Source organism: Suncus etruscus, chromosome 13 (assembly GCF_024139225.1).
Source record: "Suncus etruscus isolate mSunEtr1 chromosome 13, mSunEtr1.pri.cur, whole genome shotgun sequence".
Classification (NCBI taxonomy): domain Eukaryota; kingdom Metazoa; phylum Chordata; class Mammalia; order Eulipotyphla; family Soricidae; genus Suncus; species Suncus etruscus.
This window is the reverse complement of record NC_064860.1, coordinates 31,264,899-31,336,987: the sequence shown is the minus strand read 5'-3', so window position 1 is coordinate 31,336,987 and position 72,089 is coordinate 31,264,899. Positions and strand designations below refer to the sequence as shown.

The 72,089-nt window shown below is 38.1% G+C and overlaps 3 non-coding genes across 3 annotated transcripts; 1 reads left to right on the top strand and 2 right to left on the bottom strand.

Moving 5' to 3' along the window:
* Window positions 1-22,351: 22,351 nt before the first annotated feature.
* LOC126026992 (small nucleolar RNA SNORA51) lies at window positions 22,352-22,484 on the bottom strand. The gene has a single exon (XR_007502171.1). It is a non-coding gene; the product is annotated as a small nucleolar RNA SNORA51 (small nucleolar RNA).
* A 15,870-nt stretch (window positions 22,485-38,354) lies between these two features.
* Window positions 38,355-38,461, top strand: LOC126026691 (U6 spliceosomal RNA). Its single transcript, XR_007501914.1, has one exon. It is a non-coding gene; the product is annotated as a U6 spliceosomal RNA (small nuclear RNA).
* An 11,641-nt stretch (window positions 38,462-50,102) lies between these two features.
* Window positions 50,103-50,233, bottom strand: LOC126026403 (small nucleolar RNA SNORA51). Its single transcript, XR_007501689.1, has one exon. It is a non-coding gene; the product is annotated as a small nucleolar RNA SNORA51 (small nucleolar RNA).
* Between the last annotated feature and the right edge of the window lie 21,856 nt (window positions 50,234-72,089).

Sequence of the window (72,089 nt, the reverse complement as noted above, 5' to 3'; positions counted from 1 at the left end):
TGTTCCTGAAAGCTAACAAGCTGTGAGCTGTTTAGAATGTAAGTTACTGTGAATAGCACAGCTACATGCAGTCAGGCAAAATGTAGAATTTGGAAACAGAGAAGCATTGTTTCACTAAAATTTTGAATAGTTTTTTTATTTGGATGTAGTGAGAGGCTTCAGTGAAACCTGCATTATATAACCTTTCTGGGTTATAGGGAGGAGAGAATGTTTTGAGTGGTTCTGCGATTAATTTAATGTATCAATTTGGCTGGGCTAGGGATGCTTAGATATTTTATCAGACTTTGTTCCGGGCATCTCTGTGAGAGTTTTCAATGTTATTAGCATTTTAATCTGTAGACAGAGTCAAAGGAGATTGCCCTGGCCAGTGGGGTGGACCTCACCCAATCAGATAATGGCCTGAGAAGAACAAAGATAGTGAAAACTTCATTTTTTCCCCCTGGACCTTGAGCCTGTTGGCCTTTAGTTTAGAGTGACATCATTGTCTCTACTGGAACTCTGGCCACACTTATTCATCCTGAAGATTTGGAGAATGTTGGTCTTGGTAATGAAGCCACCCATATCTTTATAATAAATCTCCTGCTGCATGTACACACATATCTATTGAACCCTTTTCTGAAGAATATGGAGACTGGAACAAAGTTTAGTAATAATCCCGAAGGTTCAATATGGATATGAATCACCTGACTTAGAGAGCAGTATTGAGAAATAATATTAACAGTTCTAGAAATTTTCAGAAGGTGATGATGTTGTCTGTTCACCAACCCAGCAAAAGCTTAGCAAGATTCTCAGTTTTGAATGCACATTAGAGTAATATAAGGTGCTTTTTTTAAAAACAAGTATCGATATCTTCCTCCTAATGTCTAGAAGTTCTGATATAATAGAACTGTAGTTGGACTCAATCATTAGTGTCATTTAAAAAAACACTGCAGACATCCTGGGGAGGCCCCAATGTCACCCTGGCAACAATTTTCTCCAGGGTCGGTTCATATGATACCGTTATAACAAGGAAAAAGCAACGACTTGTTCTAAGGACTTCCCTGCCTTACCACCTTATGGTGAGATGAAATCAGAAGATGCTCTGTGACACCCCGGCTTCAAAATAGAATCTGTGCAAAAACCAAGATCTCTAATTACAGAAGCCTGACTGTGAAACTGTGACTGAGTAGAATTTTTCCTGAGACCATGAAGAAAGATCTTGGGGTTGGACAATTAGTATGTCTGGAATGTGTAGTCAGTCTTATGACAGTATGCTTCATGGGTAGAGACACCTTTCCTTTTTAATTTCCCCAACATTTACTGCACATATACAAGAAAAGGCCACATCTTCCCCCCTTTTAGAAATTAATTTAATTTTGTTTATATCTCCTAGATAGGGGCTCCTGCCCTTTCTCATAGAACATTGGGCCACGAATCACTTTGTTTTACCTCATATTTCTAAGTCTTTCTACAAACTGAGAAAATAAAAAAAAGTGTATGGGGACCAGGGGTCAAGGTTTCAGGTGCAATAAGTGAAAGAAAATTGGTCAAACCTAAATACCCATGCCAAAGTCAACGACAATAGAATTAACAGACCCAAACTATAACAAGTAAAACACAAAATGGACCTGTTAAACTAGTAGACTAGGGGGGTAAGGGTGGATGTATGGGATGCATGCTGGAAACTCTGGTGGAGGGAGGTCAACACTGGTGGTAGGAATGGCCCTAATTCACTATTACTATATGCCTGAAATACAACTATGAAGGACCTGTAATTAACAATGGCCTCAATAAAAATTTTTTAAAAAAAAGTACTGCAGGGGCCGGAGCTGTGGTGCAAGTGGTAAGGCATCTGCCTTGCCTATGGTAGCCAAAAACGGACAGCGGTTAGATCCCTGGCATTCCATATGGTCCCCCAAGCCAGGAACGATTTCTGAGCACATAGCCAGGAGTAAACCCTGAGCGTCACGGGATGTGGCTGATAAAAAGATAAATAAATAAAAGCACCGCCGAAAATTTTGGTGAGCAGTGTTGTGAATCACTGTTCGAATTCTGGGATTTTCAAAACTTTAATGTAGATAGAAATCACTAGGGAATCTTGGAAAACTACAATTTTTAGCCCAAGGCCTAAAAATCTGCTTTCTAAAAGGCTTCTAAGTCACATGATTTATGGACAGTTCTTTGTGGAGGAATGATTAAATGCAGCATTTTGGCAATATTAACATTTTGCACATTGTAAGATGTTTATCATCATTTCTGTCTTGCCTTTACATGCATACTTCATCAGTCATGGCAAATAAAGATATTTATATATGTTGTCACATATCCTGAGGGGTAAGATCACCAATATTACCTCTATGTCTATGTTGTCTAATTCAACATTTTCATTTTTGTTTTGGAAACTGAAGTCTTGTTACTTCATCTTCAAATTCTGGGGATGTTGGAAATTCTAGCTATTTGAGAATTTATAAATATGACTTCTTCCTCAGAAGGTGGTAAGGAGAATAATGTTCTTCAAAGATATCTCTGGCCTCATTCTTGAGACCTGTGAATATTCATATTTTATGGCAAATGAGGATTTGCAAACATAATTACATTAAGGATCTTAATGAAATTATTCTGGATAATTTCTAGAGAAAATATATCTTTGCATATACTTTTTTAAAACAGCCCAGTGAAACCCATCTAAGACTTTTTAACTATAAGAAAACAAATTTGTGTTATTATTAATGTCATAAAACAACTAATATACAAATTATACATGGTAAGTAGATACAGATTATTTTTGTGAGGGGAATACTGCTCTGTTTTAAATAGAATGAAGTGGATGGGAAGACAATGGAGGAAATTGAACAGACATTGAACATTGTCCCAAATTGTGAGAAACGAATCAACAATATCTGGTGTGTCCAGCAGGGTTAGTGTGAACAAATAAAGAAGTATGCATTTATAAGATATGGTAGAATGCATGAGGGCAAGTGTATGGTCCCTGTGAGTTCACAGGTTCTTATTTTTTGGGTTTGTAGGCTCATTGAGTCTTTTAGGTCCTCAGAATTGGCTGTATATTAGAATTACAAAGAAAGAAATGCTCAGGCTGCATCCTATACCCATTAAGAATCTCTGGGGAACACTAGTAATTTCTAAACTGTATGTTATTTCATTATGAAGCCACTCTTTGAAACCATTTTAAAAGGGAGCAGATGAAGTACAGATCAATAAGTATAATTGAGTTTGAAATTTGAGTCTTTGATTACTTTGAGCTAGCCGTGTTCTTGGTGGGAAATATGGACTTGAGAAAAAGGTATTACACCTGAGGTCCCAAGGACCTCAGTATTTGTAAATACTCAAGCAAGGCTGAGGGTTCCAATTATAAGGTGGTGGTTACTTAAGAAACGGGGTAGAACAATGCAAAAGGAAAGACAAGAAATCTGAGGAAATGGAAAATATGGAGAAATAAGTCGAGAATAAGAGTAGATAACTTTATTGTGGTACACAGAGAAATGGGGGTATGTGTATAAATTTTATATTTGTGCAGATTAAGGTCAAGATAAAGTGAATAAAGAAAATTTTCTAAGAACCCATAACTACCATAGCCTTCCTCTGATTGACTTTGCCAGGTAGTTCAATGTATATTTTAAAAACACTTTTAATCCACTTTCTTTAACATACAAACCTGACTTATATACTTCCTTTTAAAGTGCTTTTTAATAGTCTGTCATATTTATTCCTTTGAAGTTATCGTGTCTAGTGAAATGATCCTCCATTCCCTCCAGATAAATTTAATTTATATAAAAGCAAGACTGTGCTCCATGTATATAATATGGTATTATATAGTTCCTGGAAAATGGGAAACAGGTATTGGTGTTCTAGTAAGAGAGTATACCTGGAACCTTAATTTAAGGGGAAGGCACCAGGAAATACAGCTAATGTATATAACTAAGCTAAAGTTACTTTTTGTGAGGTAGAATCTCCAGGGATATTCTTGGTTGGAGTTAGGAAAGGTAGTTGATACCATACTCAGATCACTAAGTCAAAGTGTTTAGAGCAGGCTTTCCTGCACAAGACAGCCAAGAAGATGCCATCGAACATAATCTCCAGGGCCCAAACCCAGTAAGGGCCCCACCCAATAAGGTGAAGCCAGAAGAGCGTGGCCATTTTACTTCGCAGCAGCACGCATATTCTAACCCACGAACCCCCGCACAACAGATAGTAAAAACCACTATACAAGTGTTGCAATGGGGAAACAATGCAGGATAACACCACGCATAGAAAATGAAGATAACCTGAAAGCCTCTCAGATAAGGAGTTTAGAGTATTAATATGGAGGACGCTCAAAGAACTCAAAACAAGCATTAATCGATCTGAACAGACCATAATGGCAGAACTTACAACTGAAAAAAACTCGGTAGATAAAATGAACACCACAATGAAAAGCCTCTCCAAAGGAGTAACAGCAGCTGAGGACGTGGTCAGTGAGCCAGAGGATGAGATGCAAAACAACTCCATACAGCAGAAGAGATTGGAAAAGAACCTTAAAGCAAATGATCAGACAATGAGTAAACTACTCAAAAAATGTGAACAGATAAAAATAGAAGTCTTTGATAAGCTCAACAGAAACAATATAGGAATCATTGGAATCCCAGAGACCCAGGAAGAGAATATTAAGACAAGTTAGAGGAAGAGTGAGAAGAGGAAAAAGAGTAAGAATAGGAAGAAAGGGAATAATAAAAAGAAAAAAGAAAGAAGAGGAAGAAGAAAAAGAAGAGGAGGAAGAAGAGGAAAAAGAGTAGGAGAAAAAAACAAAAAAGAGTAGGAGGAACAAGCAAAAGAGGAAGAAGAGGAAAAGAGGAAGAAAAAGAAGAGAAAAGAAGATAAGAAAAGAGGAAAAGGGGAAAAAGGAAGAATAAAATGAAGAAGAGGAGGAGAAAAAAAGAAGAGGAACAAGCAGAAGAGGAGGAGGAAGAAGAGGAAAAGAGGAGGAAGAAAAGATAAGAAGAGGAGAACGAGGAAGAAGAAAAAGAGAAGAAAAAAGAAAAACTGAATATTTATTTTTAATTTCCTTTTTTTTTTTAAATAATAGTGTGTTTAAGCACCGTGATTATAAACATGTTTATAGTTGGGTTTCAATTAAACAATAAACCAACAAAACAAAACAAAAATGTAAGTTCCTATTTCTAATAAAATTAAAAAAAAAAGTGTTTAGAGCAGAGCAATACTGGTATTTGGGGCCAGATAGTTCCTGGTTGTGAGAGTTGTCCTGTGTGCACAAGAACATTTGGCAGCATTCCATAAACATGTTTTCTAGATGCCAGTAGCACCTCCCAAACTGTGACAACCACATACATCTTCAGCAGATGTAGCTGGGAAGTAAAATTCCACTGGTTGAGAATTGCTGGTTTGGAATGACAGAAAGATAAAACTGAAGGGCAGCAGGTCAACTGAGAGCTGAGTGAGGGGCCTGCTTTATTGCCTCTACCTCTCCTACTCTTCCAGTCCTCTTCCTTAAGTTCACTCACTTTGGTATTATAAACAATAACAAAAACAACGGAAGGCATCAACAGAAACAATAATCAGGACCATGTTACTTAATATTTGTTTAAAAAAGGAAATCATAAACCCAATCCTATAAAACATGCCTATTTCCTTAAGAAGCAAGAGGAATCCCTCCTTCCTGAGGAAGACACCCTTTCTGAGTTTCAGTGGCTCCTTGGAAACTCTGGAAGTCTCTGAGAGAAGGAGGATCTGCCTGAATGAAGGGAGTTTCTGAAAAGACAGTAATGCAGGTACCAGTAAGACATTTCTGTGAGGCTCCATGCTCTAGTCCTTTCCATTTACATTTGGAAAATATACTGAGTAAATCACATAACTATTGCTCAGAAAGACTCATTGAGGAATCAAATAAGATGGGTTTAATAATTGTAATGCTGTACATAATTTAAAGTTCAGTATGATTTCACACTGCTTTCCAAACTATAGGAACATGAGAAAGATGGCACCAGGGGACTCTAAGTGGAGCTTACAGTCTGGCACTCCATTATAGTGTTGTAGTAGGAGACTTGCTTTCTTCCATATAGACTTTCTATATTTTATAGAATGTTTTTCGTGTTTGGAAAACTCAATTTAGATATTTATGGAGAAGAAAGAAAGAAAAGAAAGAAAGAAAGAAAAAGAAAGAAAGAAAGAAAGAAAGGAAGGAAGGAAGGAAGGAAGGAAGGAAGGAAGGAAGGAAGGAAGGAAGGAAGGAAGGAAGGAAGGAAGGAAGAAGAAAGGAAGAATGAAGAAAGGAAGAAAGAAAGACAGAAAAAAGAGACAGAAAGAAAAGAAAAAAGAAAGAAAGAAAGAAAGAAAGAAAGAAAGAAAGAAAGAAAGAAAGAAAGAAAGAAAGAAAGGAAGGAAGGAAGAAAAGAGGGGAGAAATCAAGTTTGCTTATGATAGCATTATCTATTCAGAGTGCTAAGCATTTTTCACTGTGCCTCAAGATAGATTACTTACTATAACATGAAAGAGATAACAGTTTGGAAATAGAAAACTTGGAAGGACCCAAGAAGAAAAACCATGGGGGGTGAGTGCAAGATACTGGTCTTGTACATGCTGATCTGGGATCAATCTTGGCATTTCATATGATACTCTGAGCAGTGCCAGGATTGATTCCTGAGGACAGAGCTAGGGGTAAGAGTAACCCTTAAACATTGATGGGTGTGACCCCCAAACAACCCCAAACAAAACAAAAACATCCTGAAGTCAGAGTACTGGAAGAGTAGGAGAGGTAGAGGCAATAAGATTCAGAGAAGTCTAGGCAGGTAGTGAACTTGGGTTTCTTTCTTTTAGGGGGTCACATACAGTGATGTTCACACATGCAGTGTCAGCGATTAAACCAGTGTGTTCTTTGAATCATCTCCCAGCCTCTAAACTCTTCATGGGCATACATAATCTGGTATTCATCTGCAATTTCAGGGCTGGACTGCTTTCTTTCAGGGCTAGGAAGAAGGAAGTGCTCTGAAGGAATACAGATTTAGAGAGGGAAGGAGTGTGGTTCATTACATAAAAAGAATCTTCCAACCATAAGGGGAGGAATTCACAAAGGACTGATCAAGTCCTATGAGGAATATACAGCAACCAGAATATATAGGTGGATGATGACAGTTTAATATATAGCAACAGGCGAACCTCCTTCATGCCATCTGCCAGCATCTCTCCTCCAGTGGGTCAAATCCATGCACTTCATGGTCCCTTTCAGTAAATACAACTCAGATCTCTGAGCTTCAGCTTATTGCTACCTTCCCTTAGCCTTTTTTGCTCCTTTCTACCTATATTAATGGGTTCCCTACTCTTCAGGACACCTCTGTCACCTATGATATGGAGCTTCTAATAGAATTCCATCAAATTTTAGAGCCAGAGGAAACCAACTTGCAGAATATGCTATACAAATTCTTATTTTAACAGCGGAGGAAATGCAATCTATAGTTGGGAGCTTTTGAAGAAAGCCATTGTCTACTGTGGCCTAAATAGCAGCAGCAAGAGAGGCCATGAAGTAGAAAGATGGGAGCAGGGTTGAGAGATTGTGAAAGAAAATTCTTATGTTGCCTTGCTCCAGATAATGTTCCTTCTCACTCTAACACCTTTCACTAAGAAGAGAATCTGTTTCTTACCAGGCTGCTGCCATTCCTTGACTTGAAATCACATTAACCACATTAATTTATGCCTTTATGCTTGTGCCTAAAATATCTCTCACAATTCATACTTGTGATTGCATTTAAGGCCTTTCCAGATAATCCAAGAAAATCTCCCACCACCAGCACCCCTTTTACCATTTAAGGTAACATTCACATAGTTCAATGATTAAGATGTGAATGTCTTTGGTGGGGAGAAGGACACTACCATTATTCAATTTATTTATCTATCACAGTCAGAATGATTAAAAAAAAAAAAAAGAACAGCCAATCGCAAGGATGTTATCTGGGAATAGAATGTTAAAGAAAGATAAATCAAGGATCAGAAGTCATAGTATTGAGTAGAGCACTTGCCTTGCATGTGGCTGATCTGGGTTTGACCCTAGAACTTCATATACTCCCACTAAGCACCATTGGGTATGTTTCAAAAACAAACAAACAAAACTAAACTAAACAAAAAAAGTTAGAGCAGAAGAAACAGTACAGTAGGTCAAATCCTGTGGTGTCCAGGGGTTGCTAGGGCACAAAGGCAGGAGTAGTTCTTGAGCACTTCCAGGCATGGCCCAAAATTCTAAAGAATAAGAATAAGTAATAAAGGTAAAGGTAGATCAAATAAATAAAAGTAAAGGTAAAGTAAAAATAGTAAAAAGTAAAGATAGATCAAATAAATAAAAATAGATCCAATGACTATTGTTAGTCTGGGGCTGAACAACAAAGAATATTCATGTCAGATCTTAATTTGACCTTCAAAACTACAGAGAAGCTAAATTTATCAGGCTACTGTTGTCCAGACAAATCATTAAGATCACTCAGCTAGCATTCTTTGTTCCAGTTCCAAGAAACTTTTTATAATTTGGCTGTTTATGTATATCAGTCTGTATACCAAAGTAGTTTGTCATTATAAATATAAAAATCATAATTCTATTCAAATTTTCATTGGCTTCTTGGCTCAAATAATGACACATGTCAGGTTTTCAGAGGAAAACTGTTTTATCAGGATCAGAAAAATAAATAGTTTAACACACTAATAGCAAATCCACCCTATTAGAGGAGGACAAACTGAGTAATAGGCACTTGGTCATAATTCTAAATTTCTAAAGAGGACTATAATTAGGCAAGCTTGAGTCTATTTTTTATTCCAGAATAATCAACTGTACCTAGAGAACAAGGCCCCTTTGTTTTTATTTTATCTTTTGGAAAAGATATTTCAGTTCCCCCAAAAGTTGGAAATTGGCGAACAAAGAAAATAATAGCCACTATATCCTGTGTTGTACTAACTCTCAAAACATAGTTCACTTCCAGAAGTCTCCTGTACCATCTTCTAAATCTTCTTATGATTTTATATTTGTGTAAATTTTAATACCCATTGCATTATTTTAGATCCTACTTCTTCAATGTATATTTAATTGTACTAAATTAACCTATACTTAGCTTTGATTTACAATATATGCTGACTGTTATTCATCCTCTATTCTGCATTTTAGCCTTGTCCAAGTTAGTTAATGTATTTTATGACTTAATAGGTTTAAAAATCAACTTATTCTATAATTAATATATTAATTAAATATAATCTTATCTACCACAAATTAAAAACTGATATCACTTTCCTTAAATCATACAAATAATCTCAAATTTATTTCTGGTTCTGTGCTCAAGACTCAGTTCTGGTGGTGTTTGGGAAACCACGTGCATTGTAAGGATTGAACTAGGGTTGGCCACATGCAAGGCAAGTTCTTTAGCTATTATATTATCTTTACAGCCCTCAATCATAGTTTTCACTGAGCTTCCAATGCAATCTATAATATTTAATAACTATGTTATTGATCTTAGTAAAAGACTGACTCCTCATATACAATTTACAAAGGAAATCATGAAAAAGAGAGACAGAGGGAGGATAGGAGTGAAAGAGAGTGAGAGAGAGGAAAATATCTGACTATAATGATAGGTCTGTTCAAGTATTCCAAATCATCTTTGTTCAATCATATCAAATAAAAGAAAAATTAAAAATCTTAGGATCATATCATAGAATCAAAGAAAGTAGCTGACAAGCATTTTGACAGCATAAAAACTCTTAACAAAATGGGTTACCCACTCTTACTACTTCTATGAAATATAGTATAAGAAATTCTTGCCATAGCAATTAGGCAAGAAAAAGATATCAAGAGCTTCTAGAGAAAAAGGAAGTTTCTATGCCAGACAGTTTTCTTCGATCTCTCAATGTTTTTTTTTGTTGTTGTTCCTTTTAGACACTGAGGTTTTCAATAATATTACTGAAGAGATACCATGCATATCTCTTTGTCTCCTCTTGGCATTCAGTTATTGTCCAAAGTGATCATTATTTCCTTCTGCCTGCCTGCGTTTGGGTCATTTTGCAATTTTTTTTAAAACTGTGTGGTTGTTGGTTGTTATTTATATAGGCCCTTTACTCCTTCCTGATGAATGCTTGTGAAGTTATACATTTTCCTCATAATATTGCTTTCTGCTGTGTCCCACACATTCTAATAGTTTATGTTCTCATTTTCATTTGTTTCCAGGAATATTTTTATTTTCTCTTTGATTTCCTCTCTGATCTACTGGTTACTTTGTAGTGTGCTGTTTACTTTCCAGCTGTTAAAGTTATCTCTCCATTTATGTTTATGATTTACTTCTATTTTAATTGCAGCATAGTCAGATAAGATATTGATACAATTTCTATATTCTTAATTTTATGGAAGTATGTTTTGTGGCCCAACATGTGTTCTATCTTGAAGAATGTCCCACATATATATGTGTATATAAAAACACTCTTTCCTGTATTTTTTTCCTTTATAGTAAGTTTAACTTTGTTGAATTGTAGCCTGCTTGATTTTTCAAGCGATGGCAGAGCATGTTGGTCTCCCTCTTCAACTTCAACAGTGTTGCTATTGTCTTTCTTAAGGTCTCTTAGCGGTTGTTTTAAGTATTTGCTGTTCCCTCATTGGGTGCATATATCTTTAGGAGTGTGATTTCTTCCTAATGTACATATCACTTGCTGATTAAGAAATGACCCTCTCTGTGTCTCATAACCTTTTTAAGCCTGAAATTGATGTTATCTGATATTAGTATGACATCCCAGACTTTTTACGGGAATTGTTTGCTGTTATCTGATATTAGTATGACACCCCAGACTTCTTATGGGAATTGTTTGCTGTATGGATTGTCTTCCAAGATTTGACTGTGAGTCTGTGTTTACTCTGACGGTTCAAATATATCTTTCTCAGGCAGCAGAACGTTGATTAAATTTTCTCTTCCACTTTGTTATTCTGTATGGTACATTTAGTCCATTGACATCGAGAGAGATTATTGTCATGGAATTTTGTGCCATTTTTTTTTGTAGAGTTTGGTAAGTATGACACATTTGTTGGATTTGTCTAGCCTTAAAGTAGCTCCATTCAGTCTCCTTTTAAAGTTGGTTTCGACTCTATAAAGTTACTGAGATGTTATCTGTGAAGCTGTGTATCATTTCTTCAAAATTGAAAGTCTTGCTTGGTAAAGTATTCTTGCTGAGTTTTTTTTTTCTTCACTATATCTCACAACTACCTTCAGGCCTTTTATAAGTAAGTGAATCTTCAACAATAAATCTTAAAGATGTTCCTTCAAATGTAATTTTTTCCTTATTCTTGCTTTTCTCAGTATTTTATCTCACATTTTCATCTTTCTGTTTAGGATGTGTGTGTGTATTGGAGTATTTTATTTTAGCTGGTACTCTTCTGGCATCCAGGATGTGCTCTCTAGTTCTGGGGACTTTTCAGTAATGATATCTTTGACTATTGCTTCTTCTTAGGCTTGTCCTCTTGGCCGTCTGGGACTCTGGTGATTCTTATATTGTTCCTCTTGAATTCATCTCCAAGTTATCTTTTCAGCATTTCATTTATCTTTTTTGTTGTTGTTGTTGTTATTTTTTGAGCCACACCCTGTGATGCTCAGGGGCTACTCCTGGCTATGTGATCAGAAATTGCTCCTGGTTTGGGGGACCATATTGGACACCGGGGGATCAAACCAAGGTCTGTTCTAGGTCAGCTACGTGCCAGGCAAATGCCCTACTGCTGTGTCACTGCTCTGGCCCCTTCAATTATCTTTTTTTTTATTGTTGTTTTAAATTTTATTTTATTGAAACCATTGTGATCTACAAAGTCCTTCATAGTTGGGTTTTAGACATACAATGAATCAGGGCAATTCCCCCCACCAGAGTTGATCTCCCCCCACCATGTTCCCAGAGTATATCCCATATCATTACCCTTTGTCCCCCAGCCTGCCAGTATAACAAGTTTACTTAAAGTTTAGATTGTTAAAATTTGGAACTCTTGATTCTATTATTTTTTATTTTGGCTTGACTATTTAGTCCTTTCCTTTTTTTTTTCTTCACTAATTAACCTGAGAACACTTGGCTCCTGGCCCCATTGTCTCATATTTGTGTTTCTCCTGCTCCACTTAGTTTCTTTCCTTCTCCTTGCTATATACCCTTGGTTATGAGGCCAAGGGTGTTTGAGGCAATTCTTAGTTAGATCATTTCATTTCTTTATGAACTTATTTTATTAAAAAATAATATCTTTATTTAAACACTGCGGTTACTAACATGATGGTAGTTGGGTTTCAGTCATAAATAAAATACCCCCCTTCACCAGTGCCACATTCCCATCACCAATGCTCCCCATTTTATGGAGGTATTCTAAATACCACATGTAAGTGATATCATTCTGTATTTATCCTTCTTCTGGCTTACTTCATTTAACATAGTATCTTCCAGTTCCATCTACTTGTGGCAAATTGCATGATTTCATCATTCCTTATAGCTATGTTTTACTCCATTGTATGCTGCAGATGTGTTAGTGGGTTAGATAAATCTCACTAGGAATAAGCGGGTACACAAGGCAGACAAATATGAAAATAAAATAAATGAGATCACACAAAATGAATTTTATGGGGACCCACGTCCAAGGGACGAGAGACAAATTTATTTTTTAGCTGATGACATTTTTAAGCACGAGCTCTGGTATGCAGGGTATCCTCAGGGAGAACAAAGAGTAGGAGAGCAGTACAATGGGGAAACAGGCCTAGAATCTACATATCAAATGACTATCCTATAGGTGAGAAAGAGCCCTGCTGGAGGTTGGTGGTAGAAATGTTTTTAGGTAAACAGAAAAACAGGTTTAACAAGAGACCAGGAGGAGAGAGACAAGAATATTTATGATGTTTGTATAGTTGCCGGAAAATGGATTTTGGGGGGGGGGGGGGACACAGAAATAATTGTTTACCATCATAGAGCTAGACTCAGAAAAACAAGCTTCTCGCACCAGGTTATGCTAGAAATACGATTCACAGGGGGTGCTGGAAGGGGTGCAAAAAAAAAAAAAAAAAGAAATATGATTCACAAATAGACTAGCCATCGAGGAGCTTTTGGCAGGCTTTGGTACCGAAATTCCTTTGTGAGTGAAGAGAAGCTAAAGCCGAATTTCTGTACAAGAAAAGGAACAAAATTCAAATAAAGAGAAAATGTAACATCACAGTATTATAGCCAATAATCCACGTAAAGGGTCAATAATTGACTTCTCTGAACGGGCCTTTTGGCAAATAATTCTTGGGAGGAAAAATTAGACACTGCACCAGGAAGGCAAAAAGCCACATCTGGTGAATGCCCCCCTAAGTGGGGGGTAACAACTGTATATGTTACAATAACTCTTTTCCATCTTTTCTTGTTGTCCGAAATTGTTAAGCTCATCTTTGACTTCACTGATTCAGTTCCCAACAGTTGTTACTCTGCTGGTGAGTTTTTCATTTTGTCCACCACGTTTTTCAGTTCTGTCATTTCTCTTTGAAATTTTCTTATTTCTACTCTCGTATCCTCCTGAGTCTTATTAGACAATATGTTCTATATTTTCTTTGAGTTCCTTGAACTTCTTCAACATTTGGGGGGGTGTTGGGTCACACCCGGCAGCGCTCAGGGGTTACTCCTGGTTCTACGCTCAGAAATCACTCCTGGCAGGCTTGGGGGACCATATGGGACACCGAGATTCGAACCACCGTCCTTTTGCATGCAAGGCAAACACTACCTCCATGCTATCTCTCCAGCCCTGTCATCTTCAACATTTGATCTCTATTGCCTTTATCAAAAAAGTTTGCATAGCTGGCTGATATTGTTGGATCTTCAGAACTACCACCTTCACTTTTAATGTGTGGTGGGATTCTGTGTTGCTGTCCCACTGTCACCTTTGCTGTTTGCTGGTCTTTGTTATGAGTTGTGGTGTGGTTCATTAATTGAAGAAATTCGTGGCTGCAAGGTGAAGCAGATCCCAGCTGAGGTGAGGTGGCTGGAAAACCCTTTCCTTTATTTTCCCTCAGGGCACACTGATCTGGGTGCAAAAATGCAAGAACAGTTTCGCCCCTCTCTCACTCTTTCTGCCTACCTATTTTTTAGACTCTCCCATTATTTAAAAATTATATTTATTTTTTTGAGCTCTCTCCCTAGTCCCTTTTTTACATATTAATAAACATTTGGGGTTTGGGTTCAGGTATATTTTTTCTCATCCATTCTTACCCTTTATACAAACACAAAAGAATAAAACCACCAAATAGAAATATATTTTAATTAACAATATAAATGTAATGAATCAAAAGGAAAATTTATGTACGGAAATTAATTCTGTAAAATATTTAAGACATTTCTAGCTTTGAAGACTTTTTATAAATGGGTATTAAATAAAATTTGAGTATAGTTGGAAATATAACTGACAGTAAAAATATTTATGAAGGTGAAAGTATAGAGGTACGGTGTTAGCCTTGCAAGCTGCTAATCTGATTCAGTCTTAGGACCCCTTATTCTCCCCAGAGCACTGCCAGGAATAATTCCTAGTACAGAGCCAGATGTGATCCCTGCACATTTCTGGGTGTGACACTCATTTGTGGGATATAAAAAATATTGTATGGCAATGATATCCAAAGCTAATAGAGATGAGGGTCAGGAGGACTTGCCCATGGTAGAAGCCTGTCACAAAAAGCTGGGAGCACATTTAGGACAGAGAAGGGACAACTCTGACAACGATAGTTGGAAATGATACCTCTGGACAAAAGCTAGGTGCTGAAAGGATGTAAAGTGATAGGCATGATATCCCTTCAGAAACAGTATTAAAAATCACAATGTCGGGCCCGGAGAGATAGCACAACGGCGTTTGCCTTGCAAGCAGCCTATCCAGGACCAAAGGTGGTTGGTTCGAATCCCGGTGTCCCACATGGTCCCCCGTGCCTGCCAAGAGCTATTTCTGAGCAGACAGCCAGGAGTAACCCCTGAGCACTGCTGGGTGTGACCCAAAAACTAAAACAAAACAAAACAAAACAAAACAAAAACAAACAAAAAGTCACAATGTCTAAAAGGAAAATAAAGAGTGAAAAATTGAAAGTATTGTTTTTTGTAGAGACAGGCAGGGGAGGGAAGACAGGGGAGACAGGTGGATAACTGGGCACAGAGGTGGTGGGAAATGTGCACTGGTAAAAAGATTGGTGTTGGACATTGTATAGGTGAATTCAATCATGAACAACTTTAAAACTGTGTATCTCACTGTGATTCAAATTTTTATTTACAAAAAAGATTCATGAGGAATGAGAGATTGTTCAGTATAGAGGGAGCTTGCCTTGCATGTGGCCCACCCAGGTTTGAACCCCCTCAGCCCCAATTCCCAAATGATCCACCAGTGTTGCCAAAAGTAATCCCTGTGCACAGAGCCAGGAGTAAATTCTGAGTACCGCTGGTTCTGGCCCCAAACACAAAAAAAAAACGGGAAAAAAGTCAAAGATTCATGAATTGGACATCTCATTTGGCAGATGGATTTATACAAGTTGGAAGGTTTTTATAGGAAGGAGAGTGTGACATGAAAGTCAACAGCAAAAGAGAAGTGAAAGTTGATTGAATGAAGTTAAGAGTTCCAGTGACAAAATGGAAATCTTATTGAGGTATCTCCCTTAGTGTTTAACTGATGTTTGGTTGATTGAGGTATCTCCCTTAGTGTTTAACTGATGTTTGGGAACACTGATGATTTTTCTGTTTGGAGTCAATGAAATTAGGTAAATGATAGAGTGTGAGAGCTCCCTCTATAGGCCTTCACGCTGCCCTGTTTTAGTTGAGTTTTCCTTTTTTTTCATTTCAAGTAAGTACATGAAAGATAATAGATTAGAAGATATATACACACCAAGAATTAGTGAACTAGGGGAATCTTCCAGAGGCTCTCTGTTTTATGCACTAAGGGTAGAAAACCTTGGACAAAGTCCAGAGCAACATGGTCCCCATTGTGCACACAGACAGAAGAATTAGGACACTGGTTTGTAGCTTCCTAATATACATTCTCATACCTCTGTTCTTCCGGAAAGATACTGGAGGCTCAGAGAGACAGATCGATACATACATATTTCATTATACTTGGATTATGCTCGAGTGACCAAAAAGGCTTAAATAAAGAAAAATTTATAAATTATGAATTAAGGGGGCCGGTGAGGTGGTGCTAGAAGTAAGGTGTCTGCCTTGCAAGTGCTAGTGTAGGAGGGACCGCGGTTTGATCCCCTGGCGTCCCATATGGTCCCCCCAAGCCAGGGGCAATTTCTGAGCGCTTAGCCAGGAGTAACCCCTGAGCATCAAACGGGTGTGGCCCGAGAAACAAAAAAAAATTATGAATTAAGAAACATGGTGAGGATCAAAACTAACATTTGCTGATCATCTGTTAGATAGGTGCCTATTCTCATAAAAATTCTCATTTAACTTATAAAAGGTGGCATATTTATTCCCTTTTAGCAGAAAGTTATTGGGGGCCTTGGAAGGTTAAATGACTCATCTAAGTAGATTAAATAATTCGTCATTAAACTTGTATCTAAGAATTAAAGAGCCCAAATTCAGATTTTGGTTTTTCAGATTTGAAAATATACGCTGCTACTTGTCTTTCATGGACAAGGAGGTCTTAAAGGAAAGTAGTACAAGATAATAAGATAACAGAGACACTTAGTACATTTCACAAGATGGCCATAGAGAAATAATAAATGTGGTTGGATTCCACCAGGTTCCACTATCTCCTAGCCTCACACCTGTGATCTGCATTGTCCCTCTGCCTGTATGCTGTTGGTTGAGTTTGATAGCTCAAAGCTCAAAAGACTCAAAAGACAAGAGTATGTGTGTGTTAAATTTATTTGGGTTTTATTTGGGAGCTAGAAACACGAAAGATGGTTAATTTTTTCCCTTTTTTTTCATTTTATTTTATTTTAATTGCTTTATTTTAAGCACTGTGGTTACAAAATTGTTCATTGTTGGGTTCCAGTCATGAAATATTCACCAGTGACCTTTCCAATTTCCTCCCACAAATTCCCTCACACCTCCATTTCCCCACCCCCTCTCTTGCTCTAGGACAGGCAATTTGCTTCTCTCTCTCTCTCTCTCTCTCTCTCTCTCTCTCTCTCTCTCTCTCTCTCTCTCTCTCACCTTTCCTTTTATAAGGCTATGGTTTGTACTATTGGTGGAGGGGTGGCGGAGTTCTTTTCTAGAGTGATCAGCTCCAACTATCATTGTCATTGTAGACTCTTCTCTACTTAGTTATTTCCTTTGTTTGCTTTTGGGCCACACCCAGTGACACTCAGTGGTTAATTCTGGCTATGTGCTCAGAAATCGCTCCTGACTTGGGGGACCATATGGGACACCAGGGGATTGAACCGCAGTCAGACCTAGATCAGCCACTTGCAAGGCAAATGCCCTATCACTGTGCCACCTCGTCGGCCCCTACTCTAGTCATGTCTTATTAAACAAATTTAACTTAGTTTCAACTTGAGCTTTGGGATTTATATAAAAAAAAAAATTAGTGAGGAAGGTTTCAGTCATGAGACTTATCCCACTGGCATCAGTGGTTTACAATGATGTTTGCTTCTGGTAAAAGCTTTTAAGTAATCATTTCTACCTCCAGGACCCTCTTTGATAGCCTTCAGAGATTTCTCTCCAGAGGACTTGTGAATTGCTCTCTCTGATGGTTGACTCCTGGTGATGCTGGTGTTACATTAAACACACAATGTAAGAAATTGTTCATTTATATTAAAAACAGGTATAAAATTATTCATTTATATTAAAAAAAAAACAGGCTCATTTCTAGTCCTTCACTCACTCCCTCACCCCCAACCATCTTTACCCCATATTTACTCTTTTTACCTTGAATATCTTATATGTGGTGGTTTTTTTTTTTTTTTTTTGGTTTTTGGGTTACACCCCGGCAGCGCTCAGGGGTTACTCCTGGCTCTATGGGACCATATGGGATGCCGGGGATTTGAACCACAGTCCTTCTGCATACAAGGCAAATGCCTTACCTCCATACTATCTCTCTGGTCCCATTATATGTATTTCTTTAACAACTATAAATCTTAAAAAATATTCTCATATACAGTGACAATTTTCCCCACTATTTTTGTCTTCTCTTCGTGATCTGTTCAATAAGGAATTCTGGTAGAAGAGACCCTCTGTTTAGAGCTTATGTTAGAACCAAGTCATAGCGATTGTTGGACTTGTTCTAATGTCCCCCATATGCACCAATAACACCATGTGGCACTGTTCCCCTTTTACATAGGCACAGTAAAATGAGTAAATACTGTACATACAAACGAGTTCTTATCTAATAAAGTTGGGAACACACAAATCTTGTAGTGCAATGGGACCTTACACCCTGAACATTGTCATACTTCAGGCCTCAGAAGAATGGACATTCTCCTTTCACCCCTGAACCAGGGATGCCATCTATGAAACAATCACGGTCTATATCATCACCTGGAAGCAATCCTCTACTAGAGAAGACCCTACCACTGCTCTGACCTACTCAAAAGAGACTTCCCTTAACACCCAGAAGACTTAACAACAACAACAACTTGCTTTCAGGACAGGGCTCTCTTCATTGCCCTCTAATTGTGAGGTGAAACTAGAGGACACTCTGCATCATCCTGACTTTGATGTAGGATATGCACAGATTCCAGGATCTTTAACTACAGAGATCTAACACCAACAACAGTGATTGTGTGAAAAATAAGTGTATTGGCACTACAGACAATGACTTGTGTTGGACAACCTAGAATGCCTGGAGCCTGAAGTTAGTCTTATGCCAGAAAACTTCAGGGGTAAAGTCTCCTTGTATTTAGGCCAAGGCTTTTCCTTTTTATGTCCCCCGTGTTTTGCTGGGCCTATGCAGACAACAATTGCCACTCTATCATTTTTTCTGTGCTTCTTTGACTCTTATCCTTGAGAGAGAGAGAGAGAGAGAGAGAGAGAGAGAGAGAGAGAGAGAGAGAGAGAGAGAGGGGGGGGAAAATAATAACTTTGCCTTTGTTCTTCTTGAAACAAATGTATTATGATTAATTGTGTCAACGACTAGTATAATAGTATTAAACTTTAGATCAGGAAGTCTCAAGGTCTATCACTTAAACTTTTGAGGTTAACTTAAATTAATATGCATGTGCATGGAATTGTAAAAGAAATACTATGCCTTCAATGTTAAAGGGGTTACATAAATTTTGTGGCTTTAGATTGATTTGTGTACTGCTAAGAAATGTTATAATGTACCACAATCTGGGGATTTGAGGGACAAAGTAATTGTGCATGTGTTTTGTTTTATTTTTCTTATTGTTTTTTGGCTGAAAGTTCAAAATTAAGGTGTCGCAAGGGGATTTCTTCTGAGAATTCTATTTATGGGTGACCGTCTTCCCACTGTAGCTTCAGCTTGTCCTTTCTTTGCATTTTTTGTCTTCATAAAGCAAAACAAAACAAACAAAAAACAGCTAGGCCCAGGTCAGGGTGGTGGTAATGATAGGGAAAACAGACAAGACAAAGAAGGTGTGAGAAGTCAGAGGTTATAAGTAGCGCGCGCGTGCGTGCGTGTGTGTGTGTGTGTGTGTGTGTGTGTGTGTGTGTGTGTGAGTGTGTGTCTATGTGTGTGTGTGTAGAACCAAATGGAGTTTATGATAGAGCTTACTTTCATGCATACTTCTCTTTTTTAAAACAAGCTTTCATTTCATGAGAAAAGTCTGAACTGGATTCTGTTCTCTTCTCAGATTTGAAGGGTTTAGGCCAGGTCTTCTCTTCCTGAGTGTACATGACTAAGAGAATTGGAAGGAGCACCAAAGCATAGAGACCCATTGCCAAGAACTTCTTAGGGTGGAGAGAGATACTCTGAAACATTTTTTCCACTTTGCATCAGGCGGGGTAAAATTGATTAGCATTTAATTGGTTTCAGCTGTTTTTGACATGTTACATAGAAAATGTCACTATACTTTGTTAAAGTCATATTCCTGATGGTTAACAGATTGAAAGTCAGAAACACCCTTAGAGAAACAAATCAGATATCATGCTTTGGTCCACACTGAGTTCTTTGCAATTGTTCACCTATTTGGAATTCTTTGGAGATGTTAAATACTTTGGACAGGGTGTGTATAATGAAACAAATCTATGTCTGGTCAGACTCTTGAGTAGGTCCTTAGTTCCTGAGGATCAATGTGTCTGAAGCCCAGCTGTGCTATGTAAATCTTTAAGTCTTTATGTTAGTTATCTATACTGTCAAAGTTTCCTAGTGGTTGTTGCCAAAGGCATCTTTCAATTATCTTAACTCTAAGATTGGCCTATTGCAATATTAATAAGCTGAGACTAACTCAAATCAGGAGTAAATATTCAAAATAGTTCAGGCTGTCAGACTGCAGCTGCACCCATTTTCCAAGCCCCTTGTTGGGATGGGAAACGTTTTTTGCTGCCAAGAGTCATTAGAATATTTACAACATCATTCTGGGCCATAGAATACAGACATACTGGTCATGGTCTGTCAAGAAACATAAGTGTCTGTCACGTTCTGTACCAAAGATTACATGATTTTTATGGCCATTTCTCCGCCCATTACCTAAAGTTTAAGAACATTACTATGACAATGTTAGTTGGAAATGATCACTAACAAGAACTGGATGTTGAAAGAAGGTGAAGCGATATACATGATATCCTTTCAGTAACAACATTGCAAACCACAGTTTCTAAAAGGAAAAAAGGAAGACAGAGAGAGGAGGAGGAGAAGGAGAAAGAAAAGGAAAAGGAGGAGGATGAGGAGGAAGAGGAAGAAGAGAAGGGGAGGAGGAAGAGGAGGAGGAAGAAGAGGAAGAGGAGAAGGAAAAGGAGAAGATAAAGAAGAGGAGGAGGTGGAAGAAGAGGAAGAAGAGGAGGTTGAAGAGGAAGAAGAGAAAGAGGAGGAGGAGAAGATGAGGAAGATGATGATGAAAAGGAGGAAGAGGAGGAAAGAAGAAAAATATTTGTCATGGAGGTAGGCAGGGAGGGGTAGCAGGAAACTAGAGACATTCCTAGTGGGAAATGTGCACTGGTGAAGGGTGTTGTACACTGTATGAATGAACCTCAATATGTAACACTTTGTAACTGTATCTCATGGTGATTGAATTAAATTTATTTTAAAAAAGCAACTGCATATTACTTTTGACCCCTTTGATATTTATGTGGAATGCTCTCAATATCCACTCCTCTTAGATCAAACCTATTCTGATATAACCCCACAGTATTCTAATTCTAAATTTTTCTAACTGGAGTGATAGAACAGTGTAGGATGTTTACTTTACACGTGGTCGACCCAGGACTGACCCAGGTTTGATCCCAGGTATCCCATATGGTCCCCTGAGCCTTCCAGGAGTGCAGAGCCAGGAGTAATCCCTGAGCACTGCCGGGTGCCACCCCTCCCCCAAAAAATACCCAATTTTTTTCTTCCACAATAGTATTAGACTTATTTTCAATTATCCAATTTTCAGTTTTAAACATTAACCTGATGATGGTACAATAAAAGTATTTGACGAACATTTTAAAAAGTTTAGAATTATGGGCTTTTTACACTAGAGAAGATCAAATGGCTCTAGCAAATTGAAGAGCCAGTGTTGAGATTAATATGGTTCTCAAGGAGTTAAATCCTATCACAGATGAAGTCCATTACAACAGATCTATGATATTAGAAGCAAGAATAGATATTGGAAGTTATATATCAGTTGTTAAACGTCTCAAGGGTTATTGTTTTCATGTGTAGATCCTGTGTAGATCCAAGAACACAGTTCTTTGATTCCAACATTAAGAACTGGATGAACAGTTCTTAATCAAAGCATCTGGAGAAATAACAAACAATTTAGATATGGAAAAGTATCAGGGAGCTAACCAGCCTCAAAGCCCGAAAACCCCAATTCTCTATCTCATTTCATAATTATTGTCTTAAACCAACAACCATAGGAAGAGCAAATACAATCATTTATAAACATCTATGCTAATCTAACCAGGCTAGACTAAAACAAGTCAACAGGACTATGTCACTGATTGGGCAACAGTAATCCTCTCTGGGAGAAGCAGAGATATAAAACATTCACAGAACTCCATTTTCAAAGACTAAATCACGCAAGGGAATCTGAAGTGTGGGAGAGATTTCAGTTTCAGACATTAACTTAATATTTCACACCAGATTGGAAAATAGATGAATAATATTCTGTCTTTCTGGAAGCATCTGTCTCTAGTTTGAGAAAGAAGGTTTAGCAGTAGTAAAGACCACCTAGTTCTAGCTAGTGACCCTTTTCCATAATCTGGGCAGGAGTGAACTACACAAATTTTTCTCTGTACATAGTAGAACATTCTTTTTTTTTTTGTTTGTTTTGTTTTGTTTTGTTTTTGTCCCCCAATTCACAATACAGACCAGGCAAAGGGCCTGGGTTGAGGTGTATATGGGATGCATTTACTGTACCTCTTTGTTCTATACAGTCAGTGTAAAGAACACAGCCTGTGGTAAGAATTGGGAGGTCTTATCTTCTCTTTTTTTTTTTAATTTTTAAAATATATATATAAATCCTTCACCAGTGCAACTATCATAACAATATGTGACTGAATGAGGGAAGTAGAAAGCCTGTCTAGAATACAGGCTGGTGTGGGGTGGGGAGGAAGGACACTTGGGATATTGGTCATGGAATGTTGCACTGGAGTAGAACATTCTTGTTCTGTGAATACTATGGGGGTGGTGTGGGATGGGGCGATTGAGTTTATTGAACAAAACTTTTATCAGAAGATCAAGTCCTCAGTGCTACAATGTACTAATCTTTCCCTCAGAACTTGGTTCTCTCCTGATTTTATTTAGAGCCCAGTAACTGAATCTTTCCTTGGAAGCATGGGAATTTCTCTTAAGAAGGCACCCATGAAATAAAAAGCTTCTTTATCTCATGATGAAAGAATATTAAAGAGTTTTGAAAACTAGAAAGTATCAATGTTGTTAAATTATATTCTTAGTATGTTAAACCCAAGGACCTTTCCCCAGTGGCTCTTTTTTCTATATGCTGAGCCAGGGAATAGGAATGTCATTTGGTGATTTATGGTCTCTTGTTCCCCAAGGAGAAGCTCAATCAGAGCTTTTCAGCCTAGCCAGCTTGGCCACAAGCCCAGGCTCATCACACTGGTCTTCATCCAATTTCTTCCTATAGTAGCAAAACCCATAGACCTGGACTAGGCATTTCCCATGATTTTTAAACTCAAATTTATCTTAAATTATAAATGTTTGATGGAAGATTCTGCCATGTAGTTCTTTTTTAATTACAAGAAAAGAACCTGAGGGCATTTTAATTTCTGCAGTCACTCTATGCCCCCCACCCCCATTCTCTTTGACTTTGGCTGGGAGAGGGATGTGGTTAGGTTCCAATTGTTCCCAGACTTTCTAAAGAGTCTTTTCTTCTTTGGATTCCTTAAAAGTCTGTCTGAAAATGTTTCTTTATTTTTCTGGCATCCTTTATGCAGAAATTTATGTAAACTATTAATGAGCTCAGGCAATTTTATCTTATTTTTATAAATTGAACCTTAAAGGATTATAAGAAAACAAACCGTGACTGTACAATTGCCAAAAAAAAACCAAAACCAAAACCAAAAAAACACGTTCTATACTATTGTCTTTGATCTGTATTTTATTAAAACCTGATTATAATTTGGGGGGGGCTCAAGACTGCTATAGTATTAAGAATTGACTTGGGAATTCTATGCATTTGTTATGCACATTTCTGCTAGTTATTTGCTTTTAGTCAGAAAATTTGACATGTCTTAAAATATATTGCCATAGGCCACAAACTTAATTCAGCTGCTGCATCTTGGAAACACAAGATATTTAGAACACTATTATTATTCATATACAGAAAAGATATTATGCTTTAACCAGCATTTTTATTTTACGAGTAATTAGGTCATCTGGGGAAAAAGTGTACTTTCTTTTTTACAATAATGTGAAATTATGAAAACTACTATATATGGTTATAAATTGGGTACTATGGTAACAAAAATATCAATCAAAAAACCAATAATATTAAACAGATAAAAGAAAACTCTATTCCTCTCATTGCATATATTTTATTCTATTTAAACATGAGGAGTTTCACTCATGTCCAGGTGAGTTTACATTTTACTTCTTGTTAGAATGACTATAAGGAACTCTTTTCCAAGTGAAGATTTTGTGTTTTGAAGTCATTGTGTTCTTAGGCATAGGTCCAAAATTATTTCATTTTTTGCCTCCCGAAATTTAAATGAGATGGCTAATATATTAATATAATAGTCACAGTTTTGTGAGCTAATGGAGTTTTTTTCTCACTCATGTTAAATAGGATTGAACTGTATGTTAAGATGCACATCAAGTTTCTCCAAAATTTCAATTAAGTATTACAGAACTCTACTTGGTTTAACTATGGAGTTAATTTAAATGTACATTGGAGATCAGATAAACTTAACCATAACTCCGAGTGAGAAGGCCCAGGAACAGAAACTAAAAATAACTGTTTAAGAAAAGTTTTCTGTCCCATAGAAAACACTTCAAAATTAATTTAAATTGCATCAAAAAGTGGGCATGTGAATCAGTATGGAAGTTTTATAATAGGCCTGAAAAAAATAGGACAAATAATTCTAATTCTTTAAGACAGAAATGAAGAGCATACTCATGAACTTACTTACCCACTAAGAACGGGGGATAGGGATGGTGGTGGTGGTAGAATGATGGAACCATCTTAGCCACTAACCTCAAGCCTTCTAGTAATTGATACAAGTATGAACTAGGAAGTCAGCATTCCTGAAAGGACCTGTGCTATAAGAAAATTGGTTCTTGAGACTCTCTTGTCTCTCTCAAATTATTCCATTTTACAAAGAGAAAAGTTATAGAAATAACCTTAAAAGACAATCCAAGATGATCAGTAAATATTTTGTAAAAAGGTATTTTTTTTTGCAACATTTATTTATCACTGTGAAAATCTGGGAATGACTCAATAGTCAATAAAAGGATGGTTAAACAAATTATACAAGCATATAATGAAATACAATTCAATCATAAAATAATATTATACTGTAATAACAGAAATAGTTTATACAGGGGCCTGAGTGGTAGCATAGCAAGGCATTTGCCTTGCACATGGCAGATCCAGGACAGACCTGGTTTGATCCTCCGGTGTCCCATATGCTCCCCCTAGCCAGGAGTGATTTCTGAGCGAATAGTCAGGAGTAACACCTGATCCTCACTGGGTGTGGCCCCAAAACCCTCCCCCTCCAAAGAAGTAATAGTTTATGCAAAAAAATTAAAATAATACATTTGTTAAGAGATAGTTTTTCTTTGTCCTTTTCTAAATGACATTTATCATCAAAGAAAGGGAAAATAAATGATGTAAAAATATTTTGTTTGCACACTGCTGAGAGATGGTATTTTTATCATGCCTTATTTTTTCCCTTTATTTAAACATCGTGATTACATATATGATTGTGACTAGGTTTCAGTCATGTAAAGAACACCCCCTTCACCAGTGCAACATTCCCACCACCAATATCCCAAATCTCCCTCCATCTCACCCCATCCCCACCTGTACTCCAGACAGGCTTTTCAGTTCCCTCATTATCATGCCTTATTTTTAAGCTAGAGCATATTAAATTAGCTTTTAGGAGATGTCATCTACTTATATTTCTCATCTACTTATATTTCTCATTAACTTATCAAAATAGGGGCCGGGCGGTGGCGCTAAAGGTAAGGTGCGCCTGCCTTGCTTGCGGTAGCCTTGGACGGACCGCGGTTCGATCCCCCGGCGTCCCATATGGTCCCCCAAGCCAGGAGCAACTTCTGAGCGCATAGCCAGGAGTAACCCCTGAGCGTTACCGGGTGTGGCCCAAAAACCAAAAAAAAAAAAAAAAAAAAAAAAAAAACTTATCAAAATAATTTTTGCTTCCTATCATATTTAGAAGTTCTCTTCAAGTTCCCTCCCTTGTGCGGCTCAGAGGAAACTTTGTTTCCTGTGCGGCTTGGGTGAGAGTTTTGCTCCCTTGTACGGCTCGGGGGAGACAGGGTTTTCTGTGCGGCTTGGGTGAGAGTTTTGCTCCCTTGTGCGGCTCGGGGGAAACTTTGTTTCCTGTGTGGCTTGGGTGAGAGTTCCCTCCCTTGTGAGGCTCGGGGGAAACTTTGTTTCCTGTGTGGCTTGGGTGAGAGTTCCCTCCCTTGTGCGGCTCGGAGGAAACTTGGTTCCCTGTGCGGCTTGGGTGAGAGTTTTGCTCCCTTGTGCGACTCGGGGGAGACAGGGTTTTCTGTGCGGCTTGGGTGAGAGTTTTGCTCCCTTCTGCGGCTCGGGGGAAACTTTGTTTCCTGTGCGGCTTGGGTGAGAGTTTTGCTCCCTTGTGCGGCTCGGGGGAAACTTTGTTTCCTGTGTGGCTTGGGTGAGAGTTCCCTCCCTTGTGCGGCTAGGAGGAAACTTGGTTCCCTGTGCGGCTTGGGTGAGAGTTTTGCTCCCTTGTGCGGCTCGGGGGAGACAGGGTTTTCTGTGCGGCTTGGGTGAGAGTTTTGCTCCCTTGTGCGGCTCGGGGGAAACTTTGTTTCCTGTGCGGCTTGGGTGAGAGTTTTGCTCCCTTGTACGGCTCGGGGGAGACAGGGTTTTCTGTGCGGCTTGGGTGAGAGTTTTGCTCCCTTGTGCGGCTTGGGGGAAACTTGGTTCCCTGTGCGGCTTGGGTGAGAGTTTTGCTCCCTTGTGCGGCTCGGAGGAAACTTGGTTCCCTGTGGGGCTTGGGTGAGAGTTTTGCTCCCTTGTGCGGCTTGGGTGAGATTTTGCTCCCTTGTGCGGCCTGGGGGAGACTTTGTTTCCTGTGCGGCTTGGGTGAGACTTTGTTTCCTTGTCGTCAGGACCGACTCCCCCCCCCCCCCCCCGGTGAGTCCCTTCCCCCGGGTGGGCGCCTGGAAAGGCAAGTTGAGCAACCGGAATAGTCGGGGGAGATAGGGCCAGCTATCTGGACTCTCAGGTGACCTAGAGCAATCCACCCCCTTGGGCCCTGGAGTGGATCAGGGACTCCCCAAGGGTGAGGGCAGAGCCTGAAAGGGTAGACTGAGGGAACTCCTTCAAGGGAGGTTTGGAGGGGGCGGAAATCCATTGACTCCCAGAGAAAGGAGGGGGGATTGAGAGCTAGGCTCAACAGCGCCAGTAACCATTGTGGCCAGGAGTGGAACTGCACCGCTGACAGAAATAAGGAGCAGAAAAGGGAAAAGACCCACAGCAGGAAGGCTGAACTCTAGGAAGCAAAGGGGAGGAGAAAGGGCTAGGCTCAACAAACTCACCCAACAGGCCCCTCTAGAAACACCTTCAGGAAGGGGTCAAAGCAGGCCAAAATTAGAAGCCACAGCACTCCAAAATACACCATTAAATACAAAGAACAATGCGTAAAGCAAGGAAATCGCTAATAACTGGAGACACCATGACAAACCCTATCAAATTTCCAAGTCCACCAAAACGCACAGATCCACAGGAAGAAGACCTAAAAGCTGTCATGAGGAAGGAAATGCAAGAATTAATAAAAGAATTGAAAGAAACCCTAGCAACCGAGTATAAGAAATCCATGGACGAACGAATCAGCCAAATTAAAGAAGAAATGTCAAAGAACATGAGAGATTCCATACAAAAAGAAGTGAAGGACTTAAAAGACAAAGTAGCAAGTCTTATTAGCAGAAACACAGAGTTGGAGAAGCACATCGAAGAACTCGAAGGAAAACTACAATCAAAAAATGATCAAGAAACCAACAAAGAAATAAAAGGCAAAGCACTGGAAGGAAAAATCCAATATCTAATGAACAAAGACAAAAGAAACAATCTAAGAATTGTGGGTATACCAGAAGGGGAGGAAATAGGGAAGGGGGAAGAACAGGTAGTCAGGGAGATAATAACAGAGAACTTCCCCACACTCTGGAAAGACACTTCAGGACAAATCCAGGAAGTCAAGAGAGTCCCTAATAAAATAGACCCTAATAAACCCACACCAAGACACATAATAATCCAAATGGCAAAAAACAAAGAGAAAGAGGAACTCCTAAAGGCAATAAGGGAGAAAAAAAAACCTCAAGTACAAAGGAAAGGACATAAGAATCAAACCGGATCTTCCATTTGAAATAATTCAAGCAAGAAGACAGTGGAATGACATATTTACACGACTGAATGAAAGAAACTTCCAACCCAGGGTCCAATACCCAGCAAAACTATCATTCATATGGGAGGGCAGACTAAAAACATTCTCAAACATGAACGAACTTGAACTATTTGTGCAAACTAAGCCGATCCTAAGCGACTTACTCAGAGATGAATTACACAATCCAAACCCCCGATTGTAACAACAACCACTGCACACAATACAACTGCACAACAGTCCTCTCTATCAATAATTTCCCTAAATGTGAACGGACTAAACTCTCCATTTAAAAGACACATAGCAGAGAACTGGGTTAGGAAAAATAAACCGGACTTCTGCTGTCTGCAAGAAACACACCTACAGCTACAGGATAAGCACAGGCTTAGAATAAAAGGATGGAAAGTAATTATTCAGGCCAATGGAAAACAAAAAAGAGCAGGGACAGCCATTCTTATATCAGACTAAATTGTATTCAACCTCAAGAAAGTGATCAGAGACAAAGAGGGACACTACTTACTGATCAGGGGAACATTAGATCAAGAAACACTAACCCTGATCAATATCTATGCACCTAATGTAGAGTCAGCAAAATATGTGAGGCAACTACTGGCAAACCTGGAGAAACACATGAAGGGAAATGTGATAATAGTAGGGGACCTCAATACTCCACTATCACCACTGGACAGATCCACCAAACAGAAAAATAACAAAGAAATAAGAGCTCTAAATGAAAAATTAGAAGATTTAGGGCTAATAGATTTATATAGAGCCCTCCATCCCCAGAAAGCAGAATACACATTCTTCTCAAACCCACATGGAACCTTCTCCAGAATAGACCATGTATTAGGATACAAAGCCAACCTATATAAGACCACAAAGGTAAGGATCATAAGAAGTACCCTTTCAGATCACTATGCAACAGAGGTTAAAATTGATGTCAAGAAGAAGCAATGGAGGAAAACTAGTACCTGGAGATTAAACAACATCCTGCTCAACAACAGCTGGATCAAAGAACAACTCAAGGAAGAAATAAAAAGATTCCTTGAGACAAATGACAATGAAGAGACAACATGTCAAAATTTATGGGACACAGCAAAAGCAGTAATTAGGGGGAAACTCATAGCAATAGAGGCCTATGTCAAGAAACAGGAAAATAACAAAACCAACAGTTTAAAAGATCACCTCAAAGAATTGGAACAACAGCAACAGAGAAATCCAACCACAACCAGAAGGCAAGAAATAATAAAGACCAGAGCAGAAATAAACAACATCGAAACCAAGAAAACAATACAAAAAATCAATGAGACCAGGAGTTGGTTTTTCGAAAAAATAAACAAGATAGACAAACCATTGGCAAAACTCACCAAAAAAAAAGAGGGAAAACACCCAAATCAACAGGATCACAAATGAAAGGGGAGAGATTACAACAGAACCCCAAGAAATACAACATATCATGAGATCATACTATGAACAACTATACTCAACTAGGCTAGAGAACCCAGTAGAAATCGACAGATTCTTAGACAAACACCCTCTTCCAAGACTGGAAAAGGAAGATCTAGAAAGCCTAAACAGACCAATCACCTCAGAGGAAATTGAAGACGTAATTAAAAAACTCCCTAAGAACAAAAGCCCAGGCCCAGATGGATTTACAAGTGAATTCTATCAAACATTTCAAGAAGACTTACTACCACTTTTCCATAGGCTTTTCCAAACCATAGAAAAAACAGGAATCCTCCCCAACTCTTTTTATGAGGCTAATATCACACTCATTCCCAAAGAAGGCAAAGACACCACCAAAAAAGAAAACTACAGACCAATCTCACTAATGAATATAGATGCAAAGATACTTAACAAAATCTTAGCAAACCGAATTCAGCACTTCATCAAAAAGATCATACATCACGACCAAGTGGGATTCATACCAGGAATGCAAGGTTGGTTCAACATACGCAAATCAATCAATTTGATACATCACATCAACAACACGAAAGACAAAAACCACATGATCATATCAATCGATGCAGAGAAGGCATTTGACAAAATCCAACATCCTTTCATGTTAAAGACACTCAGAAAAATAGGGTTAGAAGGAACTTTCCTCAAGATAGTTACAGCTATATATGAAAAGCCAACAGCCAACATTATACTTAATGGCGAGAAACTAGAAGCATTCCCACTAAGGTCAGGAACTAGACAAGGCTGTCCACTCTCTCCACTCTTATTCAATATAACCTTAGAAGTCCTAGCAATAGCAATCCGACAAGAGAAGGGAATCAAAGGAATTCAAATAGGGAAAGAGGAACACAAGCTATCTCTATTTGCCGACGATATGATGATATACATTAAAAACCCTAAAGAGTCCACAGTAAAACTCCTAGAAACAATCAGCCAATACAGCAAAGTGGCTGGATACAAAGTCAATACACAAAAGACAGTAGCGTTTCTAGATACAAAAAATGAAGTTGAGGAGAGAGAGATTAAAAATACAATTCCATTTAAGATAGTATCAAAAAATATCAGGTATCTAGGAATCAACCTTACAAGAGAAGTGAAAGACCTATACCAGGAAAACTTCAAAACACTCCAGAAAGAAATTGAAGATGATCTAAAGAAATGGAAGAACATCCCATGCTCATGGATAGGTAGAATTAACATAATCAAAATGACTATCCTACCCAAACTCCTATATAGATTTAATGCAATCCCTATCCAAATCCAGACACAATTCTTTAAAGAATTAGAACAATCATTAACAAAATTCATCTGGAACCACAAAAGACCCAGGATAGCCAAACACATACTGAAAAACAAGAAGCTGGGTGGAATCTCCTTACCTAACTTGAAACTATACTATAAAGCCATAGTAATCAAAACAGCATGGTACTGGAACAGAGACAGGACTTCAGACCAGTGGGTCAGGACAGAATTCCCAGACATAAACCCCCAGATATACAGCCAACTAATATTTGATAAAAGAGGCAAGAATCTGAAATGGAACAAAGAAAGCCTATTCAACAAATGGTGTTGGCACAACTGGAAAACCACATGTATGAAAGTGAAAATCAACCCATACCTCACTCCTTATACAAAAGTCAACTCAAAATGGATCAAAGACCTTGAAATCAGACCCGAATCTATAAAGTTTATTGAGAATAAAATAGGGAGAACACTCGAAGACCTATATATCAAAAAGGTCTTTGAGAATGGAGCACCAATGGCAAGAACCTTAGCAGCAAACATAAACAAATGGGACTACATCAAACTAAAAAGCTTCTGCATGGCGAAAGAAACCTTACTTAATGCAAGAAGACAGTTAACAGAATGGGAAAAAATCTTTTCACTAGACATATCAGATAAAGGGCTGATATCTAGAACTTACAAAGCACTCAGAAAACTGAGCCCCTCAAAACCAAACAAAGCCATAAAAAAATGGGGAGAAGAAATGAATAGACACTTCTCTGAGGATGACAGAAGGATGGCTAACAAACACATGAAAACATGCTCACCTTCACTCATCATCAGAGAGATCCAAATCAAGACAACAATGAGATACCACCTTACACCAGTGAGGATGGCTCACATCAAAAATACTGAGAACAATCTTTCTTGGCGTGGATGCGGTATGAAGGGAACTCTCATCCACTGCTGGTGGGAATGCCCCCTAGTCCAACATCTATGGAGAACAGTCTGGAGAGTACTCAAAGAACTCAGAATTGAGCTCCCTTTTGACCCAGCAATTGCACTCCTAGGTATATACCCCCAAGTTGGAAGAACATTCATTCCAAAATACGTGTGCACCCCACTATTTATCGCAGCACTCAGTATAATAGCCAAATCTTGGAACCAACCACGATGTCCAACAACAGATGAATGGATCATTAAGATGTGGTATCTATACACAATGGAATATTACATGGCAGTCAGAAATGATACAATCACAGATTTTGCAGCAACATGGATGGACTTAGATCATGTTATGTTAAACGAAGTAAGTCAGAAGACAAAAGATAAACACAGAATGGTAGCACTATTCTGAAGCACATAGAACATACATCTCAATCACAACTAATACTTAACAATCAAATAACAGGGTCTAACAGGGTAGAAACTCCAACCACTGTAATAGTCAACATATACCTCGGAACAGTGCCCAAAACACATGAAAAAGGAACAACACAAACTCGCGACTACACATTATACCACAAAGAAAACAGCAACACCAGAAGAGCAGCATAGAGAGAACAGGTACGTAATTAACCTTCTACAATAATGGCCCATAATAATCATGTAGAGATTGTATACAGGAACACAGGTAAAGAATACCAAGGCAAACCACTGGCTCCAATGGAAACATCCCATAAAACTACGTATTAATGCCTCTATCTTACTATATTTAAAATAACCTCTCAGCTTTTCTGTCCACAGGCGTTCTTGGATACAAAGGGCGGACAAGCTAAGATGGCAACTCGGGATACCACACGAGATACCATACCCAGTTTGCACTACGAGTTGGCCCTGAGAAAACTCTTTAACATACACTTTATCCCTAGGTTTACCTTCTTTTAGGGTTTCAAGCACGTGACCAGTCAGACCACCGAAGCAGTAACAGCGACGTACAGACCCAAAATACATGCTCTATTCACTGAACACATTCAAGCAAACCAGCATTCCCTTGCTATTTTCTCCTCTCTTCTCACCACTTTCTTGGTTATTTTTTTCTTTTCTATTCTTTTCTTTACTTTCTATCCTTTCTCTTCTCCCTTTCTTTCTAATGTATTTTTCTCTTTTCTCCCTCCCTACCCCTTCCATACACCTTACCCTTTCCCCCCTCTGGAACTATCCCTCCACCCCTCAATCCCATCCAGACCTCCCTCTATATTAAAACACTTCACCCTCAGTCCTTAATCTATTAGGCAACAAGATCGACCTCCTACCCCAACGAACCAGTACCCAGCACCCAAGAGAAGGGACACCCAGTCAAACCCACACCTCGTCCCGGGCAAGAAAAGACAGCCAACTCCCCTGCGGACTCATGCTGCGAGGCCCTCCCTACCAACTCCCCCTAACATGGACTGTTTCTTGAAACCGGACCTAGGTCCAAAAGTATCCCCAATGCAAGAACTCTTCCAAGACCTCCCTGCCGCAAATTTTTACCAACCTGAAGAAGGTCAGGGGGTGTGATAGGAAGATGCCTGGGAACCCACACATCACAAGAAAAACCCAAAAGACAATGGGAAAAACTGTACTTCCAACATAGGCATAAGACCTGTAATACACCACTTCGTTATCTGCTCTCCCCCAAATGTAAGGTAGTCTTTTGCACCACTTTGGTCCTTTAAAAACTTCGCTAACTCATTTTCGTTCTTTTTTTTTTTTCCTCTTAAATTTATTTATTTATTTTTTTTAAATGTTGGTCCTATATATACATTTGTGAGCACATACGTTTTTATTTATTTTATTTTATTATTATTATTATTATTATTATTATCATTATATATTTTTTTTATCATTTTTGGGTATGTGACCTGTGTCTGTTATCCCCTCTGTCCACCCCCAACCACACCGACAATACAATGTGGCTCCACCTCCCCCTGCAAAGACACACTAAATAATGGGGAAACCTTACATATTAAAAAAAGAGCTCTTATCTACTAGAGATGGGAACTCATAGTTGTTTACAATACAGGGGTATCTCCTACCTTGAAAATATGTCATGTGGAATCACTTAGACCTCAGATGATTAGATGCCATTCATCCAGCCTTGAACCCTGGATCCCAGACATAGAATCGGCACAGCTCTTCACAACAGCTACAGGAAACAAACTCCATCCGGAACAGCCTTAATACTGCGGGGTCAACAACAAGGACCAGCTCTAACATGATATCCTGACAAAGAGGAAAATGTGAACAACTTGACCTTAGAGCAGATTAGCCTACCTTACCAGCTAACGACAAGACAAAACCAGAAGACTCGGCACCCTTTGGTAGGTCCAAAAGCCAAGATCGTGACTTACAGATGACTGGCTACTAGAACCACGACCAGACAGTATACATCTTGGGACCAATAAAAAAGCCCTAGTTTAGGGTTTGAACTATGACTTGCACAATAAGCATGACCCCCAGTCCCAAAGGTCTGACAGAGACAACTGCAACAGAATGGGCCTTCTGGAAGCACAAAGAAAGACGCTAACCTAGGTGCCATCCTAGGTTCAGTGCAAAGACCAAGGTCACCAACCACAGAAGATGGACTAAAACGACACTGAGGTAACAGAACCTCTAGAACCACAAAGACTGACCTCACCATAAGTCCTACCTCAGGATCGGTGCAGATACTGAGACCTCTAAACACAGAGCTCTGAGTGTATCACCCTGGACAGAACAGAAGTCTTCCACACGCCAAAAAAACACCACCAGGAGAATAAATGATCCTGAGCAAAGTCTGGAGCTGATCCCATGACAGTATACTCCAAGGACGGAGAAACCCCATATTTCTTAGGCCATGTGAATTCCTTTTCGAATGACCCCAATATTTACTGTGCCAGGGCAGGAGGGGAAAAAACAAAAATACAAAAAGCACAAAAACTTAGTATTTTATATATATGTATATATATGTGTGTGTGTATATATATATATATATACATATATATCTTTTACCTTCATTTATTATTGTTATTATTATTTTTATTTACCTATCTATTTTGGTCGATTTCTCTGTTTGGGTGTGATTATTGAAATCGTCGTCCCCAATTATACTTATTTTTTTCTATTCTTTTCTTTTCCCTCGTTATGTGCTATGCCATGTTTCTTATTTCAAGACCATGGCGTGTTTTTGGTTTGTTTGTTTGTTTTTGTTCTGTTTTTTGTTTGTTTGTCTGTCTGTTTTGCTTTGTTTTTCGGCTGTTTTTTTGTGGTGCTTATCGATATAGCTGGAGTCCTCACTGGATAATTGACACTTTTTTTGGTACTGGTGGAGTGTTTCACCTTCTTTCTCTCCTTCATCTCCCAAATCGATGATGAGAGCCTCTAGAAGGATTCCACCCATTTTGGGAGTATTAGACTCTTACCCCAGTTTATTTATCTTCTCCTTCTCAGGCAAAACCACGCAACTTGAACTAGCTAGTCCTGCCTACAGTTAGAGGGGGAGATAAGGGAGGCATCAAGACCAAACAGGTGCAAGACTACTAAGTAGTGAGTTGGATACAGAGGGGACCACATATTCTAGCCGCCCTGGGGGTGAGGGAAGAGGAAATGGGAGGTAGGACAACAACGGAGGGGTAGGGAGGACAATTTGGGGATGGGAATCCCCCCTGATTTTATGTAAATATGTACCTAAAATGTTATTGTCAACAATATGTAAGACACTATGATCAAAATAAAAATTATATTAAAAAAAAAAAAGAAGTTCTCTTCAATAGTTTGCAAGTGTACCAGTCATCATAAATTTTAATTCTGTTTTGAGCCCCTTTAAAAGTTGCTTAAGATTTTTAGCCGGCACGGGTGGGCAGCTGGCAGGCCTCCGCATGTGCCAGCGGCCTGTTGGCCCGGCTTAGGGTATGGGGGCCCGGACCTGGGTCACCTGACCCCCCTCTCCCCCATTCCTCCGGATCTCCAGGTGGGTTCCTGGAAGGAGTTGACGGGGCACCCTGGGTTTTCCCCACTCCCAGGCCGGGTCTGTCCGGAGACTGGCCTAGGGTGGGGTTAAATCCCTGTCCTTCGGGCTTGGGAGGGTCTCTCTCCCTTCCTGGAGCAGGATTTTTAGCCGGCACGGGTGGGCAGCTGGCAGGCCTCCGCATGTGCCAGTGGCCTGTTGGCCCGGCCTAGGGTAGGGGGGCCCAGACTTGGGTCACCCGACCCCCCTCTCCCCCATTCCTCTGGATCTCCAGGTGGGTTCCTGAAAGGAGTTGACGGGGCACCCTGGGTTTTCTCCACTCCCAGGCCAGGTCTGTCCGGAGACTGGCCTAGGGTGGGGCTGAGGGAGTGGAGTTTGGTCTGGTGTGTGGCAGATAGCTGCTCAGCTATACTCAGGCTGTCACTGGCAATTTCATACCAGTCTACATTTTGCAAACCGCGTGGGGGCGCTAGCCCCCGCGCGAACATATGCTCCTCCCAACCATCAGTACCCCAGATTTACCCTTCTTAACTTCAGTAACACACAGTTCTAATCTCTGACCTAAGACATACAGTAGATTTAACAAATCCTAGAACTATTTAGAAGGACACAAATTGAACACATATTGAACACATATATCTTTTGTATATTTTATGGGTATTTTCTTTAACTGATATAACTCTCTAAATATTCTTCTACCATGATGTTTCTATCCACTTTTCATCTTGTCTTTTCTTTGTAAGCTGTTCAGTAAGGATTGTTGTTGGAACTGTCCCTCAGTTTGATGCCTATGATTGAACTATGTCATGGAATTTGCTGGTCTTGTTCCTATTGCCTCCAGATGCACCAATAACGCTTCATGGCATTGATCCTTATTTGCATAGACACATTAAAATGGGAAAACACCATACATACAGATAAGTTCTTATCTAATAAATCTCAGTACAATGTACCTTACACCCTGAACATTGATATAACGACCTGGCACAGGCCTCAGAAGAATGGGCATCCTCCATTCACGCCAGAACCAGGCAAGCTATCTATGAAACATCCAAGGTCTTATACAGCAACAGCTGGAAGCAGTCCTCTACCAGGAAAGACACTACCAAGGGTCTGACATCGACCTCCTAAAAAGAGACTTCCGTTTACACTGAGAAGACTTGACAACAACAATGACCTGCTCTACAGGACATGGTTCTCTCTATTGCCCCTTAAGTGTGAGGTGAAACGAGAGGATGCTCTGCACCATCCTGACTGCAATAGGGGATATGCAGACTCCAGGATCTTTAATACAGAAGCATGATACCAACAACAGAGACTATATGAGGAATGGAGGTGTATTGCCACTACAGACGATGACTTGAATTGGACAAACTAATTTGCCTGGAGCCTAGAGTCAGTCCTGTGCCAGGAAACTTCAGGGGTAGGGTCTCCTTGTATTTAGACCATAATTTGTCTTTCCATGTCCCTTATGTTTTGGTGGGCCTATGCAAACAAATGCCACTTTAATACCGTTTTTTACTATGTTCCCTTGACTCCAATCCTTAAGAAAAACAACCCACTAAAACTTTTGAGGTTAACTTAAACTAGTAAGCATGTGCATGGAACTAGAGAAATGTACTTTGCCCTCAATGTTTAAGGAGTTACATAAGTCTAATGTCTTTAGATTATATTGTGTGCTGCTAAGAAATAGTATGTACTACAACTGGGGATTTGAGGGACAAAGTAATTGTATTGTACATGGGTTCAGTTTTGTTTTTCTTAATGTTCTTTGGCTGAAAGTTCAAGGCTGGGATATCATCGATGGGAATACCGAGAATTCTGTTTATGGGTGATTGGGCTTCCACTGTAACTTTACCCTGTCCTCTTTCTTTGCATCTTTGTTGTCATAATTAAAAAAAAAAAAGAAATGTAACTATTGACATTAAAAAAAAAGTTGCTTAAATGGTGGGGGCCAGATTGACATCATAGTGGGTAGGTCACTTGATTTGCATACACAACTGGGTTCAATGCCTACTACCTCTTAAACCATTTTGAGAATGACCCCTAAGCACAGCTGAGTGTGGTTTTTGGGGGGGAAGTTGGGGGGCCACACCCAGTGATGCTCAGGGGTTACTCATGGCTATGCATTCAAAAATCGCTCCTGGCTTGGGGGACCATATGGGATGCCAGGGATCAAACTGCTGTCTGTCCTAGGCTAGCATGGGCAAGGCAGATGCCTTACTGCTTGCACCACCACTTTGGTCCCACCAAAAAGTTTTTAAATAGTATTTTAATAGACCATTAAATGAAACAAGAGACCACCAGACTTAAAAATAAAAGTTCTTTATTGCTGCTAAAACTTTTGTCCATGAAAAACTCTACCCTAAAGAAACATGTAAACCTCAGTATCTGAAAGAAATAGGCCAGGGAGATCCTACACACAAAGTCCATATTTTTCCTGATTGAAGATGAAGCATTAGGCTTAACTAACAAGACAGGTCAGAATGATTTCTTCTTAGGTTAATACATTTTTGTGCAGGAGGAACACAGCTCTTAAAGTTTCACAATACACAACAGAACGACTTTTGGTTAGATGAGAAATTCCATTTAACTCTAATTTCCAAGATTGTCAGGAAATGTGCTCGCTTCGGCAGCACATATACTAAAATTGGAACGATACAGAGAAGATTAGCATGGCCCCAGCACAACGATGACACGCAAATTCGTGAAGCGTTCTATATTTAAAAAAAAAAAAAGATTTTCAGGAAATGAATATGTTACTATACTAGCCACTCCTGATTTAAGAAGCATATATTAAAGATAACTATAAAACCTCAATCTTGCCTTCTGGAAGCATGAAACTCCCATCCTGTCTTATTAGAAACTATAACAGCAACTATTTAAAAAAATCTACCATAGGGCTGGAGCGGTGACGCAAGCAGTAGGGTGTTTGCCTTGCATGCATTAACCTAGGACAGACTTCAGTTTGATCCCCAGTGTCACATATGGTCCCCCAATCAGAAGCGATTTCTAAGCACATAGTCAGGAATAACCCCTGAGCATCACTCGGTGTGCTCTCCCCCAAAAAAAAGCAAAAGAAAAAACTACCTTGTCAGATATTCTCCTTTCTGTGAAAACAAGTGATCATTAATTAGTACCAAAGACACTGGTTGTAATATTTAGGAAATAAGTGATAACCTTGTAATTATCAAAATTAAAATGACTTGCTGATTAAAAATTTAGGATGCAAATTTTTCTGTCAATAGATCTTTCTCACTTGATCAAGAACTCTAAATGTAAATTGGTTTAAAATTTCTGTGGTATTTCAAGACCTAAAATCCAGAATAAGTTAAATTTATACTCTCTAGATTTAAAGGAATAAATGTAATTATAGGATCTTTGAGCTCAAAGAAACATTAAAGATCATATTGAGTTAGTTCCTAATTTCTGGACTTGTAAAAGAGATTTGGAGATTTGTTCTTGCTCAAGGTTACATGATATGCTGTAGCAAAAGTAGAGCATGAATGGTTAGATTGTTGTATTTTTCCAAATTAAGTTTCTGTAGCATATATTAGAATAACAAAATGAGAATGCTGGATAAGTGGTTTTTAGTGTGATGATTAATTATTTATAAAGTAGATGTATTTCACAGAACATATCACATCCAAGTTTCTTCAGTTCTCAACTTCAACCTACAGCATATTTTCCAAATGCAAATAAGGTGAAAGCAGCATTTTTCACTCCAGATAGAAAGCAGAGTTAGCCAGGATATTATTCTCTCTCTCACATGTCCATCTACTAGTGCATAATTTTGACTAAAATTAATAAGTATGCAAAATACATAAATAAATATACAAAATAAGTAAATAAAATAAAACAGTAAGTAAGCATATTCAGGAAGTATATTCAGAGTTCATATTACAAGTATCATAAATAGGCTCTGGCTCATTAAGTAGATAAGTAATTTATTATATAGTTCTTGTGTTGCTCACAAAATTGCTGGTAGGATAAACAATCAGGCCTAAAGATATGCTTCCAAAAATAATCCAAGACTTTAGAATTAGTCTGATACCCAAAATAGACAGCTTAAACACTGAGCAGTAGATGCCACAGCAAACTAGATACTCACAGGATCTATAATTGCCACAAAAAGAATGTCATTTATGAGCTGAAAGGGTTCCTAACCCCAATTTCAGTGGTGTGTGTATGTGTGTGTGTCTTAGAATTCTATTCAACTCAATTCTGACACAGCATCAGAGACAGCATCAGATTCCACTAGGGGAAAAGATTCACTTTTCCAAGAGTATCCTTTACTTTAAATGCCAGTCATAAATCCAACTTGTTATTTGTGCTTCTGATAAACTGGCTGAGAATCAGAGGACCTTGTTTTTCTAGTAGAGTCATAGAACTTAGGAAATCCACTCACTCTCAAAATCAGGTTATTAAAGGATTTTATTCAGGAATAGCCAGTGGAAAGAGGTGCACAGAGCAAGGGTCCATATTCTTAAAGGAGTGACATTGACCCTAAATCTCCATGTCACAATAACCCAGAATTTTCCCAAATACCATTCTCTTGGGCTTTGATAGAGGCTTTATTTTATAAGCATGATTGATCAGCTCATTGGTCATTAAAGATTAATTTTTTGGGCCACACCCGGTGGTGCTCAAGGGTTACTCCTGACTGTCTGCTCAGAAATAGCTCCTGGCAGGCACGGGGGACCATATGGGACACCGGGATTCGAACCAACCACCTTTGGTCCTGGATCGGCTGCTTGCAAGGCAAACGCCGCTGTGCTATCTCTCTGGGCCCCATTAAAGATTAATTTGACTTTCAACCCTTTTCCAATATCCCCAGTTGCCAGAGTAGGATTCAAAGTTCCAGCTTCTAAATCTGACTTTTTTTTTTGACAGGAAGCTCCCATCTCAAGGTGCTTCCCAAAAAGTCATCATTGGCACAAATAGAGATACCTATATATCACTTTCAACAAGGGAAATTTTAAGGCATTGCAACTGTAGAGAAGAACTGTTGAAAAAGAACAAATATATATGCTTTGAATGAAACTCCCCTTGAATTACTCAATGTGTTAGTGTTACTTCAGTCATGAAACTTTAGGTTGCAAACTTCCAATGATCCTAAAGCCAGTTTTCTCTCTGCCAAACTGATTCTTGCAAACCTTCCTTCCTTAAGCAGAAATATGTTGTACTTGGAAATGTCTAACTGTTATACACTGGCTCACATGCAACAAACCAGGGGCAAATGAGAGACCAATGAGGAAAGTTTCTTGTATTTCATCTTAGAGAGCCAGGACTTTGAACATGGAAACTTCCCCCCAAACATAGGAACAGTAATCAGGTTCTAGGTAACTAGAAAGCTTACCAATGTATTTTACACTTAGTAAATCATGTGCTACATACTTTATATTTATCCCCTAAATCCATTCTCCACCATAAATTGTAGCCCTGTTGGCAAACCTCTAAGAAGAGCATCAACTGATACTTGATCTGTTTCCAGTTTGGTTTAGCCAGTGGCAGGGACTGGCAGAAGAAGGTAACTGAAGGTTGGGTTTCAGCATTTTGTCCATTTTGCCTTCTGGCTATGATACAGTTGGTGCCTCTTGAAAACCTTATTATTTATTTATTATTTATTTATTTATGGTAATTGGGCTTATAACCTGTGTTCTTAGGGCTCATTCCTAGTTCTGTACTCAGAGTTCACTCTTGGCAGGTCTGGTGTTGGGGATCCAACCTATAATTGTCTATATTGGTTATATATCCAATCTATATTGAATATTGTCTATATATTGTTTAATTGTCTATATATCCAATCTATAATTGTCTATATAGGTTGGCTGTGTGCAAGGTAAGAGTTCTATCCACCGTACTTTATTTTCACACCTGAAGGCTTCTGTTAGGCCTATTCTTTCTAGACTCAACTGTTTTTTCTACAATCAGTTCTGGGCTTTTCTCTTCATCCCTTGACTTCTCTTATATTGTATACCTTGTGAATCACTTCTTATAAAATCTCTTTATCTGTACCATTTCACGTACTATCTGCTTTCTGCCAGATAAAAAGTATTTCTGCCAAATAAAAAGTACATCCATCATCAAGGTGACACATGTTTGGGTCTTAATTGCTGATGTCACTGAAGTGCAGGAATACATTTCCTTTTGTTTTCTCCTCAACTTCAAATCATTAATTAAATTTAATTTAAAAAACCCAGTATTTAAAAATATTGTAGTAGGGGAAGTAATTAATTATGCTTTTAAAATGTATTTTATACAGGTATAGCAAGTTATTTTTAGTAGTGGCTATGTAACCTAAAGTATTCTAAAAAATCATAGATTTGGGGTTATAGGAGTTACAGATCAGACCTTATATATATTTTTAAACATGTATTGGTTGAAATTCTTGAGGTTCTTTTTGTTTGTTTGTTTTATGGGTCACATTCAGTGACATTTAGTGGTTACTCCTGGCTATATGCTCAGAAATCGCTCCTGGCTTGGGGGATCATATGGGATGCTGGGGATCGAATGGAGGTCTGTCCTGGGTCAGCCACGTGCAAGGCAAAAATTCTACTGCTGCGATATTGTTCTGGCTTCTTCTTGAGGTTCTTGAGGAAAACCACAAATAGATTTAAGGATGATTCACAAAACAAGTCATAATGATAGATACTGCTCCCATTAATAAACATGTTATCTCCTGCAAGAATTCTATAACTCTGGGAAAATTAAAGTTAATAGCCTGATAATATTTTTCCATAATCATGTGTCTGAAATTCCATAAAATTTTATAAAGTGTATAAGGTGACAAAACCTAAAGTACAATCTGTGGATCTACATGTTCTCTCATTCTCCAGCATAACTAGTATGTGGGCCTGACAGTTCCAACATCACCATGCCTGAAGTACTGAATCACCAGACACTGTCAGCAGACCCTCTGATCCCAAGTGCTGGATGCTTTTTCAAAAATATTTTTAAAAGGGACTTTGCTTAAGTAGCTGATTTGCCCATTGACTCTGGTTGATGGCTAATTTCCTCTCCCATTCAAACAAGTTGGCTTAGTCATTAATTTTTTTAAAATTTTTAATTACTTTATGTTAGATACTGTGGTTTGTAGAGCTGTTCATAATATAGTTATTTCTGGCATTCAATATTCCAGCACCAATCCTACATCCAGGGTAACATTTCATCCACCCTTGCCATCAGTTTCCCAAACTCCATTGACAGGTACATATAATTTACTTAATATTGGTTGGTACTACTCAATGGTAATGGAACTATCAAAAATGCCATTAAAAGAAAATTTGTGAAAAGTTTTATATTTCACCATGGGGTAGTTATATCATTATTTAAAGGTCTAATAAGCTGAACATTGCTAGTTGAGCATTCTGTTGTTGGTTTGCTTGTTGGGCTTATGTGGCTTCTATGATAATTTTGTATCTAACTTGGTGTATTACTACTAGGAACTTATTAAAATGATGGGGGGTGTTGAACAGATAAGATTCTGTAAACAACACATGTGCCCAAGAATGTTAACCCTTGATAGTTAGGGCAGGAAGTTTGAAGGAATGTTCAACTCTAGCCCCACAATTTGGCTTTGCATGATATACCTTGTAGCTAGGAAGAAATACGTGGTGTTTTGATTCCAGCTCTTTTCATCAAAACTATAGGCATTTGAAGTGCTTGGAACCAAAAAATCAACAGTTTTTTTTTTTTCTTCCACACATAGCTCCAGTTCCTTGAACCTCTAGGGAGTGCAATTTGCAAAAACAATGGAGGACAGAATATCACCTCCTTTGCCCAACCCCTCTTATATCACCTGCTCTGATGTTTCACCTTTTTGCCCTACCCCTTTTCAGCCCACTAGCTCAAAGGTTTTATATTTTTAATTGGGGCCACTGGATAAAAGCACTGGCACCCATTTCAATTAAATAAAAACTGAATGTTTTAATCTGGATTCCCTAGTGTTCTATGAGTAGCACAAAACTAGAGGTACTGAGAAACAGTTGATGAGCAACTAAGACTGGGACACATTGCAGCCTCCTTTTTGAAATGGAATTCTCCTGTCTTTGTGATTCCAAAAAGGTCAGGTAGCTGGACACTTTTATCTGACTTGAGAACTGTCATTGCATCCATGGTTCTTATGAAGAAATTGCAGAATGGCTTACCTTCACCAGTAGCCATTCCAAAAGTCTGGCTTTTGATAGTAATCGACTCTGCCTTTTCTTATGGCCAAGAGAATTTCATTTTGAATATGTATCATAACTTCTTCATATATTCATCTGTTCTTGGTAACTTGGATTGTTTCCAGATTTTTGGCTATTGTGAATAGTGCTGTAATAAATATAGGTGGGCAGAGACAAGGTCTATGTAGGAATATGTAGAAAGTGTTGGGTCATAGGGAGTTCAATTCCTAATTTTATGATAAATGTCAATATTTTCCCCCCAAAGCTGGACCAGTCAATAAAAAATGCTGTGCCACCGCTCTGGCCCCATCCTGTAGATTTCTTAATTTTATAGGCTGGTAACTCCTTAATTTCCATTGCTAAAACATTAAGTGATTGTTGTAGATACTCAGTTATAAGGCTCAGGCATTTGGGTGGACTTGGAAATTTGTTAGGATTTCTTTCCATATCTCCAACTGTAGGAGAGATTCTGCCAGCTATTCTGTTTAGCCTGGCATTCTTAGCATGATCCCACAAATAATAACTTTCATTTAATCTCATCCATATGCTATGTGATGTGTTTGGGGATTCCATATATTTACAGCTTTGACACATAGTAGTACAATATTGCCATTTTTATGATTTGTTAACACTTAAAAGCATCCCATTTTATTCCTTAAACCTGTTTAATTTCCCAAATCTTGAGAATCATCTAGAAAATTGTACTTATCTGAATGTACCAACCCATTTTCTTTAGGAATAAAGAAATAATTTTTCTCGTTAAGCTTTACCAGTGCCTTTTATATATATTAAATATTAACTCCTTATCAGATGGGTATTAGATAAATAGTTTATCTCATTCTGTCACCAGTATATCTCAGTCTGGTCACCTATTTCATTTATCTTAGTTTAATCTAGTCTTATTTGTTTATTTTTGCTTCACTTGCTCTGTCAGTGGTATTTCTCCTTAAAGATACCTTTAACTTCAGTGTCATGGGTAATTCTGGCTATGTTTTACTCTATATATCTTATAGTTTCAGGTCAGATATCAAGGTCTTTAATCTGTTTGGATTTGAATTTTATGCACAACATTAAACTTTTTTTTTGCATGTAACTGACCAATTTTCCCAGAACTACTTGTTAAAGGGCTTTTCTTGCTCCCCTTTGCATTCTTTGCTCTTTTATCAAAGGCTAATTGATTATATTATAATCTATTTAAGTCTATTCCATTGATCTGAAAGTCGGTCTTTATTCCAATACCACTTGTTTTAATTACTACTATTTTGTAGTACAGTTTGAAACTGAGGTAAATGATACTTTACATCTTTTCCCCCAGGATTTCTTTAGCTATTCATAAAGGTTTATTGATCTATATAAATTTTAGGAGTGTTTGATATATTTTTTAAAAACTGTCATGGAAATCCTTATAAGGAATTCATTAAATATGTACTTTGGGAAGTATAGCCATTTTAATGATATTAATCTTCCCAATGCATGAGCAGGGATGTGTTTCCATTTCCTTCTTTACTCTTCTATTTCTTAAGGCACTATTTTGTAGTTTTCTTTGTATGGTCTTTCATCTCTTAAATTGATTTCAGGGTACTTGATTTTCTGAGGCGCAATTGTGAGTGGTATTATTTTTTAAATGTCTCTTTCATTATTTATATTCAGAAAAGTCATGGATTTTGTGAATTAATTTTGTAGCCTGCCACTTTACTATAGAAATCTATTGTTTCAAGAAGCATTCAAGTAGTCTTCAGGATTTTCTAAAAATAATATGATGTGTTGGCAGACAGGGAGAACTGGATCTCTTAATTCCCTATCAAGATGTCCTGATATCACTTTCTTGTCTAGTTACTATGGCATGTACTTCCAGTACTATATTGAATAGAGGTGATAGAAGAAGGGAACCTTGTCTTGTGCCAGATCTTAGAAGAGAGTCTTAGTTTTTCTTTTGTGTGTCCCACAAATTCTGACAGAAGAAGCTTTTGTTTTTCTTTTGGATTTCCTCTCTGACCTACTGGTTTTATATATATATATATGTTAGTAGTGGGAGTTAGTAGTAGTAGTAGGAGTTCTTCCTGATGTACATATATTTTCATGATTTAGAAATGACCCTCTCTGTATCTTATAACCTTTATGAACTTGAAGTCAATGTCATTTGATATTAATATGGCTACATTTTTTGAGAGAGTTGTTTGCTTGGAGGATTGTTTCCCAACGTTTGATTTTTAGTCTGAGCTTGTTCTGACTGTTCAAATGTGTTTCTTGCAGGCAGCAGAATTTTCTGATCCCTTTTGCCATTGCATGTCTCTTAAATGGTGCATTTAGTTCATTATCACTGAGAAATATTATTGTCATAGAATTTTGTGTCATTTTATTAGATTTGTCTAGCTTTAAAGTAGCTCCTTCATTTTTCTTTTAAAGTTGGTTTTGAGTCTGTAAATTTTTTGAGCTATTATGTATATGTGATACTGTGTATGGTTCCTTCAAACCTGAATAAGAGCCTGGCTGGGCTGAGTATTCTTGATAATCTGTTAATTTTGTTGAGGTTTTTCATTATATTCCACCACTGCCTTCAGGCCTGGTGGGTAGCCTGTAATAAATCTGCTGTAAAGGAAGCTGATGCTTCCATGTAAGACATTTCCTTTTTGATCTTTCTGCTTTCTTTCTTTCTTTTTTTTTTCTTTCTTTTCTTTTTTTTTTGTTTTTTTTTTTGTTTTGTTTTGTTTTTGTTTTTTTTGGGCCACACCCGTTTAATGCTCAGGGGTTACGCCTGGCTTAGCGCTCAGAAATTGTCCCTGGCTTGGGGGGACCATATGGGACGCCGGAGATCGAACCGCCGTCCTTCCTTGGCTAGCGCTTGCAAGGCAGACACCTTACTTCTAGTGCAACCTCACCGGCCTGATCTTTCTGCTTTCAGTATTGTATCTCTATTTATGGTTTTTATCATTGTGACTAGGATGTGCCTTGAGGTGTTTTATCTGGCACTCTTCAGGTGTCCAGGTTTGGTGTGCATGCTCCCTTCATTTCTAAATTCTCAGTAATGATGCCTTCGACTGTTATTTCTTCATAGGTATTTTCCTCCTGGCTCTCTGGGACCTCAATGATTCTTATGTTGTTTCTGTTGAATTCATCCAAAACCCTATTGTTGTCTGTTCATATATTTTGAAGACTTTTTCAATCTTCTTTTGTTTATTTTAAGACTCTTTTCCATCTTCTGATGTTTTCTGAAAGTCTTACGTAGCATGTTTCGACCTTCATCTTTGGATGATTCTATTCTTAGCAGTTGTTACTCTGCTAAGTTTTTCATTTCACCTATTAAGTTTTTCAGTTCTGTCATTTCTGTTTGAATTTTTCTTATTTCTACTTTCCTACCACTTGAGTTATTGGCTGTCCATTCTATGGTTTTTTTGTTTTGTTTTGTTTTTGAATTCCTGGAACATCTTCAACATTTCCGCTCTAAAGTTCTTATTAGAGAGACTCTTTAAGTGGCTGATACTAGTTGAGTATTTGAAACTACCATCTTCATTCTACACATTCTACTCAGCACACTGACCTGTGTGTTAAAATGTTTTTCTGAGGGCCCGGAGAGATAGCACAGTGGCGTTTGCCTTGCAAACAGCTGATCCAGCACCAAAGGTGGTTGGTTTGAATCCCGGTGTCCCATATGGTCCCCTGTGCCTGCCAGGAGCTATTTCTGAGCAGACAGCCAGGAGTAACCCCTGAGCAACGCCGGGTGTGGCCCAAAAGCCAAAAAAAAAAAAAAAAAAAAAAGTTTTTCTGAGTCACAAAGAGGACCCAGCTGTCTGCCTCAGTTTCTTGGTACTCTGTACACTTAGAAAATTCTTAGTTTTCTCATCAGTAAACTAATTAGTAGATTTTCTTTTTCTCTCCTTTCCTTCCTTTCTTTTTCTCCTTTCTCTCCTTCTTTCCCTCCTTTCTTCTTTCCTTCTTTCTCTTTCTCTTTATTTCTATTTCTTTCTCTCTTTTCTTTCTTTTGTTCTTTTTCTCTTTTTTCTCTCTTTCTTTCTCTTTCCCTCCTCTTCCTTCCTTCTCTTTCTCTTTATTTCTTTCTCTCCCTTCCTTCCTTCCTTCCTTTCTTTCTTCCTTCCTTTTTCTTTCTTTCTTCTTTCTTTCTTTCTTTCTTTTCTTTCTTTCTTTCTCTTTTCTCTTCTTTCTTTCTTTCTTTCTCTTTCTTCTTTTCTTTCTTTCTTTCTTTTTTTCTCTTTCTTTCTTTCTTCTTTCTCTTTCTTTCTTTCTTTCTCTTTCTTTCTTTTTCTTTTCTTTCTTTCTTTCTCTTTCTTTCTTCTTTTCTTTCTTTCTTTCTTTCTTTCTTTCTTCTTTCTTTCTTCTCTTTATTTTTCTTTCTTTCTTTCTTCTTCTTTCTTTCTTTTTTCTTTCTTTCTTTCTTTCTTTCTTTCTTTTTCTTTCTTTCTTTCTTTCTTTTCTTTCTTTCTTTCTTTCTTTCTTCTCTTCTTTCTTTCTTCTTTCTTTCTTTCTTTCTTTCTTCTTTCTTCTTTCTTTCTTTCTTTCTTTCTTTTCTTCTTTCTTTCTTTCTTTCTTTCTTCTTCTCTTTCTTTCTTTCTTTCTTTCTTTCTTTCTCTCTTTCTTTCTTCATTCTTTCTTCTTTTCTTCTTTCTTTCTTCTTTCTTTCTTTCTTTCTTTCTTTCTTTCTTTCTTTCTTTCTTTCTTTCTTTCTTTCTTTCTTTCTTTCTTTCTTTCATTCTTTCTTTCTTTCTTTCTTTCTTTCTTTCTTTCTTTCTTTCTCTCTATTCTTTCTTTCTTTCTTTCTTTCTTTTCTTCTCTTTCTTTCTTTCTTTCTTTCTTTTCTTTCTTTCCTTTCTTCTTTCTTTCTTTCTTTCTTTCTTTCTTTCTTTCTTTCCTTTCTTCTTCTTTCTTTCTTCTTTCTTTTCTTCCTTCTTCTTCTTTCTTCTTCTTTCTTTCTCTTCTTCTTTCTTTCTTCCTTCTTTCTTTCTTTCTTTCTTTCTTTCTCTCTTTCTTTCTCTTTCTTTCTCTTTCTTTTCTTCTTTCTTTCTTTCTTTCTTTCTTTCTTTCTTCTTTCTTTCTTTCTTTCTTCTTTCTTTCTTTCTTTCTCTCTCTCTCTTTCTTTCTTTCTTTTCTTCTTTCTTTCTTTCTTCTTTCTTTCTTTCTTTCTTCTTCTTTCTTTCTTTCTTTCTTTCTTCTTCTTCTCTTTCTTTCTTTCTTTCTCCTTTCTTTCTTTTCTTTCTTTCTTTCTTTCTTTCTTTCTTTCTTTCTTTCTTTCTTTCTTTTCTTTCTTTCTTTCTTTCTTTCTTTCTTTCTTCTTTCTTTCTTTCTTTCTTTCTTTCTTTCTTTTCTTTCTTTCTTTTCCCCTTCTTTCTTTCCTTCTTTCTTTCTATTCCTTCCTTCCTTTCTTTCTTTCTTTCTTTCTTCTTTTTTCTTTCTCTTCTTTTTTTTCTTTCATTCTTTCTTCCTTTTTCTTCTTCTTTCTTTCTTTCTTTCTTTCTTCTTTCTTTCTTTTCTTTCTTTCTTTCTTTTTTCTTTCTTCTCTCTTTTTCTTTCTTTCTTTCTTCTTCTTTTTTCTTTCTTTCTTTTTCTTTCTTTCTTCTTCTTTCTTTCTTTCTTTCTTTCTTCTTTCTTTCTCTCTTTCTTTCTTCTTTTCTTTCCTTTCTTTCTTTCTTTCTTTCTTTCTTTCTTTCTTCTTCTTTCTTTCTTTCTTTCTTTCTTTCTTTCTTTCTTTCTTTCTCTCTCTATCTCTCTCCTCTCTTTCTTTCTTTCTTTCTTTTCTTTCTTTCTTTCTTTCTTCTTTCTTTCTTTCTTTCTTTCTTTCTTTCTTTCTCTCTCTCTCTCTTCTCTCTCTCTTTCTTTCTTTCTTTCTTTCTTTCTTTCTTTCTTTCTTTCTTTCTTTCTTTCTTTCTTTCTTTCTTTCTTTCTTTCTTTCTTTCTTTCTTTCTTTCTTTCTTTCTTTCTTTCTTTCTTTCTTTCTTTCTTTCTTTCTTTCTTTTCCCCTCTCTTCAACATCTGATAGTATCTGGGGCATACTCCTTACTCTGCTCAGGTATCAATCCTGGCAGGGTTCAAGGGATACTATCTGGCACTAGAGATTAAACATGGTCTGCCATGTGAAAGGTAACTGCCTCACCCACTGTTGTATCTCTCTGGTTGTTAGTGGTATATTTAAATATATATATATAATATTTTGCCCCTGTCAGGCAGATAAACTCAGCATTTTTCTTTTTTATTGTCCCCCAATTCACAATACAGACCAGGCAAAGGGCCTGTGTTGAGGTGTATATGGGGTGCATTTACTGTACCTCCTCTTTCTATACAGTCAGGGTAAAGAACACAGCCTGTGGTAAGCCAGTGCAACATTCCCATTTGTGTAATGATTCTCAGAGACAAAATAGAGGAAGACTGGAGGGTCCAGCTCCCGACATGAAGCTCACCACAGGGATTGTTTAGTGCAGTCATAGAAATAATTATACTGAGAACTATCATAACAAAATCTGACTTAACGAGGGAAGTAGAAAGCCTGTCTAGAGTACAGGCCGGGAGGAAGGACACTTGGGATATTGGTCATGGGAATGTTGCACTCTCAGCATTTTTCCCTGTTTAAGTTTGGTAATTACAAAATACTATTTTAAAGGAAGATAACTATCTAGTGTCTCTAAGATATAGGTTTACATATTTGTCTCTGTACAAGTGATTGAGAATTAAAAGATCTATTTTCTAATTTTGTGCAAACCAAATCAACAGAGCTCAGGCAGACTAACTACTTAACTTTTCTGGCCATTTTCTTCTTTTTAAAGAGAAAAGGGTTGATTCCCCATTCTACTTCAGTTCATAGAATTTAGTAAAGTAAATATATATGGGATTTTGTGAGCCCTTCTCAGCACTGTACACAAAATCTTTTTTCCCTTGCCTTTGAGTATGTTACAGAGAAAGCCTGAAGCCTGGGCACAGTCCAGACTTCTTTGGGGACCTCTCCAATTAGACAATCACTGTCATTTAGAATTCCTCTGGGTGGATAGAGTAGCAGGAAATATTTCAGCCCTAGGAATCTGGATGAAATCATTAGATGATCATTGAAATAGATTAAAAACTTCTCATCAGAACTTGAAAATGACATCACAAATTGATGTGAGGTTTCAGTAAAAAATGCTTTAATGTTGAAATGATCAAGTGTCTAATAACAAATCTTAACTTTTCCCAAAGAGCCAGACTACAAAATTTCCTTGTGTGCCAAGCAAGTATCTTATTACTTGACACAATAAATAGGGCACAGCTGATGTCATTGTCCTGGGAAATAAACTGCTGTTTCTGGTAAGTAGGTGGTAATTTATGTTAAAGTATTGCTGAGGGCCAAATTCATCCCTTTTGTAGGGTGGATAGCTTTTCTGAAGAATAACAAATTAGTGTTTTACTGCTTAAATAATAGCCTGACCTAAGACAATTATTACTGTAATATAGCTACATAAGAGTGACCCCAGGGCCTTAGAAATAAGACTTTCCTAAAGAATGCTAACATGGAAAAGGAAGTAATTTTTTGGTTTAACAGAACTAAGCAGAGAATAATGGAAAGAAGAGGGGCAGCTGACATAATTTATCTAACAATATGTGTCAAGCACTTCTAAATGTTATACCTATGACTTTATCCTTACAAAAACTCTGCATTGGGTATTATTCCCTCCATTTTAGAAAATAAGACTGAAGCTCAGAGTGGTGAAGTGGCTTCCACAAATTCAAATGTTTATGTCTCTGGTGGAGGTGCGATTCACATTCAATAGAAAGTCCATGTTCTAGAGTGACTCTAGTTCCCTAGTCTGGACAGAGTTCATATCTGTATATGGATCCCCTCATCTTCACCATCTTACTCTGCATCCATAGAAAATTTTCTAACATGTCTTTTGATTTCCAGTTATGGTTATTTAAAGGGAATTTTGGTGAGAGGTGACAAATAGGGAGAAAAGATGCCTCAGGCTCTTATCCTATTCCTTCCAGCTTATTCCTGCTCCCTTGACCAAAAGTTTCAGTTCCTGTCAGCCTCTCCTACAAATGGCTTCTTTTGGTGTTTAATAACTATTTTCTCTTCCAAGAGCTTTAGGCTCTGACCTTGTCTCAAATCTCCCTGTTCCGAAGCACTACATAGTAACAGTGAGTCTTAGTTTTCCCATCAGATAAAACATCAAGACTTAGATTAGACATGGTTCCCTCTATTTTTTGTTGTTGGTGGTGGTGATTTTGATTCAAAGAACATTGTGTTACTATCTATATATTCTGGTCCCCCTGCCATATCTGATTATGTTCTGGTTTAACTCTAAAGATTGTCTCTATTTTTGACTCCAGCTTGCTGATAAAAAATTAAAGGTTTTTAGTCTCATTTTATTTTGCCTTGTTATGGTTTCTGAATACTGATATTCAGAGTTCAGTGAAAAATAATAATAACATGACCTGAAGTTTGTGCAAAGTTCTGTAAATAGTCATTATTTTCTACTTAAGTAGGTGTGTTCCTAGGAAAAAATACTATGTCTTTTCATTTCTTTGTTTTTGTTTTTGCTTTGGGGCCACACTCAGCAGTGCTCAGGGCTTATTCCTGACTCTGCTTAAAATCATTCCTTGAAAGGTATGAGTGACCACATGTGGTGTGGAAGATAAAAATCTTGGAAAATGCAAAGCAAGCACTTTATTCACTACAATATCTTCCTGGCCTTTCTTTTCTTTTTTAAAAGACTGATAAGGGCCAGAGAGATAGCATGGAGGTAGGGTGTTTGCCTTGCATGCAGAAGGACTGTGGTTCGAAATCTGCATCCCATATGGTCCACTGAGCCTGCCAGGAGCATTTCTGAGTGTTGAGCCAGGAGTACTGCTGGGTGTGACTCCCCCCCAAACAAAATTAAATAAAATAAAAGACAGATAAGAATTAAACAACAGAGAGCATGAAAACCGGCTAAGCTTTGCAAAAGCCGGCTCCCTGTGTGTGACAGCAGGCAGGGAAAATCTGCGAAAGTACACCGGCCCAGTGGGGCCCAACTGTGAAAAACTGTGAGTGTGACCTGTCTATGTCTGTCTACTGTCCTCTTGCGTGAAACTCTTGCGAGTGGGGCAAAAAGAGGCTCCAGTGGAGCACAGACGCTCCGCTCCGCTACGCGGCCGTGCACTCTTTCTAAGGAAAGAACTCCATTGCAACAAGAAGGAAAAATCACACTAAGAACGGCGCTATATCACAGAAGCAAACATTTCTCTCCGGACTGTCTTCTCTGTTGCATGCTCGGGCCTAAGATTTGACCCAGTGTGAGGCTTCATCCACGGAGGACTCCCCTCTCTTAGAGGCAAGTCAGCCCATCCAGAAAGGGAGGAGCCAGAGGAGTGTGCTGCCTGCATCATATAGACAATGAATACCACCACAACACGTAGAAAAACCCACAATACAAGTGTGACAATGGGGAAACAACGCAGGCCAGCATCAGACATAGAGAATGAAGATGACAATTCTGAGGACAAGATAATGACCAACCAACTAATCAACCTCTCAGATAAGGACTTTAGACTAGCAATATGGAAGATGCTCAATGGACTCCAAGAAACCATGGATCGAGTTGAACAGAACACTAATAAGAACCAAGAAAATATGAAGACAGAAATCACAAAACTCCAAACTGAAATAACATGTCAACTAACAGGACTGAAAAAGTCAGTAAACGAAGTGAATGACAAAATGGATAAGCTCTGGGACAGGGTATCAGAAGCTGAGAATAGACTTGGTGCTGTGGAAGATGAGATACATAACAATTCCATACAGCAGGAGAGATTGGACAAAAAACTTAAAGCAAATGAGCAGACAATGGAAAAATTAGTCAAAGAATGGCAACAGATGAAAATAGAAGTCTATGATAAGATCAACAGAAACAACTTAAGAATCATTGGAGTCCCAGAGACCCAGGAAGAAAATTTCCAGGAAGAATCAATGGTCAAGAACATCATTAAAGAGAAACTTCCAGAGCTAAAGAATATATGTGATCAAATCCTGCATGCCCGAAGAGTACCAACCAAAAGAGACCCCAGAAAAACCACCCCAAGACACATCCTAGTCACAATGACAAATCCCACAGATAGAGACAGAATTCTGAAAACAGCAAGATCAAAAGGGGAAATCACGTTCAAGCAAGCTTCCCTGAGATTTACAGCAGACCTGTCACCAGAAACACTCAATGCCAGAAAGCAGTGGTGGGATATTGTGACAAGACTGAATGAAATGAATGCTTCACCCAGAATACTATACCCAGCAAAACTCACTTTCCGGTTTGACGGAAGAATACATGGCTTCACAGACAAAAAACAGCTCAGAAACTTCACAGACACAAAACCAGTCTTAAGAGAAAAACTGAAAGACCTAATCTAAGACAAGACTACCCAAAAGACACACCAAATTTTGAAATAAAGATGGCGTTAAATCCCAGGACAATTCTTTCTCTCAACGTCAATGGACTAAATGCACCAGTTAAGAGACACAGAGTGGCTAAATGGATCAAAAAACTCAATCCAACCTTCTGCTGCCTACAAGAAACGCACCTGAATAGTCAGAACAAACATAGACTCAAAATAAAAGGCTGGAGAAAAATTATCCAAGCAAACAACACCCATAAAAAAGCTAGAGTGGCCATACTAATATCAGATAATGCAAACTTTATACTCAGGAAGGTTGTAAGGGACAAAGATGGACATTTTATATTAATCAAGGGGTACGTAGAGCAGGAAGAATTCACTCTCCTAAACATATACCATAAACATGCACCGAATGAGGGGCCAGCAAAATATTTAATACAACTGTTGACAAATCTGAAAAATAATATCAACAACAACACAATAATTGTGGGGGCCTTAACACGGCTTTGTAAACACTGGATAGGTCAACCAGACTGATACCCAACAAGAATATACTAGACCTGAGGAGAGAAATGGAAGAAAGAGGCCTAGTGGATATATATAGGACACTCCATCCCCAGAAACCTGGATACACATTCTTCTCCAATGTACATGGGACATTCTCCAGGATAGACTACATGCTGGCACATAAAACATACCTCCATAAGATCAAGAGGATAGAAATTTTGCAGACTACCTTCGCTGACCACAAGGCTCTGAAATTATTTGTGAACTCCAAAGGGACTCAGAAGAAACACTTTAACACCTGGAAGTTAAACAGCCTCATGCTCAATAACCAGTGGGTCTGAGATGAAATCAAGGAGAAAATCAAAAGGTTCCTGGAAACAAATGACAATAAAGACACAAACTATCAGAACTTATGGGACACAGCAAAAGCAGTACTGAGAGGAAAATTTATAGCTTTGCAAGCACACATCAGGAAGGAAAAAGGAGCTTACCTGAGTAGCTTAATGACACAGCTAATAGAACTAGAAAATGCTCAACAAAAGGACCCAAGAATAGGAAGACAGAAGGAAATAACAAAGCTGAGAGCAGAAATCAATGAAGTGGAAACTCAAAAAACAATCTGAAAGATCAACGAAAGCAGAAGTTGGTTCTTTGAAAAAATAAACAAGATTGATAGACCACCGGCAAACCTAACAAAGAAAGAGAGAGAGAGAAACTTGATTACTCGTATCAGAAATGAAAAAGGAGAGATCACTACTGATATGACAGAGATTCAAAGGGTAATCAGAAACTACTTTGAAAAACTCTACGCCACTAAAAATGAGAACCTGGAAGAAATGGATAAATTCTTGGACTCTTATAATCTTCCACGGTTGAAGGAAGAGGATGTAGCATATCTAAACACCCCCATCACATTGATGAAATTAAAACAGTAATCAAATGTCTGCCGAAAAACAAAAGCCCAGGTCCAGATGGATTCACTAATGAATTCTATCAAACTTTCCAAGAGGAACTACTGCCAATCTTGGCAAGACTCTTTCATGAAATTGAACAAACAGAAACACTTCCAAATAGCTTTTATGAAGCCAACATCACCTTGATACCTAAACCAGACAGAGACGCTACCAAAAAAGAAAATTACAGACCAATATCACTGATGAATGCAGATACAAAGATCCTCAACAAAATCCTGGCAAATAGGATTCAATGCCTCGTTAAAAAGATCATCCACGCCTTGCCAAGCTTTGGAAACGACTGAATCAAGGGTAGCAGATGCGGTGACTGGAAGCCCCACACCTCTTCACCCAGTGTGGCCAGTCCACCGAGGCACGTCTATCCCTTCTATATTGTATACTAAACAGGGGGAGATGTGGGAGATCGAGCACCCCACATATCAAAGGAACTCTGAATGAATTTTCCACTGCCTGTCTGATTCAAGCCACAAAAGTTTGCATAGCCCCGAACCAACAGAAAACTCTGCAAATAAATTTAGCTCAGCACAAAGAATCTGGCTTAACCAGATGCCTTAACCTTTCCATGGAACTGTTTTTGTAACTGCTCTCAAGCATGTAGTTATAGATATGTTTTTGTAAAGTTTAAATTATGATCCTTATTGCTTGCACAAAAGATAGATTAAATGAAAAATAGGCTAAACAAATAATTGTATTTGCGTAAATATCAATTAGCTATTTGTTTAAGAATTTGCTTCCCCTCCCCCCATCCTGCCAGGTTCCTCTTTATCCTTCCCGCCATCAAAATGTGTTTATGCTCCCATTGGTTAAAATTGTTGTACTTGTACAAATCTGATTGGTTTATGTTTCAATCCTATGTTACTAAAATAGGCCCTGGATTGAGCTATTATGAAAGGGGCCCTTGGGCTACTGTGAAGGTAAGAAGTGCTCAGGCCATGGGGGTATTGTTGGAAAGATGTGTGCAGAAATAATGTTAACCGTATATTAACTTCTTATCCTCAATAAAAATAAGCTATTATAAAAAAAGAATAATGAATCATAAAATTCAAATGGAACCACAAAAGACAAAGGTTAGCGAAATCTATACTAAAAAACAAGAATCTAGTGGTATCTCTTTACCTAATTTGAAGCTTACTATAAAGCCATAGTAGTCAAAACAGCATGGCACTGGAACAAATGCAGGGTATTAGACCAGTGGGACTAATAAGAAAGACTGTAGCCTAGGCTTCAGCTTAGGATTTGTACAATAACCAAGATCTCTAATTCCAGATGTCTGCTTTTGACAACTACAAAAAAAAAAAAAAAAGATCATCCACTATGATCAAGTAGGTTTCATCCCAGGAATGCAAGGCTGGTTTAACATCCGTAAATCTATCAACATAATACACAACATCAATAACAAGAAAAATAAAAACCACATGATCATATCAATAGATGCAGAGAAAGCATTTGATAAGGTCCAACACCCATTCTTGATCAAAACTATCAGCAAGATGGGAATGGAGGGAACCTTTCTCAATATAGTGAAGGCCATCTACCACAAGCCAGTGGCAAATATTATCCTCAATGAAGAAAATCTGAAAGCCTTCCCTCTAAATTCTGGCACAAGACAAGGCTGTCCTCTCTCACCACTCCTATTCAACATAGCACTGGAAGTACTTGCTATAGCGATTAGGCAAGAAAAGGATATCAAGGGAATCCAGATAGGAAAGGAAGAAGTCAAGCTCTCACTGTTTGCAGATGACATGATACTCTACTTAGAAAACCCTAAAGACTCTATCAAAAAGCTTCTAGAAACAATAGACTCATATAGCAAGGTGGCAGGCTACAAAATTAACACACAAAAATCAATGGCCTTTCTATACACCAATAGTAATAAGGAAGAAATAGACATTAAGAAAACAACCCCATTCACAATAGTGCCACACAAACTCAAATATCTTGGAATCAACTTGACTAAAAATGTGAAAGACCTATACAAAGAAAACTATAAAACTCTGCTCCAAGAAATAAGAGAGGACACGTGGAAATGGAAACACATACCCTGCTCATGGATTGGCAGGATTAACATCATCAAAATGGCAATACTCCCCAAGGCATTATACAGATTTAATGCCATCCCTCTAAAGATACCCATGACATTCTTCAAAGAAATGGATCAGACACTTTTGAAATTCATTTGGAACAATAAACACCCTCGAATAGCTAAAGCAATCATTGGGAAAAAGAATATGGGAGGAATTACTTTCCCCAACTTTAAACTGTACTACAAAGCAACAGTTATCAAAACAGCATGGTATTGGAATAAGGATAGGTCCTCAGATCAGTGGTATAGGCTTGAATACTCAGAATATGTTCCCCAGACATACAACCACCTAATTTTTGATAAAGGAGCAGGAAATCCTAAATGGAGCAGGGAAAGCCTCTTCAACAAGTGGTGTTGGCACAATTGGATAGCCACTTGCAAAAAATTGAACTTAGACCCCCAGCTAACATCATGTACGAAGGTAAAATCCAAATGGATTAAAGACCTCGATATCAGCCCCAAAACCATAAGATATATAGAACAGCACATAGGCAAAACACTCCAGGACATTACAGGCATCTTCAAGGAGGAAACTGCACTCTCCAAGCAAGTGAAAGCAGAGATTAACAGATGGGAATATATTAAGCTGAGAAGCTTCTGCACCTCAAAGGAAATAGTGCCCAGGATACAAGAGCCACCCACTGAGTGGGAGAAACTATTCACCCAATACCCATCAGATAAGGGGCTAATCTCCAAAATATACAAGGCACTGACAGAACTTTACAAGAGAAAAACATCTAACCCCATCAAAAAATGGGGAGAAGAAATGAACAGACACTTTGACAAAGAAGAAATACGCATGGCCAAAAGACACATGAAAAAATGTTCCACATCACTAATCATCAGGGAGATGCAAATCAAAACAACGATGAGATACCACCTCACACCACAGAGAATGGCACACATCACAAAGAATGAGAATAAACAGTGTTGGCGGGGATGTGGAGAGAAAGGAACTCTTATCCACTGCTGGTGGGAATGCTGTCTAGTTCAACCTTTATGGAAAGCGATATGGAGATTCCTCCAAAAACTGGAAATCGAGCTCCCATACGATCCAGCTATACCACTCCTAGGAATATACCCTAGGAACACAAAAATACAATACAAAAACCCCTTCCTTACACCTATATTCATTGCAGCTCTATTTACCATAGCAAGACTCTGGAAACAACCAAGATGCCCTTCAACAGATGAATGGCTAAAGAAACTGTGGTACATATACACAATGGAATATTATGCAGCTGTCAGGAGAGATGAAGTCATGAAATTTTCCTATACATGGATGTACATGGAATCTATTATGCTGAGTGAAATAAGTCAGAGAGAGAGAGAAAAACGCAGAATGGTCTCACTCATCTATGGGTTTTAAGAAAAATGAAAGACACCCTTGTAATAATAATTTTCAGACACAAAAGAGAAAAGAGCTGGAAGTTCCAGCTCACCTCAGGAAGCTCACCACAAAGAGTGATGAGTTTAGTTAGAGAAATAACTACATTTTGAACTGTCCTAATATTGAGAATGTATGAGGGAAATGTAGAGCCTGTTTAGGGTACAGGCTGGGGTTGGGTGGGGAGGAGGGTGATTTGTGACTTGGGTGATGGGAATGTTGCACTGGTGATGGGTGGTGTTCCTTTTATGACTGAAACCCAAACACAATCATGTATGTAATCAAGGTGTTTAAATAAAAAAAAATTAAAAAAAAAATTTAAAAAAAAAAAAAAAAAAAAAAGACTGTAGCCTAGGCTTCAGCTTAGGATTTGTACAATAACCAAGATCTCTAATTCCAGATGTCTGCTTTTGACAACTACAAAAAAAAAAAAGAAGATCATCCACTATGATCAAGTAGGTTTCATCCCAGGAATGCAAGGCTGGTTTAACATCCGTAAATCTATCAACATAATACACAACATCAATAACAAGAAAAATAAAAACCACATGATCATATCAATAGATGCAGAGAAAGCATTTGATAAGGTCCAACACCCATTCTTGATCAAAACTATCAGCAAGATGGGAATGGAGGGAACCTTTCTCAATATAGTGAAGGCCATCTACCACAAGCCAGTGGCAAATATTATCCTCAATGAAGAAAATCTGAAAGCCTTCCCTCTAAATTCTGGCACAAGACAAGGCTGTCCTCTCTCACCACTCCTATTCAACATAGCACTGGAAGTACTTGCTATAGCGATTAGGCAAGAAAAGGATATCAAGGGAATCCAGATAGGAAAGGAAGAAGTCAAGCTCTCACTGTTTGCAGATGACATGATACTCTACTTAGAAAACCCTAAAGACTCTATCAAAAAGCTTCTAGAAACAATAGACTCATATAGCAAGGTGGCAGGCTACAAAATTAACACACAAAAATCAATGGCCTTTCTATACACCAATAGTAATAAGGAAGAAATAGACATTAAGAAAACAACCCCATTCACAATAGTGCCACACAAACTCAAATATCTTGGAATCAACTTGACTAAAAATGTGAAAGACCTATACAAAGAAAACTATAAAACTCTGCTCCAAGAAATAAGAGAGGACACGTGGAAATGGAAACACATACCCTGCTCATGGATTGGCAGGATTAACATCATCAAAATGGCAATACTCCCCAAGGCATTATACAGATTTAATGCCATCCCTCTAAAGATACCCATGACATTCTTCAAAGAAATGGATCAGACACTTTTGAAATTCATTTGGAACAATAAACACCCTCGAATAGCTAAAGCAATCATTGGGAAAAAGAATATGGGAGGAATTACTTTCCCCAACTTTAAACTGTACTACAAAGCAACAGTTATCAAAACAGCATGGTATTGGAATAAGGATAGGTCCTCAGATCAGTGGTATAGGCTTGAATACTCAGAATATGTTCCCCAGACATACAACCACCTAATTTTTGATAAAGGAGCAGGAAATCCTAAATGGAGCAGGGAAAGCCTCTTCAACAAGTGGTGTTGGCACAATTGGATAGCCACTTGCAAAAAATTGAACTTAGACCCCCAGCTAACATCATGTACGAAGGTAAAATCCAAATGGATTAAAGACCTCGATATCAGCCCCAAAACCATAAGATATATAGAACAGCACATAGGCAAAACACTCCAGGACATTACAGGCATCTTCAAGGAGGAAACTGCACTCTCCAAGCAAGTGAAAGCAGAGATTAACAGATGGGAATATATTAAGCTGAGAAGCTTCTGCACCTCAAAGGAAATAGTGCCCAGGATACAAGAGCCACCCACTGAGTGGGAGAAACTATTCACCCAATACCCATCAGATAAGGGGCTAATCTCCAAAATATACAAGGCACTGACAGAACTTTACAAGAAAAAAACATCTAACCCCATCAAAAAATGGGGAGAAGAAATGAACAGACACTTTGACAAAGAAGAAATACACATGGCCAAAAGACACATGAAAAAATGTTCCACATCACTAATCATCAGGGAGTTGCAAATCAAAACAACGATGAGATACCACCTCACACCACAGAGAATGGCACACATCACAAAGAATGAGAATAAACAGTGTTGGCGGGGATGTGGAGAGAAAGGAACTCTTATCCACTGCTGGTGGGAATGCCGTCTAGTTCAACCTTTATGGAAAGCGATATGGAGATTCCTCCAAAAACTGGAAATCGAGCTCCCATACGATCCAGCTATACCACTCCTAGGAATATACCGTAGGAACACAAAAATACAATACAAAAACCCCTTCCTTACACCTATATTCATTGCAGCACTATTTACCATAGCAAGACTCTGGAAACAACCAAGATGCCCTTCAACAGACGAATGGCTAAAGAAACTGTGGTACATATACACAATGGAATATTATGAAGCTGTCTGGAGAGATGAAGTCATGAAATTTTCCTATACATGGATGTACACGGAATCTATTATGCTGAGTGAAATAAGTCAGAGAGAGAGAGAGAAAAACGCAGAATGGTCTCACTCATCTATGGGTTTTAAGAAAAATGAAAGACACCCTTGTAATAATAATTTTCAGACACAAAAGAGAAAAGAGCTGGAAGTTCCAGCTCACCTCAGGAAGCTCACCACAAAGAGTGATGAGTTTAGTTAGGGAAATAACTACATTTTGAACTGTCCTAATAATGAGAATGTATGAGGAAAATGGAGAGCCTGTCTAGAGTACAGGCGGGGGTCGGGTGGGGCGAAGGGAGACTTGGGACATTGGTGATGGGAATGTTGCACTGGTGATGGGTGGTATTGTTTACATGACTGAAACCCAAACACAATCATGTATGTAATTAAGGTGTTTAAATAAATTAAAAAAAAGAATTAAACAACAACAAAAAAGAATTAAATTCCAGTCAAGTCACATAAAAACTGATGAAGACAACAACAACAACCTGTGTACTAGACAGGGCTTTCTGCATTGCCCTTTGTGAGTTGAAATTAGATGCTGCTCCTCACCATCCTGACTTCAATGTAGGATATACAGATTCCAGGATCTCCAATACAGAAACATAATACCAAAAACAGAGACTGTGTGAAAAATAAAACGGTATGGGCACTAGAGACAATGACCTGGATTGGATAAACTAGTTTATCTAATTGGTCTTATGTCAGGAAACTTCAGGGGTAGGGTCTCCTTGTATTTAGGCCAAAGTTTTTCCTTTCCATGTCCCCATACTTTGGTGGGCCCATGCAAACAATAATTGCCACACTAACATTGTTTTTACAGTGCTCCTTTGACTCTAAACCTTTAAGAAACCACTAATAAAAATAACTGGAACTGCAAAAATAAAAAAGGTTTACATTAGGGTTAACATATATGCTTTTAGTTACACTAGCATTCTGGGGGATAAAGGAGGGAGATAAGGGATATATGCTTGGGAACAGGGATGAAGGGAGGACAACACTGGTGGTGGAAAGGCCCTCATTTATTGTCACTGTGTACCTTAAATATCACTGTGTAAGATTTGTAATTCACTTTGGACACAAAAAATTTAAAAAAAAAAGAAAAAACTGATGAAGACCTTATTGCTGAACTATTTCATTAAGCTAATGGAACTGACTTGTTTTGGCAGAGCTAACTCTTGTATTTTGAGTGAGAGAATTTATTATACATGATTTTAGGAGAATAAAGAGGAACTAGAAGCAAATTACTAAAGAAGACAGATACAATAAATATTTTACACATATTAATGCTAGAGGCATGAATAAGATATTTGGTGATTAGCAAACATATCAGTCATAACATTTTTAAAGATGTCACTCTTAGTCTAATGTCATACTTGGTTGAATAATATATTTTTCAAACTGGTGTCTTAAATTTTTGAGCTTGAAATGACAGGCTTTATTTGATCATCTTAAATGAAGGTATTTGTTCTATTATTAGATAATTGTAGCACTTAACAGAAGAAAGAGGTAACACTTAATGACATTCTATATATAGATAAATGTCCCTCTTAATCTGTAACAGTACTTTCTTTTTAAATATAATTTTTATTTTGAACATAGTGGCTTACATATTGTTGACAATAATATTTTAGGTACATATTTACATAAAATCAGGGGGATGCCCATCACTGATTTGTCCTCCCTACACCTCCGTTTTCGTCCTACCTCCCTTATCTTCCTCCCTCACCCTCGGGACTGCTAGAAAATGTGGTCCCCTCTGTACCTAGTTTATTACTTAGTAGTCTTGCACCTGTTTGGCCTTGATGCCTCCCTTATTTACCCCTCTAACTGGGGGGCAGGACTAGATAGTTCAAGTTATGTGGTTTTGTTTGAAGAAGAGAAAAGTAATAAACTGGGGTAAAAGTCTAATACCCCGAAAATGGGCAGCATCCTTCTAGAGGCTCTCATCATCGGTTTGAGAGACGAAGGAGAAAAATAAGGTGAAACACCCCAACAGTACAAAAAGAAGTGTCACATATTCAGTGAGCACTCCAACAATAACAATGATAAGCACCACAAAAATAGCCATGGTCTTGAGATTAAAAACATGGCAGGGCACATAAAGAAAGAAAAGAAAGAAGGAAAAAACATAAATATGAATGGGGACAACAACTTCAATAACCACACCAAAACAAGGAAATTGACAAGAAGTAGATAGGTAAATAAAAATTAAAAAATGAGTATATAAAAAAATAATATATAAAAAATGTTTTGTGCTTTTTGCCTTCTTTTTCCCTCCTGCACTGGCACAGTAAATATTGGGGTCATTCGAAAAGGAATTCACTTGGCCTAAGAGATATGGGGTTTCTCCACCCTTGGAGTATATTGTCTTGGGATTAACTATAGACTCCGTTCAGGTTCATTTACTCTCCCTTGGTGCTTTCATGGTGTTTGGAAGACTTCTGCTCCTTACTGGGTGATAAAATCAGACCTCTGTATCTAGAGATCTCAGTATCTGCACAGGTCCAGGGAGTGGGATTTATGATGAAGTCTTTCTTTGTGGTTCTAGAAGTTCTGATCCCTCAGTGTCATTTTAATCCATCTTCTGTCATTGGTGGTCTTGGTCTTTGCACTGATCCTAGGATAGAACCTAGGATAGCGTCTTTCACCGTGTTTCCAGAAGCCCCATTCCACTGCAATTGTCTCAGCCAGACCTTTGGAACTGGGGATCATGGTTGTTGTGCAGGTCGTAATTCAAACCCTAGACTAGGGCTTTTTTATTGGTCCCAAGATATATACAGTCCAGTCATGGTTCTAGTAGTCAGTCATCTGTAAATCGCGATCTTGGCTTTTGGACTGACCAAAGGGTGACAAGTCTTCTGATTTGTCTTTTCGTTAGCTGGTGAGGTAGGATAACCTGCTCTTAAGGTCAAGTTGTTCCCATTTTCCTCGTTGTCAGGATATCATATTAGAGCTGGCACTTGTTGGTGACCCAGCAGTATTAAGAATGTCCCAGATGGGATTTGTTTTCCGTAGCTGTTATGAAGAACTTTGTCATATCTATGTCTGGGATCCAGGGTTCAAGGCTGGACGGATGGTGTCTAATCACCTGGGGTCTAAGTTGGGTCTGCATGACATATTTTCAAGGTGGGAGATATCCCTGTATTGTAAACAAGTATGAGTTCTTATCCCTAGTAGATAAGAGCTCGTTTTTATCTGTAGGATTTCCACCTTTTTTAGTTGTGCCTTTGCAGGGAGAAATGGTGCTACATTATATTGTCAGTGCATTTGGGAGTGGACATAGAAGAAAACAGAAACAGGTCACACACCCAAAAAATATAAAAATATATGTGCTCACCTATGTATATGTAGAACAAACATTTAAAAAAATGAATCAACAAAGTAATTAAAGGAACAAAGTGATGCCAGAGACTACATTACTTTTGGGGAAAAGCAGGTAAGGAGGTGATGTAATACAGGTCTTACACTTATGTTGGAAGTTTAGGTTTCCCCATTGTCTTTTGGGATTTTCTTGTGGTGTGTGGGTTCCCAGGCACCTTTCCATCACAGCCCTGACCTTCTTGAGATTGGTAAAAGATTTGCATTTGCGGCAGGGAGGTCTTCGAAGAGCTCTTGCATTGGGGATACTTTTAGAGCTAAGTCCGGTTTCAAGTAACAGTCCACATTAGGGGGAGTTGGTAGGGAGGGCCGCGCAGCATGAGTCCGCAGGGGAGTTGGTTGCCTTTTCTTGCAGGGGACGAGGTGTGGGTTTGACTGGGTGTCCCTTCGCTTGGGTGCTGGGTACTGGTTCGTTGGGGTAGGAGGTCAGTCTTGATGCCTAATAGATTAATAACTGAGGGTGAAGAGTTTTAATAAGGTGGGAGGTCTGGATGGGATAGAGGGGTGAAGGGATAGTTGGATTTCCAAAGGGAGGAAAGGGGAAGGTATATGGAAAGGGTAGGAAGGAAGAAAAGAGAAGATACATTAGAAAGAAAGGGAAAGAGGAAAGAAAAAAGGAAAAGAGAAGAAAAGTAAAGAAAAGAAAAATTAAGAAAGAAAGTAGTGAGAAGAGAGGAGAAAATGCTAGTTTGCTTGAATGTGTTCGATGAGTAGGGCCTGTAGTATAAGTCTGTACGTCACAGTTGCAGCTTCGGTGGTCTGACTGATCATGTGCTTCAAATCCTAAAAGAAGGTATAACCTAGAGATAAAGTGTATGTTAAAGAGTTTTCTCAGGACATTCTTATAGTGCAAGCTGGGTATGGTATCTGATGTGACTGAGCCCCAAGATGCCATCTTAGTTTGTCCACCCTTTGTATCCAAGAACGCCTTGTAACAGTACTTCTTACCTCAACCTTAACTACTTATAATTAACTAGTGTTCTTGCACTAGTGTTTATGTGCCTTATTATATACTTTATTACATTTATTTATTTTTTTTTTTTTAGTTTTAATTTTGGAGCCATATCTAGTAGTACTCAAGGCTTACTCCTGAAACTGTCTTCAAAGATCATCACTACTGGTTGGACTCAGGAGACCATGTGCAGTGTTGAAGATAAAACTTATATTGTGTGAGCCTTGCTATTTTTCCTCTTGCACATTGTTTATTTCTTATTTTTAAACCTTCTTTTGAATTATAAATTCTTTTATAATTTCAGTTTTTGTCTTTATTTACCTTTTAGCTAAACATTCCCAGATACGTTTTTGGTGATTGCCTGGAGTTTATAATACCATTATTGATGCAATGCAAACTCCCTTGACTTCTACTTTTTTTAAGGGGGCACACCCAGCTTTGCTCAGGGCTCTGCACTCAGGAATTACACCTGGCAGTGATTTGGGGCCATATGGGATGCTGTGGATGAAACCTGGGTCTGCTGTATGTAAGGCAAACACCCTACTTACTGTACTATGTTTCTAGTCCCTCAATGAATACTTTTGATTTTATTACTTCCTAAAAAGAACCTTTGCAACATTTTAACGGTTGCTATCTGTTTTGTGTTATTGTTATATAGTGTTATATATATATATTGTTATATAGTGTTATTGTTATATAGTGTTATATATGTGTTATTGTTATCTGTTTGTTGCTATCTGTTTTGTGTTATTGTTATATAGTTTCTCACTTCTGTCATTACTGTTTCCATGTAAATAGTCAGTATTCTTTACTTTTAATCTTGTATTTTTCTTTCTAGTAGCTTCCTACTTTCTTCAGGCAATGATACCATCTGAAATCATTGTCCTTCACTGTTTCTTTGGCTTTACAGCTCCTGAAACTGAAATCTCTCAGGCCTTATTTGTCTCACAAATCATTACCAGTCTTCATTTCAAAGAGCACTATTTATGTAGAATAAAATTCACCCCATTCAGTTGTGCAGTGCAATGAATTTTAATAAATTGCATGTATACATGGATCCAAGGGGCTTAGAACAAAACTGCTATTATTAAATTTTGAAAAACTTTTAACACCTCCCCCCCAATTCTTTTGAAGTCCATTCTTGACCTTAAGAAGCCACAGATCACAAATCTGTTATAGGTCTAAAAGGTTTTGCCTTTTCTAGAATTTCACACAGATGGACGCATACAATAAATGAGTCATTTTTATCTATTAAGATTCATTAAGCATGCCTTTTTTTTTTGGTATATTTTTGGCTTAGGGTTTTAATACTGGCTCTGTGTTCAGGGTCACTTATGAGAGTGTTTTGGGGGGCCATATACAGTCCTGGGGATCAAACTAGGATTAGCTGCATGCAATATCTTTATCTTAATTTGTATTGTCTATCTGATTTGCTAAATATGTGGGCTTTGGATTTTGTTTATTTTTTTAAGATTCACTTGTCAGTGACTCCTCTTCATTGCATGGTTATACTATACTTGGGTGACACATTCATTAGGTAATGTTCATTTGTTTTGTTACCATTTTGAGCTAGAAATATTTATATGCAAATTTTGTTTGTGAGCCTTTATTACTTTTCTTGGTTAAACATCAAAGAATGAAATTGCTGGTCTGCGTGATATGTTCATTTAACTTTAAAAAACTGTCAAATTATTTTTCAAAGTCACTGAATTGTTTTGCATTCTTGCTTATAATGTCTGAGGGGTCTAGTTGCTCTATGTTGTCCATGTTTTAATAGTGTCCATCTTAGCCACACCCCACAAGGAAATCTCAAAAGACAATGGGGAAGCCTATACTTTCATCATAAATATAGACCTATATAACACTACCTCTTATCCTGTTTTTCCCCAAATGTAAAGTAATCTCCTGTATCACTTTCTCCCTTTTTCTTTGTTTTTTTTTCCTTGTTCGTTTTTTTTTTATTTGTTTTATTTTAGTTTTTTTTTTTATTTGATTTGTTTTTTTGCTTCTTTTGGATCACACCTGGCGGCGCTTGGAAGGTGCTCCTGGCTCTATGCTCGGAGGTCACCCCTGGTGGGCACAGGGGACCATGTGGGATGCTGAGATTTGAGCCACTATCCTCCTGCAGGACAGTGCTTCATGCTATCTCTTCCGGCCCCACTTAATTCCTTTTTTTTTTTTTTTTTTTTTTGGTTTTTGGGCCACACCCAGTGGCGGTGCTCAGGTGTTACTCCTGGCTGTCTGCTCAGAAATAGCTCCTGGCAGGCACGGGGGACCATATGGGACACCGGGATTCGAACGAACCACCTTTGGTGCTGGATCGGCTGCTTGCAAGGCAAACACCGCTGTGCTATCTCTCTGGGCCCTACTTTATTCCTTTAATTATGCCTTTTATTCAATCATTTTTTTAAAAAAAGGAACTTTTTTCTTTAGATATATATGTGTGAGCTTAAATATTTTTAGTTTTTGTCGTGTGTCTGTTTTCTTCTCTCTCCACCCCCAAATTCACCAGCAATATAATGTAGCACCACTTCCTCCTGCAAAGGCATATTAAATTAAGGGGAAATTCTATGTGTAAAAACAAGCTCTTATCTACTAGGGATAAGAACTCATACTTTTTTACAGCACAGGGGCATCTCCCACCCTGAACATATCTCATGTGGAACCAACTTAGACCCCAGAGAATTAGGCACTGACTGTCCAGCCTTGACTCCTGGATCCCAGACATAGAAACGACAGAGTTCTCCACAACAGCTCCAGGAACCAAATCCCCTCCAGGGCATCCACAATGCTGCTCTGACATCAACATGCTCCAGTATGACAACAAGGAAATGGGAATAACTTGATCTAAGAGCAAGTTGTCCTTCCTCACCAGCCAACGATAAGACAAAATCAGAAGACATGTCACCCTTTGATCTGTGCAAAAGCCAAGATCCCTATCTACAGATGACTGGTTGTTAGAACCAAGGACTGGACAGTACGCATCCTGGACCAACAACAACAACAAAAAATCTAGCTAACTTTTGGTCTACGATCTGTTCAATAAACAAGATCTCCAATTCCAGACGTCTGACTGAGACAACCACAACTGATCGGGTCTTCCGGAAGCATAATGAAAGACTCTATCCCAGGCTCCATTCTAGGAGCAGTATAATGACCAAGACCACCAACTTCAGAAGATGGATTAAAACGACACTGAAGAAGCAGAACTGCTAGAACCACAAAGAAAGACTTCATCATAAGCTCCATTCCTTGGGCTGTACAGACACCAAGATCTCTAGATATAGAGGTCTGATCTTACCATACATGATGAAGCAGAAGTCTTCCGTACACCACAAAACACAGAGGGGAGAGTAAATGATCATGTAACGAGTCTATAGTTAATCCCATGACAGTATACTTCAGGGGTGGAGAAACCCTGAATCTCCTAGGCCAAGGGAATTCCCTCTATAATATCCCCAATAGTTACTGTGCCTATGCAGGGGAAAAAAGAAAAAGAAAACACAAAATAATTATTTTATCCACATATGTATTTATTTATTGATTTATTTTTTTGACTTCTTTATTTTGGTGTAGATATTGAAGTTGATGTCTCCAATTTTATTTTATTTTATCTTATCTTTCTCTTTCTTTTTGCACTCTGGCATGGATTGATTTTAGGACTGGGACTATTGTGTGGTGCTTGTCTTTATTGCTGTACTGCTCACTGGATATTTAATTTGTTATTTCTTTCTGTATTGTTGTGGTGTTTCAAGTACCTTTTTTATGTCTTCTCTCAAACTGAGGTTGAGAGCCTTTAGAAGGACTCTGCCCATTTTCAGCCTATTTGATTTTTCTTTTCTTTTTATTTATTTATTTTATTTATTTTTCCTACCCCATTCTATTGCTTTTCTTTCCTTCAAACAAAACCACATAACTCGATTGATCTAGCTCCGCCTCTTAAATAGAGGGGGAAACAAGGGAGGGTACCAGGACCAAACAGATATATGATCACTAATAGTAAGCTAGACAAAGAGGGGTCCACCTACTCTAGCAGCCCGGGGGGTGTTAGTGGGGGATAACGGTTGCAGGAGGGGAACGGGATGGGGGGAGGACAAATTTGGTGATGGGTATTCCTGATTCAATGTTAATATGTACCTAAAATACTACTGAGAAAATTATGTAAGCCAATATGATAAAAATAAAAATTAAAAAAACATTAGAAAGATAAGAAAAGAATATTTTCATGAGGACAAGAAATAGTAAGATAATGCAAAGAATCTAGTTTAATACCTTGCATAGAGCAGTCACTTTCAAATTGGCAGTTATTATTATTATTGTCATTATAATATTATTGAAGCTATTGACTCTTTTGAGCTCCATATTTTAACATGTAGAGGTACAATATTAGAACTACCAAATAAACAAGTACCACCTTAAGAAAAAAAAATAGTGTCCATCTTTACAGTTTCAGTCACTCGAGTAGAAAAACTATAGCTTAATTTGTATTGCCTGATATGGTTTGGGAACAATTTGCAACACTTTTAAATATGTGTGAACCATCAAGAAAGCTTCTTTAGTAAAATGTTTGCTAAAATTTTTTGCTCAAATTTTCTTTGGTGGGGCCGGGCGGTGGCGCTGGAGGTAAGATGCCTGCCTTACCTGCGCTAGCCTTGGACGGACCGCGGTTTGATCCCCCGGCGTCCCATATGGTCCCCCAAGCCAGGAGCGACTTATGAGCGCATAGCCAGTAGTAACCCCTGAGCGTCACCGGGTGTGGCCCCCCCCAAATTTTTTTCTTTGGTAAGTCTTAAAATTACTTAATATATAATAAAAGTTCATTTATTAGGTACATTTTTGTTTTGCAAATATTTTATTTTTATCTGTGGTTTGCCTTTTAATTTTCTTAATTTTGTTCTTTAATATTAATATGATAAACTAAATTCAATAATTTTAAGACATTCGTTGTACTCCTGAGCTACATATCCAACCCTTAAATTATTTTGAACTCTATAAATAGCATTACATTGCCAAGGTAAATAGCCTTAATTTTTGCTTGTTTGTTGGTACTTGGGATTACTCCTTCCTCTGTGCTTGGGACTCACTCCTGGTGGAGCTCAAGGAACCATCTCATATGTAGTTCTGGGAATTAAAACCAGGTTAATTTCGTGCCAGGCTAGCGCCACATTCATGCTACAGTTCTCTGACCACTGGTTTTGGTAATTTGTTCTTTACAGATTACTGGATTAATTGCTAATATTATGTTGGAAATTTTTCTGCTTCTGTTTATGAGTTATATTAGTCTTTAGTTTTCATTTTTGTCTTTGGACACATCTGGTGGGGCTTAGGAGCTACATCCAGCAGTGCTCAGGAGCTATGGTTAGCTCTGTGATTTGGGGCTATTCCTGATATTACTTGGAGGACCATATGTGGTGCTGTTATATGAACCAGGATCATGGCCAAAACCACACATTGGGCAAGCACATAACCATTGTACAGTGTATCTGACCCCTATTTTCTTTTCATGTAATATCTCTGTCTGATTATCTGGATAATGCTATTCTCATAATAGTAAGTTGAAAAGTGCTCCCATTTCTCCAGTTTTTGGGGGGGAAAGAGATAGTCTAGAAATGATGTTGATTCTTCTTAAACATTTGGTGAATGAACCAGTAAAACGATCTGTACTTGAAACTGTCTTTTGGAAATTTTGTTTAAAAATTAATTTTATAGAAACCATACCTGCCAGTGCTCAGCCTGAGTGACTAGTGTTGCTTGGAACCTCTCTGGCCATACCCAGTGTATCTAGCAAAATTGTGCTTAGGGGCAACTGGGGCTTCTTTCAGAAGGGCTGAGTCAGGTGTCATATGACACCAGGAATCAAACCCAGGGCCTTGTATATACAACGCATGTGCTCTACCACTTGAGTTAAAATAGAAATGATATTTCTTTAATAGCTGTTATTATGTAGGCTTTTAGATACATTTTCATAAAAATGGTGCATCTCATCTCTATTGTTAAAATTTTGCCCGTAGAGTTCATAATATATTTTTATTATAGCCTTTAAAAATTCCTGATATGGA